Below are 60,948 nucleotides of genomic sequence, written 5' to 3'. Positions count from 1 at the left end.
CTATTTTTTACAGTGCCCTCTGGGACTGATTTGCACACAGAATGACTTGCTGGCCGGAAATGTTTCTGCCACTAACATGGCCCATTATTGAGCTAGAATTATAGCAATAGCATATACCACCACACGGTTCTTCACAGCAGTCTCTGGGCGGTTCACAAAGTCAGCATATTGCACCCAACAATCTCTACGCTCATTTTACCAAAGGATATAAGCCTAAATTAACCTCGAACCCCTTCAGGATGAAACTACAGTCTGTGGGCAGAGTTGGGCTGCAATACTGCATTCTAACCACCAGATTTTTAATTATATTTTATTAAAGCTTTTAATTTTTTAAATATTAAATAATGTCCCTCCCCTTTCTAGTTTCGGCATTTCTGACATGAGATAAAACAATAAAAACAATTAAGACTATGAATAAAATAAAACAGTTCAAAATAAATATAAATGGCACTGATTAACACAACTAAATCTTCATGGCCTTAGACCACAATCAGGGTCATCCTAACATTTCGGGAGAATATTCCAGAGGGATGGGACTATAGTAGAAAATTCTGATGTTCAAAAGCTGCATGTTATATTGAATTATATACAATTATCCAATACTAACAGCCCTCATAAAGTAAAAATAATTGAAGAAATTCATCTGAAATATCTTTGCATAAATGAAAAAAGTTATTTTAAAATATTAAAATGCATTATTTGTCTCCCTTTTATTTATTTGAAAAATATCACTAACTTACCACATACTTTTGAAAACTGCTAAAAATGTTTAAAAAACATATAATTCCAACATATATGAATCAAAAAGAGCTGCTAGTTAATAGCCATATCTAAAGTATAAAGTAGTTCAAGAAATCAGAAATTGAGTCATGTTAGTAGTAAATGTCTAATAAGCAGTAGTATATCTAGTAACAATTTCTTAATATACAAACAGTGGCTCCAGTTTTCATAGCTTCATTTACTATCATTTTTTGAGCATTATCTCTAGACATAAGACCATGCTGAAGCATTTTAAATTGCTGTTGTCGACTTTCTTCCAATTTCCTCCAGCGATCCTCTCCTTGAGATTTCTGTGAAAGCAAAATATAGAGTATGCTAATATTAATTCAAACATGTTAAATAAAATAATCATTGTAACATGCTCTACATGAGGCTACTCTTGAAGACCATCCAGATGTTGCAAGTGATCCACAATGCTGATTGAGGTGCCCCACAATACACCAGTAGGATTTCCTTCAACATCCCTAAGGTTTGTTAATACATCCCTAAGATCCTGCACCTAGGTCAACTGATAATGGTTTGACTACAAAGTCTCTGAAACTTGGAAAAGATTGGGAAGACACAAGAAAAAATAACCCTTTTATGTGGCCCTTCATCAAGCTATCTAAAATTTTCTTCTGATTGTTTTATTGCAATAAATTGATGTGGCCTCTCTTTTTTCTACATCAGGGCAGCTGGTATTTGGTATTTCAAATATTTCCTAGGAACTTGAGTGACAGGAAGATCTTGAATCTTTCAACCCCTTGTTCCCCTTGCTTTATCACTTTCAGGAAAGCCAATTAAAATAAACTTCCATGGAAAAAGATTACAGAGGGATCAGGATATAAGTCATTCCTTGCTTCAGTTGTACATGCGCTAAATTGGCCCCTTTGAAATTCTGTATCAAAAGAATGAAATTAGTTACGGTAAGTGATGCCATGAAGTTCCTTGTGAAGATGAGCTTGGAAATGTAATTTTAGACCCCTTTCTCTGAAGTTCCTCATGCAAATGGATATGGCAATAGCACTTAGACTTATATAGTGCTTCTCAGCCCTCTAAGCGGTTTATAGACTCAGCCTTTTGCCCCCAACTATCTGGATCCTCATTTTACCGACCTCAGAAAGATGGAAGGCTGAGTCAACCTTGAGCCACTCAGAATCGAACTGGAGTGAGATGTGAGTTAGCCTACAGTATTGCATTCTAACCACTGTGCCACCACGGTAACATAGGATTGGAGAAGATGCTGTTGTTTTGTCTTCAAATAACAGGAAAAAAGCTGTTATTGGAAACAAACGTAGGCAAAATTCTAGAACCCATTATTAAGCAATTACTATGTACGCATTTAAAAATAAAACACTGCTTGTCAGAAAACAATGCTGTTTGTAATTGCCAGTGTCCTCATTAAGTGTTTAGCAGAGCACTTCTCTCCTTGATCAGCAGGTGAGAGACCCAAAACCACCAGTGAGGAGAGGATGCTTCTTGTGGTTGCCGTATTATCCAGTAAGCAGGCTACAGTTGCCAATTTAAATTAAAAAAACAATTTTCTCCTCCAGATGAAGAGGTCATCTTAAAGCAAATTCTGCTAGATACCATGCAAATCCCACTTCACTAATGATTTCACCTTGGCTTGAACATCTGCATCACTTGCCTCGTGCCTTCTGAAGGACAGCAAAGAGAAGAGTGATACCTTCCAAGCAGTTGGGATTAATGTGTATGTGATGGCCACCCCACCAATCTGTACTTTAGCCTTTGATGAGCATTGATGGAATAAAATTGGGAAATGATGGCATTATAGTAAATTTGAAAAGCAATTAAAAGAGAAAAAAAGGACAAAAATGTTCTATTTTTCTCTTTGAAAATGTAAGTTTCAAAAAGTTTCAGGTATTAATCAAGTACTGAAGTATGTGTTGAAATTATACTTTACATTTCAACATATTTACTTGATTAACATTTGAATCAGCTGTTTTATACAAATTTTAACTTTTTTGAAACTTGATGTCATATTTTCATGCATATTGAGTATGAGTCTTGTATATGAGTTAGGAATGGAAATTTATGTTCTACGACCAAGATATAGAATATATTAAATCTATAGGTGTATGCTTAATTTTTTAAAGTGTAAAGCAAGAATATACAATTATTCCAATTTCTACACATGCTTCAAAGACCCATTAAATTAAGAGGACAGTCTGATTATTTTATAAAATGCAAAATAAAGCGTTATTTTCCTTTCCTTACTTTGTCTAATTTCCATAATTGCTTTGATTTTCCATTAGGCTTCAGAAATTTAGTTTTTAAATATTCAGATTGTATTTTACGTTCAGTAGACTTTTCCATAATTTTTTTCTGTAGATCTAAAACTTGTTCCTCTTTTAAAATGGCTTCACGAGGCGATGTCCTAGTTTTCTTTTCTTCCTGTCTAAAAAAATGATGTAATAAATAACACTTTGCAATTAGTTGTGATCCAGAAACAATGACTTAATTACGACTTAATGAGAAAGACCTACAAGAAGAAAATACACATTTAGGCATGGTTCCATTTCAAACAAAAGGTGTTATGAGACATGCATCCAGCTAAATTGTGCCCTTATTTCTTCATAAATAAATTAAAAGGAATTGAAGTTGTAGATCTGTAGTCCCTGGCAGAGTGTTCCAATTTCCTCAAAAAGCACACCAGGAATGTCTTAAGACTTAATGGAACTCTCATATATTTCTTTTGAATCAGTTGCAACAGCAAAATAGTTCTCTCTCAATTTTTCCCACCATAAAAAAACTCAGCAATAAATAGATAGGGAACACACATTAGCTGAGATTATTTTTCAGGTTATATAACTTCTAACTGTACAGCGATCTGATTAATGGCAATAAACTTAAGCCAATTCCTAAAGCTGAGAGCTAATTCAGAGTATCCGTTGAAATTCAGATTCATCTGAAATACAGATAGCCATTGATTTATGACCATTTGCTTAGCAACCAAAGTTACAACGGTGCTGAAAGAAGCGACCCACTACCAGTCCTTGCATTTGTGACTATTGCAGGGTCCCTGTGGTCGCAAGATTGCAGTTCAGGTGCTTGGTAAATTATTTTTGACTGATGCAGTGTTCCAGGGTCACCTGATCACCATTTTCAGCCAGCTTCTGACGCATAAAATCAACAGGGAAAGCAGAACTCGTTTAATGATGTGATTCACTTAACAATCGCAACAATAAAGGTCGTAAAATGGGGTATGGTCATATGATGGTTCATTTAACTATATCACTTAGTGACTGGTCGTTAAGTTGAGGACTATATAAAATAAAGAGCAACTAAAACATGAACAGACCAGAACAGTTCAGTGCAAAGGAAAACTATAGCGCTCTGAGTTATGATGAAGTCTTACCATAAGCACACATTTTTCCATGAAATGAACTTTGCCCTTTGGTTGTATGAATTTACTCACATACAGTATACAGCTGCCTATAAGTTGTCTGTAGCCCATTCTGATCATTATCACATTAGGACTTATGGAGTGGAGGGGCTTCTCGGGGCCAATTATGTGATGAGCTCTGTGCATGTTTGTATTGCTTTGTCTAGATTCCCATCCTGTTTCCCAAGGTAGAAATATACTCATTTATATCTTGGAAAGTGGAGCAAGAGTAAATGAGGAATAGAAAAAAATAATGCCCACCTCAGATCATGCATCAATCCTTCTGAAGCCCTATCCTTAGGGCAATACCCAGAGAAGATGGCAGCAAAGATGTACAGAAAAGATGGCAGCAAAGATGGGGGCAAGATATACAGGATATAAAAAGTCTAAACATCCCTGTTAAAATGCCAGCTTTGGAGGATGTAAAAATATCAGATCAAGATAAATCACTTTTTTCCAGCTTTTAACATACAAGCTGTACAATTTGATAGAAAAACAAACTAAAATCTTTTAGGGGGGGATAACAATAAAAACGTACAATAATATAGTTGCATAAGTATGCATTTTGTTTGGAGCACCTTTTGATTTTATGACAGTATTCAATCTTTTGGAGTAGGAGCTTATCAGCATGGCACATGTTTTCTTGTTTTTTTCTTTCTTGCAAAAATGTTCCAAACCTGCAAGATTGCGAGGGCAGCTCCTGTGCACAGTCCTCTACAAGTCACCCCACAGATTTTCAATTGGATACATTCCAATTGGATAGCTGGGCCATTCCAAAACCTTAGTCTTCTTCTGGGGAAGCCACCCTTGTTGATTTGGAGGTATCTATTGGGTCGCTGTCATGTTGAAAGGTGAAATGCCCCTTCAGCATTTTAGCTGAGGCTTGAAGGTTTTGTGCTGAAATTGACTGATATTTGCAACTGTTTATAATTGATTAAAGCCCCAGTTCCAGTTGAAGAAAAGCAGCCCCAAAGCTTAAAGCTGCCACCACAATGCTTTAACTGTCACTTGTTTTTGTCAGACTTGATGTAGGTTTTTGCAACACGTAGCTGGGTTTGGATGTTTTTCTTTCTAAGAAAAGGCTTCCATCTTGCCACCCTACGCCACTGCCCAGACATATGAAGAATACGGGAGACGGTTGTCATATTTAGTACACATACAGTACTCACCAGAAATTTCTGCAGCTCCTTTAATGTAGACTTCTTGGCAGCTTCATGCACCAAGTTTTCTTCTTTTTTTTCATTAATTGTAGAGGGACTTCCAATTTTTGGTAATGTCACTATTATGCCATATTTTCTCCACTTGTTGATGTCTGTCTTCACTGTGTTCCATGCTATATTCAATGCCTTAGAAATTTTTTTGTACCTTTCTACTGACTGATACTTTCCCACAATGAGATCACTTTGATGCTTTGTAAACTCTTTGCAGACCATGGCTTTTGCTGTAAGAGGTAACCGAGTAAATATTCTGGTAAATCCTACTAGAACAGCGGAACAGTGGGTTTGTTCAGAGGCCCTTTAATTGATGGCAAGTTGACTACTATTTAACATTGGTTAATTCTGAACAGTCACATCCTTATTTCTAAGACGGTATGCACTTATGCAATCACATTATTGTGTGTTTTATTGTTATTTTTCCACCTAAAGGATTTTAGTTTTTTCAGTTGAATTGTACACTTTATTTGTTATATAAAAGTGGAAGAAATTCTGAAATGATTTCTCTTGGTCTGATTTTTTTACATTTCAAAACCCTGACATTTTAACAGTTGTTGGACTTTTTATATCCACTGTACTTCAAGAAAATCTTTCCTATTTCACAAGTGTGAATTCCTGCATTGTCCTTAGAAATATAACAAACAGTATAATGAAAGGCTAGAACATTAAAGAAACACCCTCTCAAAAATTGTGAACATACAGTATTTCAGATGTTAGTTATTCTGAAGCACAGAATAATGGTGAAAACCCATTCTTAAAGCCACAATGAGCACATTGGGCCTTGTCTATGAGATTATTAAAGAAATAAATTTAGTGTGCACACTTTTATGCCATGGTTTTCATCATAAATAGTGGCATTGTTTAAACAGTGGAGTCTGGATAAATATTACAGTATTTCAAACTAACTTTAATGCAGCTGCTCTGCCAAATTGTTCTCTGAACATACAGATTTGATCCAATTTATCCAAAAGAAGTTGTTCCTTCGCATGTTTTTCATGGATTATCAGATCCCTCTTCTCTTCTTCTGCTTTTTGCTGAGATTCTTTCAGCAAAGCTAAACGTTCTTGAAGTTCCACAATTGACATCTCACCAAGTACACCATGGTTAGCAGTCTGTGGAAAAGAAAAGTAGAAGTATTATATTTCTGTTGTATCTTAATTTATATTAGAGTTCTTGTGTAGACAAAAAAAATTAAATTGAGTAGTTGGAGCAATTAGGTTGTGCAGTGAGCCAGAACACACAGTTGTGGTTGATTGGTTGGAGAGTGCTGACTCCTGAGTGAGGCAATTTGCGCTGAGATTGGCTGCTGTGGGTGTAGAGGGAGTTTCCCATTTTTCCTGCCTTTTTCTTCTGTATATCCTGACAATTTACCTCATAATGCTCCTGTCAGCCTATCTTGTCTGTTGTACATATAGATGTAAAATGTATTTATTTATATAAAGTTCGTGTCAGCGTCTCTGACTTCATTTGGACACCTGCTGCACAATTCCCTGACATGTAGCCAATGTAGCTATACAGAAAATTTAGTGAAAATCTGAAAACAGAAAATAATGCATACAGTAGATGGAAAGACACAGTATAATCACTTTACTGTTACCAAATAAAACAAGAACACCACATTCACATATAATTTTTTTGAGAACTGAAGTACAAACAAAAATAACCAAGGTAAGCAGCAGCAATCTGTGGATTATCTTTGATTTTCAATGGGAAAAAGTATATGGCAAAACATGTTACTTTCTTGGCTCCTGATATTTAGAATCAGCTGTGAGGACAAAAGGAATGTAAAAGCTGGCACATGGCCAATGAACCTTGGGTTGCCCAACCTCATGGTTTAATATTATGAATGAACACAAACAAACAAACATTATTAGTAAAACAAGTTAAGATTCGTGGTACTGAACTAAATAGGCCATTATTTTAGTCTTCTTTCCTAACAATTTGAAAGGAACAAATTATCAGGAATAAAAATTTAAGAAAGGTGGATTGCCAGAAAGTATCCAAGATACTGCAGATTTCATATTCCTGTCATAAAAAAAATATACTCAACCACAAGATGCTCACAAAAAACGAATGGGTCTAGCAATGCTATCCAACATTGTAACAATAGCTTCTAAAACTCTGGAAAAATTAATAGAGAAATTTTTTTAGAAATTGTAAGATAGGATTCATAAGTTATAATAAACACAAGATCTTCTTTTTCTAATTCACTATTGGCTTATCCATATTTTATTATGAGTTTACCTTGGTTAAGTCAATAAATCTATTTTTCAAGAATGGCAGGTATTCTATAGCTCTTATTTGCTGAATCAGTTCATATCTTTTTTTAAATTTCTCTTCTTCATCTTTTAAAGCCTGAAGTAGTATGTCCTGGCTTTTTTTAGATACCTCTTGAACTAGAACAGCAGAAAAAGATATAAACTTTACTAATATACTATTGCCAAAGATAAGCAAATACAGAAATGTTTTGCAAATAGAGTGAATTCTGGTGTAAATGGTAATTGGAGGTCTTGGTAAGTAGAGAATGAAATCTATCTAGAAATCTCTAAGTTCTGATTTTTCAGAGGCTTATACATTGGTGATGGTAAAGCTTTTAAGTGCAACTTCTTTTAAGTACAAAGCTTTTAAATGCAATCTCTGAAACTAATGAGTTTTCTCATTTTAATTTGTCTTCTCAAATGAGATAGCTGGAAGTCACAGAATAGCAGCTAATTGTCGGGTATGAGGAGAGGAGTACATTTATGATCAATTGGATTTCTTCTTTGTCTTCCTCCAATGGTGCTCTTGGCCCTATTCAACACCCTCAATAACTCTGTGAACTATGGGGAGGAATCAGGAGAAATGGGCCAAGAGAGGGCACATGAGCATGATCCTGTCACCACTCCAGCTGCCTTTTGATTCCAGGTTGTGGCCAGAGCCTCCACAGCAGACATCCCCCGGATATCCTCCAGCTCACTCTGTAACCTGAGAGGGTTCATTGGTTGCTGAGGATAGATTAGTCAAATATGTCCAGCCTCCCTGCGGAAGGGGGCAGCACTGGAAAATTTCAAGACTACTGTGGCATGGTCTGACCATGACAGAGGGGATAATGATAAATCTCCCACCAAATCTCGTTGCTACTGCTCCAACAAGAATAGTTATGAAATGACATCTTAATAGTTTCTCTCAAGTTCATAAATGGTCCAGTTACTAAATAATTTTGCTAAAAGTCTATAGATCTGACACTCTAAATACCTATTTGCTGTTTGCATTTTTGGAGTTTCATTTGTGCTTGCTTCACATTTTTATGTCCCTCTGCCACTTGCTGAACCTTTTTTTCCTTTTCCTTCCTTTCTTGAAGGCATCTTTCTGCACACAGGAGATGCATTTCTGCTGTCTAAAATCCAAAAATAATTCCAAGTAAGCAAATAGATGTAAATCTATTAGGTTCAATTGGGGGGAAAAAAGATTATTTTAAATGATTTCACAATAGTCTTCCACATCTTTATTCAAAGGTTAAAAATGATTAGAAAGGTAGTTAGAAACACAACTTTATCCCAGCTTCTCTGCAAATCTATTAAATAATTTGTTCTGAATGTCAGGGTGCTGATTAATCCCATTCTGCTTTTGGGTAATCGTACCTTGATTTAGAGACGTGGATCGTGGCATTTTCCTTGTGTATACCTTTGTAAGAAAATAAACCCCGAAGATATTTTTTTCTAAGAATAAACTCATTTATTTGTTATGAAGAAAATAAAACATCTAACTAATCTAAATAATTAAATTGTTACATTTTGGCAAAGTTCCTGCCGGCTACCTCTCAGCAGCCGGACTTCTTTGGCAAGAGAACAAAGAAAAGTGTGTAGTAGAAAGAAAAGAATGCGGATATACGTAGTTAGCTTACTGATAACAAAATTGGCAAGCTACGGAAAGTCTGACAGTCCAGAAATATGAGCTCATCTGGTAAATACAAAAACGCAGTGACACTGAAAAGAGCAGCAAAGGTAGGAAGCATAAAGGACTGAAATAAACCCTCATAAAGAAAGTGATTAAAAGTTGATCAACATGTATATTTGGAGATCTGAAATAAGATATCAATACATAAGATATCAAAAAACAAAACATTTGCAAGCCATGAAGAAATATCTAGATGCAGCAGTAAATTTCACAAGTGTCAATAAATCAAAATTGCATCTTAACAAAACAGAGGCACTATGAATAGAAAGAGGGAGATTGTGTAGTTTCTTATTCTTATTAAGTTTGAATAAGAAACATTATGTGCTTTATGCATTATAGCCTTTGCACACAGATCCTTTTGGGATTGAAAAAAGAGGAAAGGGTTTTTTTATGAAAAGCATTGTTTTTCCTGCACACCTCAAGAATGTATTTAAACTCCTTTTTCTGCCAAATCCATTTATCTATAATTTAATAATGTATATATAATCTATAACCCACATGTGGAACTCAAACCCATATAAAATCTGAAGAACACTCAGTACCTCTTCTCTCTTCTGTTCAGCATTTTTTTTCTTTTCCTGAATGCAATATTGGCGTGCCAAAATAGCTTCCTCATAGCTTAGCTTTCCTTGTAGTTTTCTACATTCTGCTTCTGTCAGCTGTTGGTCCAAATCTTTCCCACGCATTTGTTGTTGCCATTCCAGAAATTTTGATGGATCTTGTGCTCCTTGGAGAAGATGTTCGACTCTATAATAAAAATTAAAACAGGTTATTTGAAGGGAAACAGTACAACTCAAACACTGCTGTCTTATGTGAAGGCTAGAATAGTTATAAGTGGAGGCCTTTGGTCTTCAGCTCATCTCCCTTCTGCCTCTTATTTCCCTGGCATTTCCAGCCTTTTTCCTAGACAAATATCAACCAAACGCCCTAAGGGTAACCCCTAGGTAAGTTGTCTGCACCTCTTTTAGGTTGAGAAATAAGCTTTTTTCACCTAACACCTAGAAGCAAGCAAAGTTATAATCAGAAGCCAACATGGGTAGATCACGTCAAACAAATCTTTTTTCCTTCTTTGACAAAGTGATTAATGGACCAGAAAAATGCTGCGGACATAGTATACTTGGAGTTCAGTAAGGAGTTTGACAAAGTAGACCACAATCTACTTCTCGATAAGATAAAATCAATGTGAGATAAACAGCATCACCACCAGATGGATTTGTAACAAGCTGACAAACTGCACCCAACATGTAGTCCTTCCCCAATGCTCTAGGATCTTTGAAAGATATGGGACAATTGTTCTGAGATAACATCTGCAAATTCCTTTAGAAATTTGGGATGCAATCCATCAGTTCCCAATGATTTGAATTCATCATGTCAGTCTCTTACTATTTTCTTGCTTATTGTAATTTCTACTTCTAGACTCTCTTTTACTATGTTGAAAACTATGTTGTATAGCCCTGTGTTAGGTTGGGCTATATAGATTGGTGATAGATAATAGATTGGATGGATGGATGGGATGGATGGATAGGTAGACAGATAGACAGACAGACAGACAGACAGACAGACAGACAGACAGATGAGATAGATGAGACAGACAGGTAGATAGATAGGTGATAGACAGACAGACAGAAGACAGAGATAAACAAACAAGCAAACAAGCTGGGTCTTGTGTACGCTGGGCTGGATCCTTGCCCAATCTGGCTTCTTTAGGAATGACTGATTGGATTTGGGAGGTCATTGGTGCCTCTTTAAATGAAGGAGTGGTAACTATCTTCTTGAAAAGGGCAATGATATGCCTCTATTTGAAGAATGTCTATGGAGATTCTCAGTCACTCTGTTGTGATTTCTAGCATGGTAAATTGATTTTACACAGTTGACCCGAAGCTTGTACAAATGTTCATTATCTCCAGTCTCTCACAAGTGCACCTCTTTTAATTACAACTGTTGAGAAACACACATCTGGTTCTTATACCCTAAGCTTTGAATCAACTTTCAAAGGAGGTAGTTGGTCAATCATCAGTAACAAAGTTTAAACATGCCTGGAATAAACATATGTCCATCACTCAACAAAAAAATTAAAAATGAAATAAAATAATAAAATAATAAATAAATAAATTTAAAAACCAAAAACTCAAAGGACAGACTCGATGGACAACTAGGTCTTTTTCTGCTGTCAGTTTTCTAATTCTATGTTTCTATCTTTATGTACCATCGACTCCTGGAGATTGCCTAGAGAAGTCCCTGCCTCCTTCCTAGGCCTGAATGAGTGTTACTGGCCCAAGATCACCTACTGGCTTTGTGCCTAAGACAGGACTAGAACTCAGAGTCTTCCAGCTTCTAGCCCACTACACCAAACTAACTCTCCTCATCTAAAAGAACTGAAACTACTAAAATAGTTATGCCTTGGATTTTTCTTATGTACTTATTCAGAATTCCCACAACTATTCATATATCTGATGGCATAGCCTGACCTTTATTAATAATCCTTGGAATAATTTACATTTTGAAAGAAAGAATAATTTTATTATAAACAATAGATAAGTATCTTGATTTTCTATATAATCATTCTTTAGAAAACATAAAAACGCTATCAAAATCTGGCACAGGTTAAGTACCTCTTAAGCTCCTGTTCCACTTTTCTTTGGTACAGAACACCTTCTCTTAAGATTGCTGCTGTGTTTAGCTTAACAGGAGTACTGTCAGTCTGTTGGATAAATTAATGCATAAATATTTTTAGAAGGAAAATTGCAAAAGAGAAACCTTTAACAGTCTACAACTGATATAACAGTACCATATTCCCTAATTACATTTTAAAATGGTTATTTAGGTTTCTTAAATTAGTTAATAGGTAGTTGATGATAAGTTGTATAGTATTTAATATAAAAAATCTGTTCCTATTTTCATCAGTGACATATCCTCCCAAGTATGATTAACAGTCAAACTATATTAAGATCTATTAATTCCTCAAAATGTTTCATTTCACATTTCGCCTACAATCAAATCTTATTTAACTAAAATAAGTCATATGAAAATAAGTGGATCTTATTTCTAATAAGGTATTTATTTCTAAGATCCTGTTATTAGAGGTTTAAAATCAACTAACATTAATAAAAATAAGAATAGGCCATGATTTGGCTCATGAATTCCTCTTCCATTTATTCATTGGTTGATGAACAGTGAGGTATACATTTCTCCTTTAGATTTCATTTCCACATAGAATGATACAAATTATGGAGTTTATGGTCAGGAAAGAAAGTATATTTACTTAGGTTATGGTCCAGTAAACTTCAGCCATTTACAGCACACCTAGTTCCTGCTTTTAAATTTTGATGGTAAATAGTTGTCAAAAGGGTTATTCTTTTATTTGTGATGATCATCTAATAATGTTATACCTTTTGGAATAAAATTTTTGGAGAGATAGGTATCATCACTATTCAAAGAACTCAATGCTCCCAGAGCTAGCATTTATTACTACATTTATTTATAGGGCCAAAACATAACTGTAAAAATAAAGAACATTAATATTTGTGCAACACTGACAAACCCTAAACATAATAACTGAGTTGTGGATTAATAAGGTATCTTCCATTGCTACATTATATGTATGTATGTGTATACACACGCACACAAAGAGAGAGCCTCCTTCCCTTTCCTCCTGATTTTTTAGCTTTTCCCCCAGGCACTAGGGGCCAACTGACTAAAAGTCCCCTTTTGGCTGTTTTCTTAGGTTATTGGTCCCCATTTTCTACTTATATATTATATATGTTTTGTTTTGATTTGGAGTGGGATGTTTTCATTTGTTTATTTATTTTTGTGCTGTATAGCAGTATATACATTGTCAGCCTTATAAATCTTGTAAATAAAGAAAGAAAGAAACAAAGAAACAATTTCTCCTTGGATTTAAGGGTGAAAATAAAGTGGGAACCCTCTGGGAGACAAAGGATTTCCATCTTTACTTTTAAAACATCCCAAAGTTCACCCAGAGACCCCCCAAAGCCTCCAAAATACCTATTTTGAGGCATTTTTCTGAGTCATGAAGATTTAAGACAGGGATAAGAAATGTTTGTTTCTTAAAGACTTCTACCCATCCTTAAAACTACCCATCAAAGACAACAAATTTATAAGCCTTTCACAGTGTCACCATTACAGAATGCCAACCCACAAAGAACAAAGGAGATTGTTTTAAAGCATCTTGCCCTTTCAAATACTAACTCTTCTTGGATGGACAAAATGAGCTGAAATAATTAGCATATTCTCCTCCTACATAATCCTAGAAGAAAAGGATTGATAAAGAAAACTAAAGAAATATGGGATAGCCAAGAAAGCATTGACTGTAATAATGGGCTTCTTAATTAACTTCACAATCCTTATTCCAATTTCTGATAAGGTGTGAACAAAAAACACAATAGGAAATTTTGAGGTTAAACAGGCAAGTATGTTTTTTAAGCATGATTAAAGAATTATGGCAATCACATATAAAAATTCCAGCAATTTTTCAAAGATTCTCACTGGCATTGTATGATTTTGCCACAGAACAATGTGAATCTGGTTTCTCCACTGACTTTGCTTGTCAAAAGGTCACAAAAGGGGATCACATGACAAGAAAGTATCAGAATGGCTTGAAAAAATATTTCAAGAACAAAACAAAATCCTATTTTAAGGCACATGACACTGTTTTCTTGGTAGCGATATTAATGGGATTTGTCTACTACTATCTTCCAGAATTTATTTTTTTTTTACTTTCCAAGACAGCCTACAGCCTAGGATTCCTGGATCTTCCATCCAAGTACTAATTAGATCTGATCCTATCTGCCTATTTTTCAAGAACAGCCCATTTTTCTTGAATTGCTCAACCAGGTTTTTGATGCTCAGAAATATTTTATCATTTTCAATCAAATTTTTTCATCACAGTTGAAAATTTTTCTTTAGTGAAAACTGATAATTAAGAGAAAAATGCAGGAATGAGGCATATTACAAGAAAAAAAAATTAAAAAGCTCCCAAATCTGCCCCTCCATATATTTGCTGCCATCAGAAACATTAAGGAAGTCCAATGTTTCTGATGGCAGCAAATATATGGAGGGGCAGATTTGGGAGCTTTTTTATTTATTTATTTTCTTGTGAAATTTGAATATGAATATTTTCATATTTTCATTTTGTTAGACGTGCCATACTTTGCAATAAATATAAAACAAGGCTCTTTACGAAGCTGCCCCTCTGGGTGTCGCCGCAGGAAAAATTTCTTTTTAGAAAAGAAATGGTGGCAAAGCCAGATTGGTTGACATATGGTAAAATTTAATTTTTTAATTCTGGTGAAAGCCGAGGAAGAACTTGAATCAGAAGGTTATGCTTGTCATTCGTTTACCTATCAGCAACTGAAAGAAAGGTTCAAACTGGATAAAAAGTGCTATGGATTTGATTTTGTTAAAAATGAATTGGAATTTTCATTATGTGGCAACGATGAACATATTATTGCTAAGATTTATAAAATGTTATTGAAACCGAACTTTGAAATTAATATGTAAAACATTGTATGATTCAGTGGGCAACCAATCAAGGAGAGAAGCAACTTAGAACTAAGGAGAAATTTCCTGACAGTTAGAACAATTAATCAGTGGAACAACTTGCCTCCAGAAGTTGTGAATGCTCCCACGGTGGAAGTTTTTAAGAAGATGTTGGATAACCATTTATCTGAAGTGGTGTAGAGTTTCCTGCCTAAGCAGGGGGTTCGACTAGAAGACCTCCAAGGTCCCTTCCAACTTTGTTTCTATTCTATTCTATTCTATTCTATTCGGTTCTATTCTATTCTATTCTATTCTATTCTATTCTATTCTATTCTATTCTATTCTATTCTTACTGCAACAGAGCGAGTTGGAAGTCAATGCTTCTTTTTCTTTTCCCTACCTGTCCTCACTTCTCTTTCCCTTTTCCCCTCCCCCTTCACTGCTGTTTTATTTACTTTTGTATTTTATAATACTTTATAACTTAATAAAAAAAGTTTTTTTTAAAAAAAAAGAAACAAGGAAGTCCTTGGCCACTAAAAAGTTGCCTGTCCGTTTTTAAATTGATTTCAACTGACTTTTTTGAATCTCACCAATTTAAAACATTAAGCTACCCAGAGCTGCTCCTCACCTTGAACTTGATCTTCTGGGCTTCAAATTTTTCAACAAGGCTTGGGGTTTCCTTCATCTATAAGTAAAAATTATTGTAGCTTTATTATATAACTTATTCTATTGAAAAAAGCATACTTCAAAATCAAATTATTCATCTGATTGTCCATGGAGATTCTCAGTCATCCAGGTCATGGTTGTCCCAACAGTGCTTTTCAAAAGGCAACTGGACTTTGGGGAAAAAAAACAATGGAAAAAGAAAGTAAAAAGCACCTTTGAGATATTCATTTGATTATGCAAATTATGTAAATATTTGCCAATAATAAATTGGATAAATAGTAGAAAATAAAGGAGGGTAAATTAAAGGAGACCCAGAATGAAAAGTTCTATTAAAATGATAAATCCCTGACTTAGGCCAGGATAATTTAATTGATAATAAAGACGTAAAATGGGAAGAATAATTGTCCATGCAAATACATTATTGGCAGCCACATTTTTCAAAATTGTAGTTATACTGTAGCTCAAAGGTACTAAAAGAAAAAAGTAAAATAAAATGCTTATTGCTAATTACAGTGCATATAAAATGAATATAAGGCCTGCATAGAAGTTTCTTAAGGAAAAAAAAAACCCACCTGGTACAAACAAGTGTTTGTACGTAAAAAAATAAGTTAATGGAAGAGGCAATCATAATCTACCACATTAGGCATATGATTTTGAAAAATTCTGTAGCAAAAGAAAAGGCTGGTGTCAGGGAATATTCAGTCATTATTAAAAAGTATTTTTATTCCAAAATTTAACTGTGAAAATGTCTATAAGTAGTACACAGCTATTATAGATTTAAAGTCAGAATTCGACTCTTATTTCACGGGGAAAATTAAAAATTTACAAGCTTCCATAATTTATTGGCACTTGTTATTACTAGTACTGATTAGTTCTTTTCTTTACCAGCGAACTACCAAGACTCTGGCCATCTACAAATATAAATAATAGCAACAACTCACAGCTTATGTGCTGTTATACAATTGCTAAAAACTTCAAATTGTGTCACATTAAAAGTGAACTTGGAATGAGCTCATAGCCTATGCTGCAAATCATTATCAATATCAAATATCAACAAAACATTATTCAAAATTATTTAAACAATAACATTACAATAAATAAATCTTAGTACATTCTTTTCTTCCATTTACTCATAATTACATTCATTTCTTGATTTCTGTTTTACTTACATAGAATTTGTAATCAATCTTTGGGGCTGCACAGTTGAATTGATTAATATTTGCTTCTAGCAGTAGTTCCTAAAAGAAAATATAAATTTAATAAATTACATAAAGTGTAATTTTAATGCCATTAATTAAATGCTGGTATGTGACTGTAATAAAAATTGATTGATTAATGCCATTAATCCTTTGCCCAGAAATTTAATGTTTATTCTTTAATGTACAAAAGCAAATACTCTATTTATCTCTCTCTCTCTCTCCCTCTCCCTCTCTCCATCCCTCCCTTCCTCTCTCTCTCTCAGCACTGTAAAAGCAATAGCTGTTTTCCAGATGAATAAAATGTGGTCCTTGTTGTCTATATCACTGAAACTTAAAACAGTTTGCTCAACTTTATAGTGATCCCAGGAGCCATTAATGCCAGTGAAACTTGGAAGGTGTCAGCCAGTATTAACAAGCCAATAATATGGCTTTGCCAAATCCTAAGGATTCGCTATTTTGACCATATTACTAAAGAAGATGTGCTCCAAAAGTTTCTCCTGCAAACTATATAACATTGTTGCATGCAGATGACTCCAACTTGCAGATCATATTCTCTACATAGAGAACAAGCTAATCCCCAAGATGACAATGAGACAAGCCCTCCCCACTACGATGATGAACTCATCTTGAATGGACTGGTGTTCTCTTGCCATTTTCTTGTCTAATTTGGTGTGTTAGCCTTTTTATGAACGGTAAAAATATATAGCAAAAGCATTTAATCACATATCACATAATCATATCACATAAATAGGAATCTGGGGCAGAACCTTGAAAAACAATTATTCAAATACAAGTGGTTAATTATGATAGATTATGACTTCTCAGCAATTCCCTGGAAACCACATTGATATCTCAAAAGACAACAAATATGGGTAGATAAATTCCAGAAAATATAGTGAAATAAATAAATTATTAAAATACTAAACTTGCCTCTGCCTGCTGGCGATTCTTCAGTTTGATTCTTTCTAGATGCTGCTTCATTCTAGGAGGTTTGTAAATATTCTTGGGAATCTGAGCATAAATACACAGACATAATCTATAGATAGTCATCACTAGCAACTGCTTTATGCGGTAAACATTCAAAGATATGATGGTGCTGAAAAAAATAGCTTTATGCACAATGCTCACATTTATTACCGTATCTCTCCACTCTGGAGGGAGAAAGAATAGGTCAAGCAGTCTTTCTCCTCCCCACTTCCAATGCAGTGAATTTGGAGAAGAATGGATTATAAGAGAGTAAGCAAGCACACAATGGAGAATACACCAGGCTGTTTGCACAGTGTGCTTGCAGCTCCCAGCACATTGCTTTTAGTGTGTGTTCTCCACTGTGTGCCTGCTTACTCTTGTCATCTCTTTCCCTCCAATGGATGTAAATGTTAGCAATAATCACCTTTTTGCTAATTATTCTATTGCCAGGGTGAGCATTCCAAAGTGTGTGTGCGGGGCAGGGGGGAATAGAGAAAAGGAAAGCACATTTGTGGTCATACAATGTCCCACTTAGCAACCACTTTGCTTAATGATACAGTACCCTGTCCCAATTGTGGTTCCTAAAGAGACTACTTGTATTCTGCAGGAGCAAAAGTCACTGTAGATATGTACCACTTTCCTTTACTAATACTGTTGATGAGTAAGTCTAAAGTCTTATTAAATGGCAACAGTAAATGGATCAACACTACATTGTGACTGAACAGCTAATTCGCAGTCCATGTATTTGGGGAGGAAGGGGTGGAAAGAGTAATTGGTTTTGCACCACTGTGAATTTGATCCTAGGTAGTGGCAGATATTTCTCTCTCTGGGCACAAAGAAAAAGTATCTGCTGTGAGCAACATGGAGCAACATGAAAGGTATCTAGCCAGTAAACGCTCAGCTCCATTCAGTCGCCGGACTCTTCCCCAATACAAGGGATTACAGGGTTGTTTTAAAAAAATTAATATATTCCCAAACGTTGTTTCCATTCTATACTTCCAGCAACCCTAGAACAAAACTAGATGTATATTTAGTAGTAGCCCCTAAAAGTTCACACTTTACTGGGACTGAATTGAAATGGTGGTTCTTTTAAACCTGGGTGAAATTTCTTTCTCTTAAATTTGAGTCCTTTTGGATTTGCTGAGATATCATAAACTTTTTGCTTCCTCTCCTGACTTTATCATCTGTTCTGACATATGGCAAAACTAGGAAAGGCTCTGATAAAGCTGTGAATTAATTTTAAGAGAAGCTTCCTCTCTCTGACTCTGAGTAAGGTTTAAAGGCTTCTTTATTCAGTTTTGAGAAAAAGCCAGCCTCATATTATTCTTCTGCACTGTTAGAGACAGGTTTCTGGGCCTAGAAGAGGTGTCTCCAAACCCCGGTCTATGTACCAGCAGTGGGCCGCAGCATGCCAGAAAACTGGGCCACACAAACAAGTGAAGCCCCGTCTGTGGGATTTAGGCAGCATGTGAATCCATGTCCCCTCTGGTCTACAGAAAAACCTCTCTCTATAGAACTGATCCCTGGTGCCCAAAAGGTTGGGAACTACCGGCCTAGAAGAAATCCAAGTTGAAGGAGCTTATTTTACAAAATATTTGCATTCTAAAGCTGAAGTTTAAGGGTTTTTTAAATTAATTCTTTGGGATTCAAATACTTTCAAAAATCAATCAAGCTTTTTTTGGAATAGAATACAGAACTCACAGGTTTTGTTTTCTCTTGTCGTGGAATTTGCTCCGGAATCAGTATAGCTCGTGGATTAGGGACCGTCAAGTGAAACTCATTTGGTTCAGTCGTCTTTAAAGTTGTAGTAACATGTTTATCTGCAATATTATCCAGCTGATTGATCAATTCCTGTATTTTTGGCTGCCATCTTACAGGAAACAAAACAAACAAACAAACAAAAATACAATTTTATTTTTGGCTCTAGGTTCCATCTGCTTAATTAATACTAGTATAAGCAATTTTAATTATTTTACAGAATCTAAACATTTAGATTGGTCCTGAACTGGAAGTCTAATACAAATAATTAAGAGTGCCAATCTCTGTTAAGTAGAGATTCAAATGAACAGTATTACTTAAGATGCAGTTCCATTCAAACAGGAAATCATGCACATTTTTGAGAAATATTTCCTGACAGTGTATTAGAAATTACTTCTGAGAAAGCATGTCTACAATGTTTCTATTACTTACTTTTCCAGTGGTTCAATCCAATTTTCATTTACATAAACCGAATCATAAATCTGACTCCATTCATCTTTTATCCATGTTTGCAAATTTACCATATTGAAAAAGAACCTAAGGAACTGAAAAGACTGTATGCATTAATGAAAGAAGCTTAATCAAAAAATATATATGCTTTGAAATCAGATCACATTTTCTATTTTCAGCAGTAACGTATTCATAATTTCTATTGAAATATTGCCTAGAGCACTAGACATGTCCATAGTAGGTATTTTCCATTAGAACTGAGGAAATATTTTGGAAATTCCACTTTTCTCTATATTTATATTCCGCAAATATGCCCTAAAGTTTCAGAACCCCCAAAATAGTGTACACTACAGTCTGGTACAAAGAACTGCAGAAACACTATGGATGTTCTTATCATCACAATAATAATATAATACAAGGATTGAATGAAATGTAATGCCTCCAGTATTGCAGTTTTCTAATAGATAGCAATAGCAATGGTGGGAAGTTGCTGTGAGAAAATGATGGGTTGCTATTGTGATATGGAAGCCTGCCATGAGTACTTGTCAGTAGTTTAAATAATGTGGAGTTTTTGGCGTTCTCTGAGGCTCATTGTTTGCTTGCTGTTGTAACTTTGAACAGTCACTAAATGAATTGTTGTAAATTGAGGATTACCTGTATTTTCTGTTTGATTGTTTATTGGTTGTTAATATCTGCTTATCTGGTTGTTCAGTGCCAGAGAGGATGTGTTCTGGCCTGAAACTGTCAGTTTCTTCTAGAAGATTAGAGTTCATTCTGAAAAGTATTTCTCAATCCCGAAGTCTAAAGGGCTTCTAAATGAGAGGATTTAGGGCTTCCAAGTGAGGGAACAACAAACTAAGATGTCTCTGAAAAAGGGGAAAGAACACTGCAGCCAGACTGACAGACCAGTGACAACTTCAAGACAACAGAACCTCTCTAGATAAGGAAAAGACAATTACCCATTTGAGCTCCAGATAGTAGCTCCTTTCAAGAATACAATAGGACAGATTCGTTGGTTTGAGCATTGGAAGATGAGAAAAGTCATCAAGCTGTCATCAGAATACCCTACACGGATATTGGGTTTGTCAAGCCTCATTTTCTAAACACTTTTGGGATATACAGTAACTATTTTAAAGTTTTAAAGCAACAAGTTTGAAAAACTAACTAGTGAATGAGTCTTCATTCCAGAAAGAAGAGAAAAATAATGATTTAAAGATTTAAAGATACAAAGTAAACTGCAAAAAAAAAAGATCAGAATTTAAGAAATTTTGAAACCAACTAAGGGACCAGAAAAATGTAAAATGTTTAAACTTTTGAAATACTTAAAAAAATAAAACTGTATCTTTGTGGGAACAGAGCTTAGTCTTTCAAGAAAGATGATAGACTCTTTTTTAAACAAACAAAATAGCAAAAGAATTGAGACAGACCATGTGATAAAGAAATAAGAAACCAGAGGAGACTAAAGATCCAGGCAGATGAGGAAAAAAAGAAAGAAAAACTTGTTTTTCACTTTTGAAGTCAATGATTAGCAGTTACACAGGTAAAAAATGACAGGTAAACACATTTCTTAGTGCAGGACAGCCAAAAGGGCAGAGATGACGAAGGGGGAGATGGAAGTTTCTGGCTCTTTGGCAGATAATGTTCTGCCATTCAGTTGCACTTGCTATGAGCATCACAGTGTAGAAGCTTTGCCCAGCGCCTAGATCTCAGATCAGAAGGAAGAAGACATGGAAAGTTAGTGGTGGCAGCAGGAGCCTACAGAGTATATGGCAGAGTGCAGAGCAGCCAAAAGAACAGAAGTGGGCAGAGGGGAAACAAGCAGGAGAGGAAATCAGAGGCAGGTTGTTCAGAATAGGGAAAGTGTGAGATTTTTTCCTAACGTAGAGTCCTGGCAACTAAGACTGCCAGGATTAGTTTTGCTAAGCAGCAGAGTAATGTGATGTTTTGCTTCACCTAGTAGTATAAATTCCAGTCCCAATTAAGGTCATAACCCAAGGACTACCTGCTTTGGCTTGCATTTTAGTATGCATTATTTGATTTCACATAAAATCAAGAACCACATGAACTGAAGCCCAGTTTCTTTCAAAACATACATTTCTTGGTATGTTGCAATGTATTCTCATTTTAAGGGATGTACAAAAATACATAAGTGGAAGATTCTAAATGATGAAAATAAAAGTAGTTGCTTCTTCTTCTTCTTTTTTTACTGAGTAGATAAATAATGCCTTCATAAGAAGTAGCATAATCTTCAATTGTTAATATCTAGATTTTCTTCCAATGTAGTTACAGTGGCTTTAAATATGGTGCTAAGGAATTTGGCTTTGTCTTAGCATTTTATGCAGTCTATAAACCATGCATCATCATTTAGCACTGGATGCCAACCATGTGTTGTTTTAAATACATTAATTTTATAACTTGCCTTTCAAAAATTCTGAATATATTTATAGCTTTGTAGTAGATGAGGGATGTGTCTATACCTATCAACTTGAAGATTTTTCCACTGCAAATATAAGTATTAAAAGCAGTAGCTTTGAACAGTCATTCACTATTTAAAATATTTATAAAAATTCTATACAACTTAAAATCCAAGAATATTGAATTTTTATTTAATTCTGATGAAATGCAAATATTTTAATTACCTTACATATCTTAGCAGCATCCATTGATTTAATGATTTTGCTGAACTGCTGAAATCCAAGTTCCTCTAGTCGAAAAGTAGCCAAATAACAAATAACTAGAAAAGACACATACATTAATATTGAAGACAAAGTAAATAAGTAAGCCTATTAAAGATTTCTACTCTGAAATTTACTAGCATTTGTTCGAATTCTCCAAATATAGGTATCTAAGAGTGGAAATGGAAGGCAGATTAGGCAAATGATAAAATTCATCACAATTTAATAAATAATATAACATGACTTAATATTCATATATCCAATATGCAAAACACTGAAGGTTTATGTTGTGATGACATGTTTCACATCTTATTTTTTCATTATTGCAAGTTGTACTTGACACCCATATATATAGCTGCTGTTATTAGTAGTATATACAGGAGACTAAAAATCAGACTGATTTTCTAACATTATTATATTCTCTATATATAAATGAATACTTACCAATATACATGTTACGCTCAGAAAATAGGCAATGTTTTCCATCTCGAATATAAAATGCATCGACTACCACATCCAATACAGTTTTATATTCTAAACAGCCACACAAGATATCCATTACAGGTACAGGGATTTCATCTGTTACTTTGAAAGGCTACAGAAACAGAATTAATTTAAATGTAAAAACAAAAACTTAATGTATGTATCTAAATGTCGTCATTCAATGTAAAATGATAGCAGTAATATTAGCTATTATTGTCCAAAAAGTATAATCAAAATGTATAAGTAGTATATGTTTTGAGCAGTACAAAACGTACAAAGCATAATTATCCACTATAAATTAATCCAAGCAACATTTAAAGTAAAAGAATTGTGTGATAGCTTGTCCAAGAAAAATCGGATCATTGGACTCGTATTTATGATAGTTGTGATGTCCCAGGTCATGTGATCACCTTTCGTGACCTGGGATTGGTGATTTGCAATAAATGAAATTTTTCTACCTACTGGCACAGAGTTAGGTCCAGATACCAGTTTATCAAATTTTAATTGTTTTAGAGATTTTGGGAGTTTGGATGTCCAGAATTCATTCAAGTCCTCTTTTTCTTCCTCACCATTAAAAAAATAATTAAAAAATAAAATAAAAAACCCTAGGACTACTTTAGACAGATTTAAATGGTTAGAAAATTAGTTTAAAATTAGATAATAAAGAACAAATGAAAGATAAGAAGTAGCTAGTGGAGATAAGAAGTCTTGATGCACTGCCCTACCACATGGAAATAAAAAAACAAAAAGAAACAAATGCTGCCCTTCAAACTGTTTGTATGCAATTCATAAACCAAATTTATTTTGCCTACAATACACACACACACACACACACACACACACACACACACGTGTGTGTGTATACATATATACATGGCTCCTGATTTTTAGAAATATAGTATTTCAAATGTGCATTTTCTGAAAGCTTCAAAAGACATCTCACACCTGTAATACTTTAGCTGATTCATCCAAGAAATGCCCAACATTCTCATTTTCAGGATGGAATTTGTTGAGCTGCTGAATTATTATTTCAATGTGTCTCAATGGACCAGCCATCTTCATTCTGCATAAACCTGGAATCATTAAGTGTCCACATTTCATCAGTTGCGATTTAATTTTAAGCATGTAATCATTACAGAAACTAATACAATTTTGTTTGAACAAATTGGCTCCTAATACAGATATAAATACTGGTATACCTGAAACCACCTGAATTAATTTGTTAAGATGATCAAATTCATTCATACATTTGTTTGCTTTTCAACTATAACTGCTCTTCAGAGTGAATAATGTAAGACTTTTCATTCTTACAGTCATAGAAAAGAAATCTTGATTATTGGGGCAATAGTTAATTCAGAAGTGTCAACTATCTTCCATTTATCTAGCATTCACCATGGAACCAACCAGAAATATAACGGATTTGGATATTTTTGATATTAGCATGGTACAAATAAACTAACATTTAACCAAAGGTGCTATGAAATCAGAACTTTTTCCTAGATCTTGATGCACAAACAGGGTTATAAAAGAATTATTAGGGATATAAAAGAGTATTCTCTTTTAAATCACTTTCAAAGCAGTACAGTCTTACACTGCATTAGACAGGAAAGACTTCATTAATATTTATTTTAAAAAACAGTGCTAGAGATCATTGTGTTGTGACAGTTTCTCAGACAATAGGATTCAGAAACTGATGAGCTAGAGACTACTTTCCAATCCAGAAGCCAACTTCCCATAAATGAGTCTATTCAGATTCAATTTGGTCCCCCTTATATCCTAATATCTACATGAAGCTCCCCGGAGCAAAGTCACGTTTTTAAAAACTGTAAACTTTCTGCAGACTCTATTTCTATAGTACACAAAGATAAATATATTTAACAATTAGGAATCCTAGATAGTTAATCCACACTTCTAATCTCCTTGCCATCTCTTGGTCCACACTGTAGAATTTTCTATATGCCATTCTTTGTTCTAATCTTTTTAACAATGCTCCTAAGCTTCTTATCACAATTGTATTATAAACAGCACTTTTTAAAGGAAATATTAAAGCTGTACATCTGCTAGCCCTACAAGTTAGCCCTAGAATGACATGTAAGTTAGGACTATGTTTATTGTGACAGCTACAGCAAGGGAATCTTGCAAGTCTGAATGTGCTTCCCTCTCCATTTCTGTGAACTGGGGATACTTATGTTGTTGGTTTGAGCTCCCAGCTTGGCGATTTGGTTACAAATGTTTGGTCCCCATTCAAGGAGACATCTTCAGTGAACTTTGGAAAGCCCACTGAAAATGTCTCCTCGAATGGGGGACCAAACATTTGCAACCAAATTGCCAAACTGGGAGCTCAAACCAACAACATAACTAGTAATCCGAGCTATTAATATTCAAATACATTTCAAGGGGGATACTCTCCAAGATCTCTTTTCTTCTCAAATTGTTTTCTCTGTTGGCTTGGTGGTAGATCTTCCTCTCCACCCGCTCTTCCCTCTCAACCAATGGAATAGAAGTTGCCTTCAGAAGTTGTGGGAGCTTCATCACTGGAGGCTTTCAGGAAGAGATTAGACTGCCATTTGTCGGAAATGGTGTAGAGTCTCCTGCTTGGACATGGGGGGGGGGGGGTTGGACTAGATGACCTACAAGCAGGGGTGAAATCCAGCAGGTTCTGACAGGTTCTGGAGAACCGGTAGCGGAAATTTTGAATAATTTGGAGAACTGGCAAATACTACCTCTGGCTGGCCCCAGAGTGGGCTGGGAATGGAGATTTTGCAATATCCTTCCCCCAGGAGTGGGGAGGGCATGGAGATTTTGCAATATCCTTCCCCCAGAAGTGGAGTGGGAATGGAGATTTTGCAGTATCCTTCCCCTGCCACACCCACCAAACCAAGCCATGCCCACCAAGCCACACTACACCACGCCCACCAAGCCACCCCCACAGAACCGGTATAAAAAAATGTGAATTCCACCACTGCCTACAAGGTCCCTTCCAACTCTGTTAATCTAATCTAATCTAACCCGAATCCAACATCAAAGTCACTGTTTTGTACCAATGCAGATTCAAGATGCTCGATTCCGTGCGGACAGATGTGGGCTGTGATTCAACCAAGGCGACAATAATGCAAAAATCAAATGCTGATTTTGCCCCACCACAGCAGCACCCAAACTTTTTCAAGTTCTGTGACTGGTGCCCCAATCGGCCCAATCTGGAATCATCTGCAATATGGTGGATCCCAAGCATAAACCATGCAAATCATAAAAAGGATTTGCACCTCAGGTTCATGATGGGTATCACGGCCGGGGCCAAAACTGGACGGCGTTAATGTGATGCCCGCAGAACAGACTCATGCTTTGGTATCACAGAACACATTTTTTTTTAAAAAAAAATATCAATTTACCAATAAATATTCAAGTTTTAAATCCGAACGTCTCTTACGTTTTCCAGTCAAAGGCGCGGGGCTTCTCAGAGAGTTATTTTTCAACGTCCTGTTTTCAAAGTACCCTGAGGCGAATTATTCACTTTTTCGCTTGTCAACGCTGCGAAACTGCTACTAAAGGCCTGGACGGAGGTCCTGCCGCGGCTTACTTTGAGCTCGCGACTCCAGCTCTGGCCTCGCCGTTGAAGAGCGCGAGCCGCTTCCGTTGCTGTCTGTCGCTTAGCAACCCTTGAACCGGCTTGCGTCGCTTAGCAACCCTTGAAACGCTTGAGTGTCGCTTAGCAACCCTTGAGACAGCGAGGCGGCTGCAAAAGCCCGGAACGGGTGACAAAACATGCAGGCCGGACTCGTTTTCTGGAAAAGGATGATCGCCCATCCGAAGTTGAAGGGACCGATGAGAACAAGATTCTTTCCATAACTTTTAGGAACGTGCTCCCGAAGCAGGCGTAGAGGATCCAAAGTTAATATTAGCGAATTCATAGTATTCTTCATAGACTTCACGCATGACTATCAGAGGTCTTCAAACTTGGCAGCTTTAATACTTGTGGACTTCAACTCCCAGAATTCTCCAGTCAGCACAGCTGGCTGGAGAATTCTGGGAGTTGAAGTCCACAAGTATTAAAGCTGCCAAGTTTGAAGAGCTCTGAGTCTTAAATCCTCAACTTGCTTCTCCACTGAATGAGGGGCAATAAGCAGGGATTATCCCACGCAATTTTCTCTTTGGACCTATGTCAGCTCTCTTCTTTTAGAATCTACGTTCTTTGTAAAAGCCTTTGTCCCTTCTTTTTGGACTTTCAAATTCATTGTCACCCCGAAAAAGATAAATACACTAACATTTTAAGACTGCAAGCTTTTGAAACGTTTCGTCTAAAGAAGAGTTTGGTCCTTGGAAATGAATTAAACTGGAATTAACCTTAGACAAAATGCTCAGTTTAGATTTGCTTCTTCCTACTGAACTCTTAATGCGTTGTGCTCAGATTTATCTAACACATATACATACACACAGCAGCAGCATACCAGAATATTGATGTTTAATCGGACTGATGTCCCTTCCTAAGTGAGCATTTCCAACAAACCTTGTCATCGCTTCTTGATCTGCAAATATTTAAATAAAACCAATATTGCTGAGCACATTGTAAGCCGTCCTGAGTCTTCGGAGAAGGGCGGCATATAAATCAAATTAAAAAAAAAAAAATATCCCTCAATTTAGGAGGGCCCTAATTTGGCATGGTTCAATGTAGTCCCCTCAACAAGGGCATCCAATATACATCTCTCAAACAACAACAACAACAACAACAACAACAACAACAACAACAACAACAATAATCTTGAGATTTTGGAGCAGATGAAGCATCTTGTTGGATCCTTCTATCATGGAAAGGTCCTTGCTTGCTTTCTTTTTCCCTGTTTTTTTTTTTTCAAAAACAAAGAAGAATACAAGTTTAATGAAGAATTATGCACATTTATTGAAGAACACAAAAATAATTACAATCCTGTATGAGAAAGCTATATAAACAAAGCTATAATTGTATTTGATAAATAAATGCTTATGTATTAAGTATTCTAAAATTCAGGTTAACTTTCTTATGCAACATTGCGTCCTTCAAAGGAGATAGTATTTGTTTTTATGCTGTAGAGCCACCTTGTGGTCAGAGAAGAAGAAAAATGCTATTTTGAAAACCGTGGAAGTTTGATGTATTGATGTCTTATGAGAAAACTAGTTTAGTTCTAAAATGAAAACTAATACTGTGATCAAAACAAGAAGGCAAAATGTGGTTACATGCATAATATGGTTGTTAAGTGAATCTGGCTTCCCCATTGACAGTAGTGGTCAGAAGATTGCAAATGGTGACCACATGTCCCTGGGACACCGAAACTGTATAAATATAAGTCAGTGGCCAAATATCTGAATATTGATCATATGACCATGATGCTGTAACAGTTGTGTGAAAAATGGTCATAAATCACTTTTTCCAATGCCGCTGTAACTTTGAAATGACACTAAATCAACTGTTGTAAATTAAGGATTTCCTGTAAATCCTTACCAAGTATACTAACTACAATTCAATTGTACTTTGAATTGGAATTCAGCATTCTATATAATGGGCCTTCTAGCAATTAAGAGTTACGCCTTAGACTACACTATGTAACAAATTTCAATTCAGTTTTTGTTCCTGGGTACAAAGTGTGTTTTCCTAATCCCGTATGCCTTAAATAAATAGAAAATAGCTATAGTTCCACCAAAATGTTGTTTCTGTGAGCCAAAACTGTTGTGTCCTTATAAGGGCATACGCTGGTGGTTGGCTTATCCATCGGCAGGAAGTTTAAATGGATGTCATTGGCTGGCCAGCTTGCCGGAGCTGTATATAAGGAGGGCTCGGCAGCTCAGCCAGCAGTTCTGTATGAGCTGAATAAAGTGCTGAACGGATCTCTGCTGAGTCGCGTCTTCCTTTCCCTGAGCCAATCTAACACTGGCGATGAAGGACACAAAAGAACCGACAGCATACCTCGTGGCACGATCGCCACCTTCTACTAAGAGCTGAGTCACTTGAGCGAAGTCACTGAAACTGAACCACAGAACCATGTCGGGACCACAGATCTTGCTGGCTCCGTTCGAACCTAACCAGGAGAAATGGAAGTCCTTCATGGTCCAAATAGTGGTGGGATTCAGCCAATTCTGTCTAGTTCGGGCGAACCAGTAGCGCCAAGACTAGTAGGCCCTGTCCACCCACCAGGATGTAATGCCGTCCTATTTAGCCACGTTTTGGAGGCTGTGCGCATGTGTGGGAGGTGCGCGCACAAGCAAAGAGCATGCACGGAAGGCCAAGCATACATGGAAGGTGGCGTGTGCGAGAGAAGTGCACACAGGTGTGAGCACGCTCACATTTGCGAACTGGTATGGAAGGCAAGTGAATCCCACCTCTGGGCCAATATCTGTGCTTCTTATTGCTGAGTAATAGAATAGTGAATAGCAGTGGTGGTTTGCCCCCGGTTCGCACCGATTCTATAGAACTGGTAGTAAAACCAGCGGGAAGCTCCACCCACCAACCCCGATGTCATCAAAATGCTTCTGTGCATGCGCAGAAGAGCGCGCGTGCACACACGAGCGAAGCGAGCGAGCGTTGATGGACCCGCTGAGAACCAGTAGTAAAGGTAAGTAGAACCACCCCTGGTGAATAGCAATATTTGATTTAGAGGGCATCAAGAGGTTGCTTGCACCCAGCAGATGCATTTTGCTTTACCAAGATGTCTGACTGAAAACTGAAACTCAGTGGCTAAATGGGAATTTGGCATTCGCTATAAAGGGTCTCCTTGCAATTGTTAAGTTATGCCTTAGACCAGAGTTCCCCAACGTTCCTGGCTTTGCAGACAGGGAGGAGGAGATGGGATGGAGCCCATCACTTCTGTAGCCTGATTCCAAATGGCCCAAGGCTTCCTAACAGTTTAAAATCATGAATTAGACTATCTCCTGAAACAATGTAACTAACCTGGAAACAATTAGTTTTTCTGGTTCTCCTGACCAGGGAGAACATGATTACATATCTCTGTGGGAAGAAATATTCATCTGGTTCTGTTCCAAGCCAGAAAAAAGACACTGGAAACATGGAGGCTCATTGTAAAGATAGTTTAATGATGAACAGAACCACCAAGCACGTGGTTCTGGTGCAGCTGACCACATGGAGTTGAGAGTGGGTTTTTTTTATACCTTCTCTTGGGCTTTGCACTTGAGCTTCCTGTTCCTGTGCAAGAACATGTATTCTATTGGCTGTTGTCAGACTCCCATGGGGCCATATAGGGGTTATGTAGGGGTCATATCTGACTCTATAGCAGTGGTGAAATCTTAACTGGTTTGGCACCGGTTCGCTGGCTGCGTTTGCAAGCTGCGCGCCAAATGCGGGCTGCATACGCATGCACAATACGCACCAAAAGGAGGCTTGGGAAGATAAGTAGAGCAGCGAGGGGGGGGATCAGCTGTGCCGCGCAATTTAGATTCACTAGAAAACAGGATTTCCTGCTTTCTAGCTATTTTAAATCATGCAGCACAGCTGATCGCCTGAAATACCGGTTCAGAGGAACTAGTAGCTTTTTTTTAACTACTGGTTTGCCCGAACCGGTAGTTTTTATCATGACCAGTTTGCCCGAACTGGTGCGAACCAGTAGCATTTCACCACTGCTCTATAGGTTGCCTGAGCTCCCAGGTTTCGTTGAAGTTTGCTGGGGGTGGTGCAACTGAAAGGGCGTTGGGCAATTCCTATTGTGGCTGAGGGCTAATCCTACTTTTGTTCACACCTTGCTGCAGGGAATTGCAAAATATCCAGTCTTGAATGGATTTCTGCCTGCAGTATTTGTTTTGCCTGTGAATAGAGCTACCTATGTACTTGGCTTCTTTCAATAAGGTCTTTATCTCTTAAGTGCTGACATCTGCTGGGGGCTATTAAGAAAGGTGGGGGCTATTAAGAGTGAGCCTGCTTCCTGCCTCTAAAAAAACCATGTTTCTCCATTTCTCATTTAGGGAAATATAATATTCTGCCTTTTTAATATTCCCCAAAATATTTCATTCTAGGAAGGGGGGCTTCCCTCATCTCTTTTTCAAATTTGATGTTTGTCTGAAAAGAAAACTTATTTTAGTACCGTGTTTCCCCAAAAATAAGACCCTGTGTTATATTTTTTTGAACCCTGAAATAAGCGCTTGGCCTTATTGCCATGCATTCAAAAGCCCGATTGGGCTTATTAGCAGGGGATGTCTTATTTTGGGGAAAACAGGGTAGGTAAATGGGAATTCAGCATTCACTGTAATGGGCCACCTAAGAATTGCAGATTATGACTCGAACTATCTCTTCAGATCCCGAAACAAAGTGGTTTTCCTGAGTCTCCTTTCCGGGGATAACATGATTATGTGGTTCTTTTTCAGATTTGATGTTTGTTTGAAATGGGCAGGTTATTCACTAAATGGGACTCTCTATAATGGGCTGCCTAGCAATTGCAAGTTAGGTTTGTGCTGCCTCCTCAGAAGTAGAAATTTAAAATCTTCTTGGCTCTCCTGGCCAGTGAAAATATGGTTTTGTGATTCTTTTTCAAATTTGAGAGTTTTCCTGATTCTCCTGGCCAGGGAAAACATTAATCACATCATTATGTGATTCTTTTTCAAATTTGATGTTTGTCTGAAAGTGGAAGCTTAATGGTTAAATGGTAAATCAACATAGTTATAAAAGACCTCCTAACAATTGAAAAGTATGTCTTGGATTATCACCTGAGACAAGGTGAGGATCATGGGAACCATTGGTTTTCCTTGTTCTCCTAACCAGGAAGAACACGATTGCATCTCTTTTCTTCAGCTTTGATGTAAAAATGACACATCAGCATCAAAAAAAAACTATGAAACATCCCACCAAGAGTCATAGCATGTGAATCCCATGTGAATGTACATATGTTAATCCTGAAAACGCTGAAGAAGGGGAGATTTGGTTATTACATGAATGTGAAAGGGGGAAAATCCTATTAGGGTGCATTTTAATTGGAGACCAAAACACGCTTTGAAACAAAAAATGATTTATTGACATATAAAGTACTGGAAGACAATGGTTTGTAGAGGACTAGGATTTAGTGTTTGCATTAATGTAATGCATATTAAAACCCAGGTAGATTAAATGAGATCACTCGTCTACCTAATAAAGCCTTTACTTAACAAAGGGTCTTAAAACCTGCCCTAAATTGTTAATTTTTCCTAACATTATCCAAAAACCTTTGGTTTCCAACACTAAAATGCTGGCAATTCTCAGTTGTTGGAATACACTCTTTACAGCTGGCTTTCTTTCTTGCCATTCAGTTTCATCTCTTTGCAGTTCGTCACTTCAGATATGGTGGTGGATCCCAAGGGCTTTACTTTAGCCGAGTCTATAGTACAGTCAGATAAATCATTTCACTAGTTCTGCAAGTCCGTACATAAGGTCGAGATACAAATTAAATTCCTAGAAATCCTCCTACAATGGAAAACTACAAGGAATTCCCACAACTGGAAAGTAAAAAAATATATTGTTGCCAAGAAAACAACATGGGTGCACTGCATTCCCATCATGAACTGAGTTTCTTTTGGAAGAGTTTTTTAACTTTTTATCCTTTAAGGCAGAGTTCCCCAACCTTTCCAGCTTTGAGAACTGACGGGGGTGGAGGGGATAGTTTTGCACAAGTGGCAGGCAAGTGCATGCTCACTTGCTATTTCTGCGGCCCGGTTTCGAACAGCTCAAGGCCGGGAGTAACTGCAGCCCAGGGGTTGAAGACTCCTGTCGTATAGAGTTCCCCAACCTTTCCGGCTTTGCAGACTGGGAGGAACGTGGGAAGAGGGGATGTTTCCGCAGTAACGGTGAGTAAGCACACATGCACATACTTGCCCACAACTCACAGAAATGGGGATGAACACACACTCACCCATCACTTCTGGAGCCCGGTTCTTCTGTAGCCCAGTTCCAAACGATTCAAGGCCTGGTAGTTGGGGACTCCTGTGCTATATATTTGTCATACAATTAGGTTACTGGATATATTCTTGAAACCATGATTAAGTTTATTTTGTGTAGTGTCAGGATTCCTTATATTTTATCTATGATTTAGTGCAACTTCAAATAAATGTTTACCAGTTTCATCTTAAACTACAAATTGAGTTGTTAAAAATAGAACTGCCAGTTTTGAAACTATTACCAGTACCTGAGTCTGTGCCGAAAGAGAAGGCAGGAATCGTGTAAGTTTAAGGTTTGTTCATGTTACAAAAAATTCAGATTACCATAACACATGAATGCAACCACTATTTTTTTTTAACTTTAATTTTAAAATATTTCTCCATATCAAGGTAAATTCTTTACAATACTGTTCACATAGGTTCAAAAGAGAAAAGAAAAATGTGTATCCATATTTATATTAAAATATGCAGACTGTGTATAATATGATTCTGTAATATTATGTGCTATAATATATGCCTTATATTATTTAATAGTCCAGATTTATTCTGAACTATTTGAATATTTATTATTGATACCATAGGGTAAGTACTTTTAAATCATAAGAGTTGATGTTTGGCTCCAGATCATATGAGGATGTACCTATTTTCCCATATCTGTGTCTTTAAATGATTGCATCAGAATACTAACCTGACTTGACCTTTTCAAATTAGCATAATATAACTAAAATGCGAGTAGAAGACCATACTTTGCAATACCATCTTCAATGGAGTGGCTAAAGCGACTAAAAAAGTAGGTGGTTTAGATCAAAGCCCTACACCTCTGTACATGCACCAATAGCAGATAAATACATAAAAAGGCAGGGCTTGGATCCACCGTTGCACCTGCAGTTTTGGCCTTTTGATATTTCATTGTTGATGACATTGCTATATTGACTTAAGTTTAGACAGGGACAATCTCTATAAAGAAAATTGACTTTTGGAGGCAACTTGTTCCACTGATTAATCTTTCTGTCAGGAAATTTCTTCTTAGTTCTACGTTGGTTCTCTCCTTGACTAGTTTCCATCCATTGCTTCTTGTCCTTCCTTCAGGTGGTTTGGAGAATAGATTGACCCCCAATGTTCTCTTCCACAGAGCTACAGTATGAATGGAAGTGAAGTGAAGCAGGCTCAACATCTAGGGATCATTAATAATAGGAAAACGATGGTTCATAAACTCATGGATTCCACTTGATTTCATCTTGCTTGTTTTCTGGCAGCTTTTGTGGTGATTTGGTTCCTCTCAAAATCAACAGTCCCAACCAAAGTTGCAAAATCTTTCTCTCTTAAGAACTGCTGCAGCTAAAGAAGACATTTCTATCTATATGATGAACACTCATAGGTGAATTTTCAATGCATGAACACAAAACAGAATATGCTAAACAGAGATAGCTATCTTCATATGCTGTATTTACAGTACAACACTTTGCGTCCTTATTCAATATAATGCTACAATCATAGACATTTCTCTTGCTAACAATGAAAACATCTAGGAACATGCTAAGTACATATGTTATTTTTCATTTAGAAATGATCTTATTTTATGCTCAAATGCCAAATGTGGATTTTTGAAATATCTTACTCTAAAAAAATACAACTTTCAGATACAAATAAAGATAGCTGAAATATCTGAGTACATGTTTGATCAGAGTTCATTAGTGATTAGTAAGTCCATGTGGCTGTAAAGGATAGAAATAAAAACATTTAGAAACACTAATGCGAAAATTAATGGCTTCTGAACTTAAACACATGTTGGTAAAACCAAAATAAAAAATTCTAAACATATTTGATACATTCCTGTTATCTCAGAAGTACTTCAGTAAGTGCTGATAACTTTAAAATTAGCATATGACTCCAAGTTTTGTCAGCCCACTAATCACCAGGATTAATCTGACTGGATGAAGATGTGTATGGTATCAGAGGTATGTTTCAGCAGGTTCTGACCAGTTCTGAAGAACTGGTAGTAAAAATTATTACTGGCCCCGCCCCCATCTATTCTCTGCTTCCCAAGTCCCAGATGATCGGGAGGAAATGGGGATTTTATAGTAACCTTCCCCTGGAGTAGGGTGGGAATGGAGTTTTTACAGTATCCTTTCCCTGCCACGCCCACCAAGCCACGCCATGCCACGCCCACCAAACCACACCCACAGAACTGGTAGTAAAAAAAATTGAAACCCACCACTGTATGGTATATGTTTCCTTCTCCCTCATCATTTCATAGTTGCCTATCCTAAAAGCTGCAGGCTTAGTGGTAAAGAGCCATTGTCCCAAATAGATTCTTTGTGCTCATTCTTTGCTCTCCCCACCCCACCCCCAGAATCTACAATAATTTCACAGAACTCTTAGTATTTTCTGGTGCTCTGACAAATGTAGAGATACAATCCAAACATTTTGTATTTATGCATGCACGCAAAGAGAGAGAAAAAGCTGTTTTTTGTAATCTGGATTTGTAATACCGTGTTTGCCCCAAAATAAGACAGGGTCTTATATTAATTTTTGCTCCAAAAGATGCATCATGGCTTATTTTCTGGTTAGGTTTTATTTGGGGGGGGATACAGTACTAAACGCCTCCGTCTGCTGATGATCTTAACTGGGGCTTATTTTGGGGGTAGGGCTTTTCTTACGAGCATCCTGAAAAATCATACTAAGGCTTATTTTCCGGTTGGGTCTTATTTTCAGGGAAACAGGTTGTATACAGTTAAATTAATTTGTATGACCTCTAAACTAAAATCCTAATTCATTCACATTGTGCTTTTACATTTTTTAATTTTATTTCAGTCTGGGAGGAGAGAATCTCTCACTGATGAGAGATTTCACTGCCTCTCAATCAGTGGTAATTTGGTTTTTCCAAAGTGTAAACTGGAGTTGGAGTAATTAAAAAAACCAGAGGAAAATATTCATTTAGTTCTTACTCTGAATGTCAAATATTTACCCACTTGTGAATTCACAGAATCACATGTATAAATTATGTTGTAGTTTCAGACTTTGAATTCCTTGCTTCCCCGTGTAAACCATTTAATCACTGTGAAGTTTATTCTACTATCATTCCCCTGACATCTCCAATGTTTGCAAGCTTGCATGGTGTTTCTCCTAATATTCACATTTTGTGTCTGCACTTTTCCCAGTACGTTTAATTTTTTTCAGCTATTTTTCTTGAATATATTAATTTCTCCACCCAATTGTGTTAGCGTGTTATTGCATTTTTTTTTCAATTAAGAGCCACATTACATTTTGAAAAAATGAAGATTTTGGGGGGTAAGGACATTCCCCCACTCCACCCCACAACCTGCTGTACTGCCACATATGGGGGGTGGGGAAGAGGCTGTTCCTGGGAGGGATGAGCAAAAAATATTAGGAGTGTATGTCAAGACTATATGCAGGGTCACTCAACACACAAACAGGCACCTCTTTTGAGCAACAGCGATACAGAAAGATCTGGAGGTTGAAGATTATTTAGTGACAATGGCAAAGACATAAATATATACTGCGTTGGAGAAGGCAATGGTAAACCACTCTTGTACTTTTTCCAAGAAAACCACATGGATAAAAAATATAAACTGATGAGCTGTGGGAACTATAAAACAGTCATCCAGGTCATAGTTGTCCAAAAGATGCTTTTTTTCAAGAGGCAACTGGACTTTTTGGGTTTTCTTTGAAGACATTTAGCTTCTCATCCAAGAAACTTTTTCAGTTGAGAGCTGAAGAAGCTTCTTGGATGAGAAGCAAAACATCTTCAAAGAAAAAACCAGAAAGTCCAGTTGCCTCTTGAAAAAGCACATTTGGGATATCAATGTGGTTGAAAAGAGCTGACAATGAATTGTTAATGCATAATCAATCAGCCATTCAGTCCAGAACATTCCAGGACACATGTATGTTTAAGGAAACCGCAAATTGGGTATATTTCTACAAAAATTCAGGAAGAACAAGTATTTCCCGAATACTTCATATTGGAAGTTACTTTGAATATAGCTTACCTTTAACTTTAGAATAACATGGTGAACAGTGCACTATGTTCTTGTAAATCCAGATACTATCTCCTGCCTCCAGGTTTTCTAAACTTGCTTTGCAGATTTCACACTTAAAGACATGGAATTAAAAATCTTTAGTGGCAATAGCCAGACAAAGAACAACGTATCTGCCAGTCATTTTTAATACAATTGTAGCTTGCCTTACACCTTTATTTCATTATAATTTTACTATGATTTAAAATATTTCAGAGAAATTCAGCATCAATACTCATTTCCTGTTTGAATGTGCTTTATTATTGGGCTAGCATCTACTGAACTAGCACTATAATCTTTCCACATTTTGGCGATATAACTTTACAATTATCCAGCATTCTAAAGATAAACAATAAATTAAGGAGAGGTTTTACACTGAAGCTTAACATTCATCCAGGTCAGTGTGAATGCAGCTAGCAGCAGTGGTCCAAAATCTCAAGTAAAGATTTCTCTTATTCCCTTGCTTATTTTAACTGGGTACACCAGAATGACCTTCAAAAAAGCACAAACCTGGTTACTGAATTTCTATGTAGTTCCATGACCAGAACCATGATTTCAGATTTGCCTAATTGCATTCAGTTTAAATCTATCTTTTCTCCTTCAGAGAAGCTCCCCAAATCTGATTTAGCAAGTTTATAGCGAGCTGGAACGAATATGTCCAAACACAAAAACAACTACGGTATGTTTATTAGATTTTTATCCCATCTCATTACTTTGTAATTACTTCATGCTAGCAAATGTATATAATATTTTTTCTTGTTCCTATTTTCCCCGACAACAATGGGGAAAAGGTGGGTTGGGCTAAGAGAGTGACTGGCCCAAAATCACCCAGCTGGTGCTTCTGCCTACGTTGGGACTAGAACTAACTCTTCTGGTTTCAAGCCTGGTGCCTTAACTTCTAAACTGAACTGGCTGGCTTACTGTGCTTCCAGCAATCATTCAAAAACTCATCTCCTCCACAATCTGAAATATTAATACAATCAGGATTTTGTCACCATGTTCTAGAACTTTATAACAATTCATGGCTCTCAAAGCTTTGACTAATGTCACATGGCAATACAAGAAAGCTTGGTCCAAATGGGAGGAGAGCACATTTTCATGATTAGCATTAGCTAAGTTTCTAGGCCAGCACCTTAACCATTATACCAAAATGGGTGTCTATGCACATCTATATATGCATATCTATATACATTTGTATGTACATTGGCCTATTTTAGGACAGTCAGTGAGACAGCATTCTTACCTTGAAGCAAGTTGCATGACAGCAAATCTGTAGAGCTTCAAGAATCATTTTAGTAGCTGTGCCCAATGGTTTCCGGCAATAGGTACATAATTCTTTGTCAATAATAGCCCTTTGTAAAAAAAAAAAAAAAAAAAGTATAGATTTCTCATAATTATTGGAAGAACTAGTGCACACAGTCACCACTGATGTCTTAAAATATTAGCATCCTCAGAGACTCACACTTGCCCTGAACCATGATTTCACTAATTATGTAGATGGTAAATGTTCTGAAGAGGAAATGCAGGCTAATCCAGATAGTTGAAAATAAAGCTATTTATATTTTAGCCTTGATAAAATAAGATTGCAATTTCTAGTGCCATGGATCGATACAATATTTAACGCTTCCTGCTTGTGTCAGAATGCACTTTTTCTTCAAGTTCAGCTCAGCTTTTGATCAAATACATAGATCTTATTTTATTTCATTTATTTTGTCATGCATGTGTAAGATAACAGATATAAGTATAAACATGATTATGAATATATGAAATGGATACGAATAAGTGGGGACATTAGGACAGGGATGGTAGGCACGCTGGTGCGCTTATGCACGCCCCTTACAGTCCTCTTAGGAATGGGGTGAGGTCAAGAGTAGACAGTCTTAGGTTAAAATTTTGGGGAAGAAACCACAGAGTCAGATAGTGCATTCCAGGCATCAACCACTCTGTTGCTGAAGTCGTATTTTCTGCAATCGAGTTTGGAGCGGTTTACCTTAAGTTTGTATCTATTGTTTGCTCATGTATTGTGGTTGAAGCTGAAATAGTCATTGACAGGTAGGACGTTGTAGCAGATAATTTTATGTACTATGCTGAGGTCGGACCGAAGGCGGCCGTCGCCTTTTTTTAACAACAGTTAAAAACTTTTTAAAAAACTGTTTTTTTTAACAACAGTACACAAGTGGTTTTGCTTCTGCCTCCTTCTGGGATATTTTCAATTAGCCCACTCTAGACAACCATGTCTCATAGTTGGGGAGACCTCTGAGGAGAATGGTGGACTTAGACCACTTTGCTTTAAGAGGAACCAACAATTCCAGTAGAAAGTGAAATCAGTGAAGCAACCAGCTCCCTGAATCCCTCTCGGATTTGAGATTGCCCAGAGGACTCCTTACAGATGTTCCCTTGATGAGAAGGTAAACTAGCAGTATCCATTGTGCTTTATAGCTCTGGGAGTCAGGAGAGACAACTTTGCCCAAGCTATGGCCAGAGCCTTTCATAAGGATACTGAGTTCACCCCACCTCTCCTATTAATAGCTTATATTGGAAATGGCTTGTTAATAGCTTTTGGAACGTTAAGAACTTCCAGAAGGACAGGTTTTATTATACTGGTGACAGAATAGGAATGCAGGGCAAAATAGGTAAGAAATTGATTTAAAAAAAACACTTATCCACTTTAGATGAGTTCAAATCACCAGGACTAGATGGTTTACATCCCAGGATACTGAAGTAGCTGGCAGATGTGATCTTGGAACCACTGAACAAAATATTTCAAGACTCCTGAAGTATAGGGCTAGAGGACTGGAAAAGAACTGATGTAATTCCAATCTGCAAGAAGGAGAAAAAAGTGGATCCAGGAAAATACAAAACTGGACAGCAGCTGGACATCAATACCTGGGAACATCCTAGAAAAGGTATCAAGCAGCAGCTTTGTGAGCACCTAGAAATGAACAGAGCAATCACTACAAACCAGCGGGGTTTGTTAAAAACAGATCATGTCAGACGAACATCATTGCTTTCTTTGATAAAATGGCTAAATTTGTGTATCAAGGGAAATGCTGTGGATATAGTTTACTTGAACTCCAATAAGACATTTCACAAATTAAGAGAATAACAGAGTTGGAAGGGATCTTGGAGGTCTTCTCATCCAATCCACTGCTCAAGCAGGAGACCGTATACCATTCTGAACAAATGGTTGTCCAATCTCTTCTTAAAAACCTCCATTGATAGAACATCCACAACTTCTGAAGGCAAGCCATTCCACTGATTGATTGTTCTCACTGTCAGGAAATTTTTCCTTAGTTCTATGTTGGTTCTCTCCTTGACTACTTTCCATTCATTGTTTCTTGTCCTGTCTTCTGGTGCTTTGGAAGATAGGATGATGCCCTCTTCTTTGAGGCAGATGCTCAAATATTGGAACACTGCTATCATGCAAACCCTAGTCCTATTTTCACTAGACTAAACCTACCCAATTCCTGCAACCGTTCTTCATATGTTTCAGCCTCTAGCCCCCTAATTATCTTTGTTGCTGTTTTCTGCACTCTTTCCAGAGTCTCTACATCTTTTTATAATATGGTGACCAAAACTGCATGCAGTATTCCAAGAGGTACTAACTCTTCACATGAAATTGATTCTATCCCTCTGTTAATGCAGGATTGCATTGGCTTTTTTTGGTAGCTGCCGCACACTTCTAGCTCATATTTCAGTGGTTGTCTACTAGGACTCCTAGATCTGTCCCCCAGTTACTGATATTGAGACAGGTTCCACCTATTCTATACCTATTGGTTTTTCTTGCCTAAAAATTTCTGAATTGCATTTTGTTAGATAGAGCCCAGTATGCAAGCATGTCGAGATCCTTTTGGATCTTGAGCCTACCTTCTGGGATGTTGGCTAGTCCTGCCAGCTTGTTATCATCTGCAAATTTGATGAGTTCCCCTTCTATTCCCTCATCTAAATCGTTTATAAAGATATTGAAGAGCACTGGGCCTAAGACAGAACTTTGGGGTATCCCACTGCTTACTTCCCTCCAAACAGATGTAGTTCCATTAACGACTATACATTGACTGTGGTTTGTCAGCCAGTTTACAAATCCCTCTGGTAGTGATGTTCTCTATCCCACAATTTTTCTAACTTACTAAGAAGTAGGTTATGGTCTACTTTGTCAAATGCTTTACTGAAATCCAACTCAAATGCCATGTCGACAGCATTTCACTGGTCCACTAATTTAGTCATGTTGTTAAAGAATGAAATAAATTTTGTTTGGTATGATCTGTTTTTGACAAACCCATCTTGGCTTCTGGTTATAATCTTACTTGCTTTTTGGTGTTTGCAGATCTGTTGCTTGATTATCTTTTCCTGGTATTGATGTCAGACTGATTGGTTTGTAGTTTCCTGGATCTGTTTTTCCCCCCTTTTTTAAAAAAATGATGGGAACTACATCAGCTCTTTTCAGTCTTCTGGTGCCTCAGGATCTTTGAAAGAAGTGGTTCAATGGTTCAGAGATCACATCTGCCAGGTCCTTCAGAACTCGGGGATGTAATCCATCAAGTCCTAGTGATTTAAACTCATGAAGGGTGGACAGGTGCTGTATTACCATTTTCTTGCCTATTTTAATTTCATTTCATTTCATTTCATTTCTAGTCTGTTTTTTTATGGTTCTGTTTTTGTTAGGTTGGGTTATTTTTTCCTTTTGTGTGAAGAAAGATGCAAAGAATGAATTAAGCAGCTCTGCTTTCTCCCTGCTGCCCCTTGCTTCATTGCCAACTTCTCTTATTGTTTCCTTGAGTTTTTTTTTCTTAGCTTTTTACATGTTCCCCAAACTTTGAGTGTTAATGTAGGCATCTTTTATAGCTGACCCTGGGTATGCTTTCTATCTGTCCTGCTTTATATATGCTTTTTTTCTTCAACATCTTCATAAATGATCTAGATGAGGTGATAGAAAGAGAATTCATCAAATTTGCAGACAATATCAAGTTGGGGGGAATTGCCAACACATTGGAAGATAGACTCAAGATTCAAAATGACCTTGATAGACTTGAGCATTGGACCCTAGCCAACAGATGTACTTCAGTTCAGAGAAAGGTGATGTCTTGCACTTAGGCAGGAAAACCAAATGCTTAGGAATAGAATAGGAGGTATCTGGCTTAACAGTAGTAACAGTGGGAGGGATCTTTGTGTTCTATTGTATATCAACTAAGCATGAGCCAGCAGGGCACTGCAACAGCCAAAAAAGCCAATGCAGTCCTAAACTGCATCAAAAGAGGGATAGTATCAAGATCAGGAGAAGTGATCGTACCACTCTATACTGCACAAATGAGGTCACACTTGGAATACTGTGTTCATTTCTGGTCATCACAACACAAAAATATGTGAAGGCCCTAGAAAGAGTGGAGAGAAGAGCAACAAAGATGGCAAAGATTCCTGATTAAGGTACTGGAAGCTAAACTGTATGATGAACAGTTAAAGGAACTGGTATGTCTAGCATAACGAAGAATAGGATTAGGGAAGCCATAATAGATGTATTCTGGTACCTGAGAGGTTGTCATAGAGAAGAGGGGGTTAACCTATTCACCAAAGCAGGGGTCTCCAACCTTGGCAACTTTAAGACTTATGGACTTCAGCTCCCAGAATTTAACTCTGGGAGTTGAAGTCCACAAGTCTTAAAGTTGCCAAGGTTGGAGACCCCTGCTCCAAAGCACCTAACAGCAGGACAAGAAACAATGCCTGGAAGCTGATTAAAGAGAAATTCAATCTGAAACTACTGAGAAATTTCCTGACAATAAGAACAATTAATCAATGGAACAGCTTGCCTCCCAGAGTGGTGGGTGCTCCATTGCTTGAGATCGTCAAGGAAAGATTAGACAGCCATTTGTCCTGGGTGGAATAAGGTCTCTAACCTTGGGCAAGGAGCTGCATTAGAAGATCTCCAACCCCTTCCAGACCTATGATTCTATGATTTTTAGAGAAAATGATAAGCTATGATATCATAATTTCAGAGGAGATGAAGAGAGGATAAGAATGTATAGAATATCACTGGAAGGGATGAAAGATTATTTTCAATTTCTGGTTTTAATAGCTGTTAATAGAATACTTCTTGAATACGTTTGAATGATGAGGTTTTAAAGATTTGTTTATAGATAACACATGGGAAGAGCAGTTTTTTCTTTTCATTTTTAGACAAAATGGCAACCAATTATGTAAAGTAAAGGAAATTAATTTACTTATTTAAAGTTTGCTTAATATATATAAAACAAACAATAACCATATAATATATATTATTTCTGGCAGCTTTAATGGACATTTGTTGGTTAAAATTGAAATATGAGGTTTTGTTGTTTGCCAATAGATAAACAATGAGATATGGGATGAAAAGAGTTTTGGGTATAATATTAGAGAAGATATTAATACATTGAAAATATTTACACTTGTCTTTTTTATATTTTTCCCCTTTTGTCCTGCTTCTTTCCCCTCCTTTTTGCACTTTCTCTTTTTTCTTTTTTATATATATTTTTTAGTTTGTATTACTTTATTTGTAATTTTAAATTTTAAAAAGAATTATTATAAAAAGATAACAGCTTTGATAATTGCTGTCATCAGTATAAATTTAACTTGACAAACACTCCTCTCATATAGTTCTAATACAATAACTGTTAGTGAAATCAATTCATTGAATGAAATATATTCATGTGTGAACACAGAAAATCCTTACTTATCAGAAGTAGAATAAACAGTTTTAATAGATGTTCTGGGAACACAGTCTTCAGCAGCAGCTCAAAGAAGCTGACTGCAATATAATACATTTGTTCTAAAATCTAAATGAATACTTTAAAAAAAAAAAACCATTGATGTTCAAGTGTGCAGTCCAGAAGGGAAAACATAACATCAGTTAAAAGATAACACACATTTCTTGCAAAGCTCCCATTATTTTTAATGGATCTCATGCAGAAAAAGTGCACTCAATGTGGATTATCCTTAACCGATTTCTAAAATCAGAAAAATACATATTAACGTCTAGTCCTCAGCTTATGACCATAATGAAACCTGCGCATTACACTCGTAAGTCATGACAGTTGTAAAGGTGGGTCACCCATGTGACTGACCTGATTTTATGATATTTTTTACAGCAATTATTAAGTGAATCACCATGGTTGTTAAATGAATCTACAGACATTAAGTGAATCAATTGTTTGCTATGGAACTATTTTGCCAAAATCAGAAGCAAATGCCATGTTATTCCCTATCAATTCCTATTAAGATCAATAGTGCAACTTTGCAGGAATAAGGAAATATTTTTAGAACCAATCATTGCTCCTGACATAAACTCCAAATTATATCATTGTAGTACAAAATACCTCTGGGATCTGGACTGCCTGCGAAAGCGATAAATTATCTCACTTATAGCACTTAGACTTATATACCGCTTCCCAGTGCTTTTACAACCCTCTCTAAGCGGTTTACAGAATCAGCATATTGCCCCCAACAATCTGGATCCTTATTTTACCAACCTCGGAAGGATGGAGTCAACCTTGAGCCGGTGGGACTTGAACTGCCAAACTGCTGGCAATCAGCAGTCAGCAGAAGTAGCCTGCAGTACTGCATTCTAACCACTGCGCCACCACGGCTCATGGATGGAACTTTTATGTATAGGAGCTTCATAATGAAGGAATTATATGATTAAAAAGTGCTCAGGCTACAGAGTCTGGAAACAACAAAACAGTACGAGGGTGTTCATGTACAGGTAATCCTTGATTTACAACCACAATTGGGCCTGGAATTTCGGCTGTAAAGTGATGCAGCCATTAAGTGAGTCATCATGTAACCAGATCCAATTTTATGATTATTTTTACCATGATTGTAAAGCAAATAACATAGTCCTTAAGGGAATTGTACAGTTATTAAGCAGATCTGGTTTACCCTACTGATTTTGCTGGTGGGTAACAGGGAAGTCACAAATTGTGATCACCTGACCACAGGATGCTGCAACATGGTAAATGGGAGTTGGTTGCAAAGCCCTCTAATCATGATAATATGACCACAGGGGTTGCGCAATAGTCATAAATTTGAGGGTGAGTTATAAGTCACTTTTTTCAGTACTGTCTTAACTTCGAACTATTGTTAATCAAATGGTTGTAAGTCAAGTTGTAGTTGTGATATTTTTATAGATAGAAATAGTTGTAGAAGTGATATTTCTGTAGAGAGTCCTCAACTCACAACAGTTCATTTAGTGACCGGTCAAAGTTACAATGGCACTGGAAAAAGTGACTTATGACCATTTTTCACAGTTCTGGCCTTTGCAGCAACCCCATGATCATGTGATCATAATTCAGATGCTTGGCAACTGGTTCATACTTCTGACCATTGCAGCATCCCAGGGTCATGTGATCCCCTTTTGTGACCTTCTGACAAGCAGAGTCAAAGCGGGAAACCAGATTCACTTAACAACCAGGTTACTGACTTATCAACTGCATTGATTCAGTTAACAACTGTGGCAAGAAAGGACATAAAATGGGGCAAAACTCGCTTAACAAATGTCACACTTAACAACAGAAATTTTGGGCTCCATTATGGTCGTAAGTTGAGGACTACCTATATTTGGTTTCACATTCAGTATTTTCCTGCTCACGTTATACCACATTTGGGTCGAACCATAGCAATTAAATTAAAAGTCACAAACTGGAAGTACAGACTTACCTTTGATTGTTTCTATCTTTGACGTCAATGAAACTGTCCAGGTCAGAGCTGATTTAGGAACAAAATAAGATAAGTACAAGGGACTGCAAAGATTCCAATAATAGTTGAGCAGAAGGTTTTCATTTATTTTAATGTATTTGTTTTAATATTTTTTTTTTTTATATTAGTAGCATTTTATTATTGCTCAACTTGAACACTGTTTTTGGTGAAAGGATGGAATATAAATTTAACAATTTATCGTCAATGTGGATCATAGTAACAATGTTTGCAAGACTGTATACATATATATTCAGTGAAACATTATTGGATCTCAGTATAATTAACTCTGGATGCAATAGATCTTCTATAATGATTTGTATCACTTGCATAATGAAGTAATTATGCAAATAAAATAATTTGTGATCTTTGTGATGCTATTACACAATGCTATCACACAAGCAAAGTCCAATAGTTTAATCATTTACTTTCTAATGGACAGAATCAGGGATGAAATCCAGCAGGTTCTGACAGGTTCTGGAGAACCAGTAGTGGAAATTTTGAGTGGGATGGGACTGGAGATTTTGCAATATCCTTCCCCCAGGAGTGGGGAAGGAATGGAGATTTTGCAGTATCCTTCCTCTGCCATGCCCACCAAGCCACACCCACCAAGCCACACCACGCTCATCGAGCCATGCCCACAGAATCGGTAGTAAAAAAAAATTGGATTTTACCACTGGAGAGAATGTTGTCAAACTAAAGCTATAACTTTCTGATCTACTAGATCAACGACCCCAACCTTTGGGGTACCAGGGACCGGTTCTGTGGAGAGAAGTTTTTCCATGGACCAGAGGGCGCGTGGTTTCACATGTTGCCTGTATCCCGCGAATGGGGCTTCACTTGTTTGCGCTGCCTGGTTTCTGGTATGCTGCGGCCCAGTGCCGTGACTGGGGGTTTGGGGACCCCTGTACTAGCTATCCTGAACTTCTTTCCCATTCCCACATCCAGCTCAGGACTACAGTCTCTTCATCTGGACCTCTTTCTGGGAAAGCTCTGTGTTGCTAAAACTCTCCCCCATTGTTTTCTCAGGTACACATTTGATCACAGGTGAAAATGGTACAATGTTGTTTTTTGACTGTTTACAGTCCTTCACATAGTAAAATCATGTAAATGATGCAAAACATCCTGGTGATATATTTTCATATTTAAAAGATATTTGTGAATATCTCATTTGACTTTTACTCCTAATTAGTCCTTTAAAGCAAGGTTTCATTTATATACTATACTAACAATTCAGTAAGAAACTATAGCATTTGTAAGTTTATGAAGAATGCCTGATAAAATAACTATCACCAATATTTGATTCATACTATTTTGAAAGAATGAGATAATTTTTCAAAATTAGATTCATTAATATAATGTAGATGCCTAATTCAACTGTAGAATTTAGAACTTACGATCTGCCTTTCTGGTTTGATATACGACTCACGTCAATGAGATCCTCCACATCCTGATATCTGCTAAGATGAAAGAAAAACCAAAGTAATTTATTCTTCATAGTGTTTGAATTTTGTCTAATACAGAGATAAAACAGTAGGAGGAAGTACTACTCTCTAAAGCAAGGGTGTCAAACTCACGGCCGGATGCATCATGCACTGGCCATGCCAAGGGTTTAGCAAAGGGGGGGGGATACATCACATGGCACCGTGATGACGCGAATTTGACACCTCTGTTCTAAGGCCTATGGTTTGATCTTACTACATGAGAGTAACTTTGCAAGATTAAGAAAGTATTTTAGGTTTGTGAGTAATGTGCCCTCTGATACTATTAGTAGAAATTTCTGCTAGAGGTGAAGCCTTGAAAAATAACAGGGAGATATCACATTGATGTGATATGAAATATTGTTGCTGATTAAAAAAAATAGTTTAATAATGCATTGTTGCATAATTCATGCTTTGGTACTTGGAAATTTAGTAAAGCCAGAAAACTTCCTATCATCATGATATTCTGTGGATTTTATTCCTAGATACTGAACTGGAACTGAAACAGAGACTTAATCACGATCAGTTTCATCTTTGACTTTAGAGAAAGTGTCCAGGTTATGCCTCTTTAGAAATGAAAGTAGACAGATAATTGATTGAAAAATTGTGCATTTCAATAAATATTTCATTGCTTTTAATATATCAGTAACAATATTGGATTTATCTGCATTATCTGCACTGTTCATTAGCCAATTTAAAGATGAAGAAAGAAAAGAATCCAAGTATGAAGAAAAAATGTTTCTTTGGCTTGACACATTTCAGAAAATATCTATTTTTTAAATAGCAAAAAGAGTAAAAAGAGTAATAATAAAGATCAAAAATCACTTACAACTTGCACAAATTATAATATAGATTAAAAGGGGGCATGGTTTTTTTTTTTAGATTTATATTGCCGCCTATTCACCCAGGGCGACTCAAGGCGGCTTACAGAATATAAAAAAACACATTTAAAAAACAGTAAAACTCATAAAAAATCAAATAAATTAATGTAATAAAATCACCCCTGACACCCCCCCACCGCCTGCCCCAGCAACACAAGCATGCCTCCTTATTTATATTCAAAATAACTAGGTAAAAATCTAAAATGGATTAACCTTATGTTACAGATATAATCAAATAATTTACAGATATAATCAAATAATTTAACAGATTAAAAACATTTTGATCTTTATTTGTAGAAATCAGATGTCAAAAAAAAGAGAATATTGCTAGAGCATAAAAATATATCAATTTAGCTTCTATACATATCTGTTAAATTTATATATCGTTTCATATATACAAGCACACACACACAGGCACACTTTAATTACATTTTTTGTGGCAATTTGAGTTAGGCAATTTGAATCCTGACAACTGCCTGGCCAGGTCCCTGCAGTTTATTTGACAAGAATTCAGAAGTAGTTTGCTCTGGCCTCCTTCCTAAGGCTGAGAGAGTGATTGGCCCACGATTACCCAGCTGGCTCATGGTCTCCTGTTTCTAGCCTGGGGCCTTAACCACTATACCAAATTGGAGGAAGGAGGATGAGAATGGAAGTTAGAAAGTCCAGAGCACCAAAGAGCCTTTTGAGTCAAATGAGCTTAGGAATCATAGCATCATAGGGCTGGAAGCAACCTTGGAGGCCTTCTAATCCAGCCCCTGCCTAAGGTAGGAGTCCTTGCAGCAATAACACTTAGACTTCACAGTGCTTTACAGCCCTCTAAGTGGTTTTCAGAGACAGCATATGGCCCCCCAACAATCTAGGTCCTCATTTTACCGACCTTGGAAGTTTGGAAGATTGAGTCAACCTTAACCCGGTGAGACTTGAACTGCCGAACTGCTGGCAGTCAGCAGTCAGCAGAGTTAACCTGCAATACTGCATTCTATTCACTGCACCACCACGGGTCTTATATTATCCTGGATGAATGAATGTCCAATCTTTTCTTGAAAACCTCCAGCTATGGAGGACCCCAGAACTTTGGAACGTAAGTTGTTAACGAGCTTCCACCCAATGCTTCTTGTTCTGCCCTCAGATGCTTTAGAGAGTAAGTCAACTTCCTCTTCTCTGTTACAAGGTAGGAGATGACCCAGCTGAGTCTGAGGGCGGGGTCAAATGCATTATCAGTTTGGAGTCACTATGCTCCCGTTAGAGTCCAGCCTCCTTGAAGTCCACTGATTCTTATTTGGTGCCAATATGCCTTCACCATTAGTAGATCAGATTCTTGTGTATAAGTTGCATAACATAAACCCATAATGCCTTTGAACTCTATCCCGGCTTCTAATTTCTTGTGCCTGACAGACAACTCCTAGTAACACTGGTAGACAGTTATCAAGTCATACTAATACTTGATAGTCTTCATTAGGCTAGACTCACCTAGTTCACTCAAACATTCATTGTATGGTTAAGTCTCCAGACTTCTTATCATCTTCGTTGCTCTTCTCTGCACTATTTCTAGGGTCTCAGCATCTTTTTTGTATCATGGTGATCAGAACTGGATACAATAGTCCAAGTGTGGCCTCACTAGTGTAGTGCAAAGGGATACTATCACTTCTTGTAATCTTGATGCTATCCTTTAGTTCAGGGGTGTCAAACTCAATTTCATTGAGGGCCACATCAGGGTTGTGTTTGACCTCAGGGGACTGGGGCTGGCATGGCCAGGATGGGCATGGCCAGCTCAACATCACTCATCTCAGGGGCACCTGTGGTGACCCGAGGACTCTGCCAGCAAAAATGGGTTCCCAAGCTCCATTTTCGGTTGTGGCAGCCTCCTGCAACCGTCTGCCAGTGAAAATGGAGCTCAGGAGGGCTTTGTTTTCACTGTCAGAGGCACCGCGGGCAAGTCCTTCACTGTTTCCATGGTGGCCCCATGGGCTGGATCTGGCCCATGGGCATTGAGTTTGACATCCCTGCTTTAGTTGATGCAGCCCAGAACTGCATTGGCTTTTTTGGCAGCTGTGGCACACTGCTGGCTCAAGTAGTGGTCCAAATCCCTCTCACAGTTACTACTGTTGAATCAGAAACCACCTATTAAAATCAATTAAATTTCCATGCAGCAGCTATGCCAATAGTGACCCTCAACTTCCTTTGTATGTGTTTTGACATCCCATGCACTTAATAAAAGTTGTAGCTTCAATCATATGGAAGCAACTGCCATCTTCACTTTTTCAACTTTCCCTGTGGATGCCCATGGAACAATGAAGCTTACAACTTCATAAGTAAGTAAATATTAACTTAACACCACCAGCCCCTTAGCCATCATAAGATTCAGTAAAGTTTTGGGGAGGAGGGTGGAATAAAGAAGAACATGACATTTTACAATTTTCAAACTAAATTCAGAATGTAATACAGGTTTTCAGGTTTGAAACTTACTCCTTTCTAAGCTGATTAGACATATGATTCACTGTGATGAGATTGTTTAGGTCTTGGGATCTGTTAAGGCAAAACAAAAACAAAGGCAGTTTGCTGTTTGTATATTTTTGTGCATTTGATACCTATGGAAAAGAGTTTTCATGCAGAATTGGTTACTTGCTTGGTCTATTCTCTGTGCCCAACTTGCATCGGCACAGAATTTGGGGATAAAAGAAACACTGTTCTAGCACTCAGAGATTATTGTTGGATATGTGAGAAACCCTTTGAAAAGCCATTAAAGTCCTTTAAATGGAGCCAAGGGGCACCTCATTTGTATTTTTCCATGTTTATGCGAGTGCCAGGAGAAGAGGCAAGCCATTGCATGGGAGGAAGGGAAAACTGCTGGTTAGCTGTTGCTTAGTGTTAAGAGATATATTCAGAAAGGGGATCAAAAAAAAAAAAAAGAATATTCAAAGAATATTCTTTCTGCGCCAATTCAGAAAGCTCAAACTGCCCAAGGAGCTGTTGATACAGTTCTACAGAGGAATTATTGAGTCTGTCATCTGCACCTCTATAACTGTCTGGTTTGGTTCTGCAACCCAACAAGACAGACACAGATTTCAGAGGATAATTAGAACTGCAGAAAAAACAATTACTACCAACTTGCCTTCCATTGAGGACCTATATACTCCATGAGTCAAAAAGAGGGCTGTAAAAACAGCAGGAGAACTACATCAGAATGGTGAAACCGGGCTTCTGTGTGGAAGGAAGGCAGGCTACAGCCTAACCAAAAAGTTCAAAAGATCCTCACTGTTTAATCAGCTGCTGGTAAAATATTCACTCCCAAAAGTGCTTTCTCCATAGACATTTAAAGTGACCACTGTTTTCCAAGATTAATTGTGCTGGTAAAATCACAACTTAATAATACACAACAGAGCCCAAAATTGCCAAGCAAGATAAGTAAGGTACATGAGTTTTGCCCATTTTAGGACTTTTCTTGCCACTGTTGTTAAGTCAATCACTGCAGCTGTTAAGTTAGTAACATGGTTGTTACTGGTTTCCCACTGACTTTTTCTTGTCAGAAAAAGGTGATCACATGACCCCAGGACTCTGCAAGCCATCATAAATGTATTCCAGTTATCAAGCATTCAGATTTTGATCATGTGACCACGGGGGTGTTGCAATGGTTTTAAGTGTGAAAAATAGTCATTAGCCACTTTTTCCAGTGCTGTTATAATTTTAACTAAATGAATGATTATAAATCAAGGTCTACCTATATTATAGACACTTGTCCATTAGTACCCTGGACAGTTCCTTTCTCCCAGTTTTGGCTAGAAGGCTACTCTGAACAATTAAGATGGGTATTGAGTCATCTCAACTCAATCTGAGTAGCCCTTCCACCTGCTACTGTAATTCTGAATGCATGCTGTGGTCTTTGGATAGTCAAGACAGCACTGGGAAATTGTTGTATGCTGCCTATGCTGATGCTTAACAGTCTTCCTAGGCTAACTAAGGTAAATGGGTATATGGTGTTATAATAAGAATCTGAACTGCTTGTCCTGGAAGATTTCAATGTGTTCAATCATGATTTCATGACTAAGGACCAGTCCCAAATAATAGTTAGTCCTATGCGCCAAACAGGGAAGATGCTAAATTTAGGTTTCTTTTCAAGTACAGCTATATTTCAGAGTATATTCATCAACTGGAATAGGACATGGTAACAAGGTCAGCCAATGTATAGGCCTAGCAAATAAGTCAACCAATGAGGGCTGTTTGGGAGCTGAGACAGACTAGAGCCAGGGCATGTCTTAGTCTGCAGCTTCTGAGTCTGTGCAGAAAATTGAAACTGAAACTAAGCAGTCTGTGCATGCTGTCTGCTCTGCTGAAATGAAACTAACTGTTCTCTCCTGCCTTGTGTTCTGCCTGCAACTTCTACCACATTAGAAGAATCAACTATTGGTACTGTAAATACTTCAAATGTTATTATGTATATAAAGAAGTTAATGAATCCAGCTGAATCAGTTATCTGTGTGTGCTTCTGGATTTGATTCTTGCAAGAAACTCTGATACTATATATCTGCAGGAGATCCATGCCGCTGTTTTCAAGGAAAATCATTCCCTGATCAGATGCAGATTGATAGCTAATAAAAATCTCTGCAGGTGCAGGACTAGTTAAAATAGTCAGGCACTTGGTAGCTTCCTATACAGTACATGCTTGGGAAATCTCCCACATCATCTCTTAGCAATACAATAGTCCTCGACTTACAACAGTTCACTTAGTGACCGTTCAAAATTACAACGGCATTGAAAAAAGTGACATGACCGTTTTTCAGGGTTCCGACCTTTGCCCCATCCCCATGGTCATGTGATTTACATTCAGATGCTTGACAACTAATTCATATTTGTGATGGTTTCAATGTTTCTGGCTTAGGTGATCTGCTTTTGCGACTTTCTGGGAAGCAAAGCCAATAAGGAAATCAGATTCACTTAACAACCAGGTTGCTAACTTAACAATTAGCAGTGATTTACTTGACAAATGTGGCAAGAAAAGTGGTAAAATGGGGCAAAACTCAACTTTACAAATTTATCAGTTAACAACATACATTTTGGGCTCAATTGTAGTCGTAAATCGAGGACTACCTGTACTGTTTTGATGGCTTGAGTGATCTGTAGAATAGGGGTCACAGATCAGTGGAATACAAAATGCAGGTCAGGATTGCTTGTTTATTGTTAAAACAAAATTAATATTGTCAATTTAATTTAAATTGTTCCCGAGTACCTTCTTCCTTCTACTGGTACTAGGTCCTTTATTTATGAGTAAGTTCTGAGTGATGAAGCACAAGCTACCCCAACTGGAATATAAACTGAAGAATTCTCAACTTACTTGAGAGTTAATACAGAACAAGGGACACTTTCATTAAAATATCCATGCAAGAATTAATTCTCATCTCCTATGAGAACTGTCTAATTACAAGCCAACCTGTAATTCTGTTTCTAGAAAGGTAATCAGAAAGACTGGCTTTATATCTTCAGATGCATATGAATGTTAATGACCTTCTAAAACCATATAAAGCAAGATTTTAATTCTGATATGCTCACTCAAATGGATAACCTACCCCCCCCCCAAAAAAAAAAATCAAACAACTCTGGAGGTGGAAAACGTAGCTGTTATTTCTGTTGGATTTCTGGTTGATTTTAGATGCCGTCAATTGTTTTGATTTCATCCCATCCCCTCAGCTGCAGTTTTACAGTGGTTCCACTCCTTCCTGTCAGGATGGGAATTTGTCATTCAACACATTATCTATGGTGTTCTTCAAGGGCTATAGAATGCATCCCTTGGGAAAAGTCATCTGTAGTTTTAAAACAGACACCCAGCTGATCCTTGCCATTCAGTTCCAAGAAAGCACTTAAGGGTGCTCTTTAATGGAAGGGTTGGGTTGTGCCTTTGAGTCAGTGTTGACACCTGGCAATTGCCTGGATTAGTCCCTGCGGTTTTCTGGGTAAGATTTTCGGGAGTGGCTTGCCACTGTCTCCTTCCTAAAGATGAAGTAGGGTGATTCATCCACGGTCATCCAGCTGGCTTCAAGCTTAAGGTGGAAGCAGAACTCATGGTCTACCAGTCTCTGACCTGGTACCTGAACCACGACACACGTTTCTCCTTAAATGTTAGCTAAATTGAAAAATGGGATGGATGAGGGAGGACCAGCAAGGAAAGGTGTTATTGGAAACTGGCGTTAGAGTTTAAACTGGAGGTGACCTTCCCCTGAAAGAGCAGATTTCCAGTACTTGAGTGCTTATTGATCTTCAGCTAACACTAGAATTACAAGTGACATTTGTGATAGCTTGCCTAGTTAAGCCTAGTGCACAAGTACTATTGCTTAACGCATTGTAAGCCGCCCTGAGTCTCTGGAGAAGGGCGGCATATAAATTAAAGCAAAAAAAAAAAAAAAACAAACAAACCCAAGTGCATTGAGACTTCCACATTCTGGACATTTGAAAAAGGCCTTTCTATGTATATTTATTTTCCTAAATTGGTTGCAAAAAGAGCGCTTAATGCTTTTAAAGCACTGTAATCTTTGCAATTTGATTATACATCATCAGAAATCTAGAATAATAGTTTTTGGCAGAAAGATGAGTCATGTAGATGGGCCATGGGTGTGATCAGCATAAAGCAAATGTCCTCCTTTAAATAACTTGGGATGGTATTTCAACTTTCAGGATTTAGGAAACCCATCTTGAGTATATAAAAGAAGCAATGGGTTATGTTGTTGGTTTGAGCTCTGAGCTTGGCGATTTGGTTGCAAACGTTTCATCCCAATTAGAGGAGACATCTTCAGCGCATTTTGGATTGTGCTTGTCTGAAGGAGTACTGGCCTTTAAATACCTTTCTGAGTCCTGGTCTGTTTTTGGGTTGTGTGATTGGCTGGCTGTAGTTGCTGAGTCATTGTCCTTGGTTTTAAGTCTCTGCTCCCCCAGACAAAGAGGCGCGTGCGTTCACATTCCCAAACCAGTAGCGAAGGTAAGTGAATTTCACCACTGATATGAACCTTTTTATATATATCACTGGGCACAGACAGAGACAATTCAGCATATGCCCTTAACTGGGATTTTTCCAGGGACTCTTGCAAATGCCATCTAGGATCCAACAAGTGCCACGTAAAGCAAACGAGTTTTACATTAAACTGCTACTGTCAGATACCAGTCAAGGTGTAATACAGAGTGTTGTCTTACCACCAATTTGTAAAACTGCAGTAAAAGCCCAACAGCTCATTTCTTCATATAATTTTGCAATTAATTTTATAATTCGTGTTTTAAATTAAGTTGTCTCACTGAACTATGTACAGACACACACATGGAAACATTTTGTGCACTGATCTTTGATAACAATTAAAGTTTTATATCATTTATTAGAACAGAAAAGATGTTTAAAGGATATAAATAAAATAATGCAAAATTTACCTGGGGTTTTGGCAGACAGGGACTGGGATATATATATAATGAAATGTATTGTTTTCAACACTAGATTAGAAATGTAATACAAACGCCCAGTGTGGCTGCAAAACTCACCTCCTGTCACACGGCTCAAATGTACAATTCACTATGATAAAGTCATCCAGATCTTTGTTTCTGTAGAGAAAAAAAAACAATGGTAATTTATTTTCAATGTATTGTGGAATTAAACTGATATAAAGGCATAAGAGGAAGGATAACTTCCAGCCCCCAGCAGCAGACCTAAAGACTTAGCTTCCTTCAAGCAAATGGAAAGTCTTATATTTTTTTTTTCTATCTTACTTAACCTTATGTGATCTGCAAATTAATGTAGAAACTTGTTAAGTATTGAAGCACTCTCTAAATGAGCATTTTCAAAGCAAAGCCTTGCAGAGCTTGTGCTGGGCTTCCTCCCCCCATGTGCCCTCTGAACGCCTTGCAATAGCCACTTCCAGCCCAGCAGGGCTCACATTATGCCAACCTCTTGCAAGCCTTCCTACATCCTGCATCCAACACAGGGTACAAGCACCCCTGCTTGTATCCTGTGTTGTGGCCTGTCGGCCGCCGGCCCCTCCGGCAGCCAAATCAGATGAGGAGGCAGCGTGGGAGTCAGGGCCAGCATCAAGGCAATCTGAGAGCTCCAAGGGGGAAGAGGGAATGGAGCTGTCTAAGAGAGAGACAGAATCGGAGCCTGGGCCATCCATCAGCCTCAGCTGGAGAGTCAACAGCTCCCAGGTGTGGAGGTGGCTGATGAGGAAGAGGAGGAAAAGCTGGGTCCAGTGCCTGATGCCCAGATGTGCAGAAGGCAGAGAAGAAGAGAGCAGTGGGAATCTATGGGACAGTCTGTTGTGACCTAGGCTTACTGAGTCATTACAAGACACAATTAGTCCCAAAGAAACCTATTTTATTGTAACAGCTGAGAATTATGTTCATTCCCAGCTGAGTCCCAATTAGTTGCAAAACAAGTCCTTTGGAAGAAGTCCTTCGGGATAATCACCAACTTTTATCTTCTTTGACACCTTGCCAAAGGCCTTACTTGGCAAAGCCCCACAAAGTTCAGAAACAAACAAGAGATGCCGACTGGAAACAGAGTTAGCAATGTTACTTTCCTGCAAAAGGCCCCAAGTGCCTTTATTTCTCTTTTAAGCCTTATGGGAGGGGCCAATCATCTCCTGGCCTTACTTCCGAGTCGTCCCTTTTGCTTTAGCTGCTCTTGCCTTCTGGCAGCTCTGTACATGCGTGCACTAGGAACAGGCTCCTCCTGTTCCTCTGCCTCTTTGCTGCCCAACTCTGGGGGCTCTGGAGTCCACACATCATTCCCAGATGGCCCTGGCCCCATCTCTGTCTCCAGTGCAGAGCCCTTGTCTGGGCCTTCCCCAGACTCCAGGACTGGCCCATGTTCCTCCCCAGCCTCCTCACTGTCCGACTCCACTGCCAGCTCCGCAGGCTGCTGGCAGACCACAACACAGTCCTTGGGATGGAAGACCCACTGCCCCACCCTAACTCTGGGGATAAAAGGCAGGAGGTGGAGATGAATAGGTGTGGCAGACAACTATTCATTTCCCTGCTTGTCAGCCACTGATAGCCTGCACTCCCGAATGCTGTCTGGAAATTATCAGAATTCTTCTTGGAATCTGCAGCGCCTTCTGAGCATGTGTGTCTCTGCTTCTGGAAGAAAGCAAATGCACCTTCCAGGACTTCCTTTGACAAGCATGGGAAGAGAAAGAGAGAGGGACTCCTGGTGTATTGGGGCCATTTTAGGACGAAAGGGAGTGAGCATTTCTTTTTACAGGATTTAGAGACTTCGTAGCCTTCTGTGAGAGCGCGGCTGCTGGCGCTCCTAATAAACGGACTTATTGTGTTTGGGAGCCGGGTCAGAACACGATGTTGGCTGTTTATGGTTCCCTCTGCAACCTTCCCCACCCAACAGTAGCTTGCCTGTCAGCCTGCTTGTGAGCCGCATGAGACTTGCAACTTCCCACTAATTTATTAGAAGCCAACAGGAAATTGCAAACCTTGTTTAATGGTAGCAATAGGGATTATGGGCATTGCCATTGCTAAGCAACGCAGTCATGTGACCTTATGCTTCATATCCGCATCGCTTACCAACAGAAATCCCGATCCTAACTATGTACCACCCTTCTCCAAGGATTACCTGAATACTTTTCTGCAGCATCAAGAATGGTGGAAAGTAGTACAAATTAATACTAAATACAGGTAGTCCTCGACTTACGACCACAAATGAGCCCAAAATTTCCATTGCTTAGGGAGACAGTTGTTAAGTGAATGTTGCCCCATTTTCTTGCCATAGCTGTTAAGTGAATCACTGCAGTTGTTAAATTAGTAACAGGCTGGTTAATTGAATCCAGCTTCCCCATTGATTTTGCTCATCAGAAGGTCATAAAAAGGGATCACATGACCCCCAGGACACTGCAACAGTCATAAGTATGAACCAGTTGCTTAGCATCGGAATTCTAATCATGTGACCATGGAGATGCGGCAATGGTCGTAAGTGTGAAAAATGATCATAAGTCGCTTTTTCAATAATGTTGTAACTTTGAACAGTCCCTAAATGAACTGTTGTAACTTGAGGACTACCTGTACCTATACCACAAAGTGAATGAAGACTTACCCCTCCTTGCTGTTATTATCTTTGACTGCAATCAGACTCTCCAAGTCACGGCTTGTTTAACATGAAACAAAATCAGTACAAAGATTTCAAGCAGGTAGAATTATTGTTGGGCTTTCTTTCCTTTTAATATGTTAAAATATATTAACATCTGAATTACAACCCTGGATTCTATCTGCGAGAAGTTATTATTAGCAACACTGGCTTATTTTTAATAAAAAGGCAAGGAATAAATTTAACAAATAATGTGTATGAACAATATAGCTACATAATACTTGGAAAGAAGTGGGTATGCATCAGGGGTGAAATCCAGCAGGTTCTAACAGGTTCCGGAGAACTGGTAGCAGAAATTTTGAGTAGTTCGGAGAACCGGCAAATACTACCTCTGGCTGGCCTTAGAGTGGGGTGGGAATGGAGATTTTGCAATATCTTTCCCCTGCCATGCCCTACCAAGCCACACCCACAGACTGGAAAAAATTTGGATTTCAGCCCTGGTATGAAAAATTTTGGATTTCAGCCCTGGTATGCATATATATGCTTTAAAATTCTACAAGGAAGCGTAAAAGTGAAAGCATTGCCTCCTTATCAATGTTAGAGTCACATGGGGTTTTTTGGGGGGGGTGGAGTGACAATGACTAGGGAAAATTAAAATAATACTCTTCAAAATACAATCTCAGTGCTGATTGCACTTGAAGACTTACCACTTCTCTTCCCATTTAGAGGTATGATTCACTTTGATAAAATCATCTATGTCTTGGTACCTGCGAATTTGAAACAAATGCCAAGGTGATTTATTCTCAATATACTCTGAAATTTAGCTGATAACTGAAACACTAAAAGTCTCTAATAGCTACCTTCTAATGGGTATGGATCTACCTTTCTAGCAATTTACAAGACAAACCCTCCCAGAACTCTTTCCTGGTCCTTCCAGGAAATCTTTGAAAATGATAGTGTCCACATTCAGAAGTTGGAGGAAGGCACAAAGGGAACAGCTATCCTTGATTTTATGAAGATTTGTAAAGATTCAGCCAGAAAAAGTGAAGGAACTTTGTGAAAAGTGAATCAGCAAGCCTCTTCCTGAGGGAACTGCTAGAATTTATTCAAGGTAAGTGTCGTGGTGTCGCAATATAAGAGTCACAACTTTTGCACGCGTGTGCAGTGTTATGACACACATACAAAAGGGATGGAGTTTGCAGTGTCAGCTTTACACTACTTTTGTATGTATTGTTGAGGAATTCGCAAAGCAACCCTAGAGTAGCAAGGGTGTGCACATGAAAGCGATTGAGAGCAGTTGCGAATAATCACAGCCAACACACAGATACACTGAATTGGGTTTACTTTTAGGAAATAGTAATAAGGCACAGTCCAATAAACAGTCCAGGTCATACACAGATAAAGCAGTAGATAGTAAAACAATAGTCCAGGGATATTCCAATAACAAAGTCTTCTTACCAGTCGTCATAGTCATACACAATAAACAGTTGCAAACAGTAGCAAACACAGCGAAGAACAGTAATGGTCAGCAAAGATCAACAGAGAGAAACTAACCATCTTTCAAGCTCCCTCTTAAGGACATTGGCTACAGAGCTAACCAATCAGGACACAGGATGATGCAATACAGCAATACAGTCTTAAAGCTATATTGAGGTTTTATATATTGCCAACCCAACAAGTTAGATAATTATCATTTCCTAACATGCATCATCCCTCTCTACAGATGGCCTTGCCCTCCGCCTCTTCCACATTCACCCTCTGTGCTCACTTCAGCCATCCGCCAGCCCTTTGGTAGATCAGATAAGGAAATAGACATTGCTAGGGCTATGGGAACTCTGTGGTAAACTGCCAGATTTTCCCTCTGCCTCCATTTATACTGTACAGAGTCAAGGCAGGGTTATTTTGGGTCTCCTTCTCACAATCCCGGTTTTCTCAGGTACATGGTGTTGCTTACTGTCTCTTTTATCTGTGAACATGTCTTCTCTTCCTTACACCATCACAAGATGGGTTGCTGATTCCAAAACATGAAATCAACCTTTCAGAGACCAATTAGTTGCAATTATAAATTATCTAAACTTCCTGCAATATTTACGAGAGTTCCATTATGGCAATTTACATGTATATATTTACAACTCTATGGGCTTGTTAAACTAAGACAGGGGTATCAAACTCAAGGCCCATAGGCCAAATCCAGCCTGTGGGGTGTTTAGATCTGACCCGTGGGGTTGCCCTGGAACCAGCGAAGGACTGGCAGTGGAGCTCCGTTTTCACTGGCAGAGGGTTGCAAGAGGCCATCCCAGCCAAAAACAGAGCTCAGGAGCCCATTTTCACTGGCAGAGCGCTCAGGCCACCACAGACTCCCCCCCCCTCCGACATGAGTGATGTCAAGATGGCCACGCCTACCCTAGCCACGCCTACTCCAGCCCCCGAGGCCAAACACAATCCTGATACAGCCCTCAATGAAATAAAGTTTGATACCCCTAAACTAAGACTATGGCTGCTAAGACCATTCACTTAGTTTTGTAACTAAAAGGGAATTCTTTCTGGTCAAGACACTGCATGATTAAAACTCATTAGATTTTACACAACTCATCGGTACAAAGAACACCTTTCAAGATGTTTGACTACACGTCCCCCATTTGCCCTCCACTACTATTTGTAGTCTCAGGGAGAATGTGATTCATGGCTGCTTGGAGGAACTTCCTTTAGTGGATCAAACCAGAGGCTACACTTATTTTGATAAGAGGAAATACACACACACACACACATATAAGCTGTAGCAGTAAACATGAAATTATCTCATTCCATATGGGATACACAGTTCACCTTACTAGTTGTTACATTGAGATGACATGCCAAGAAAATAAACCGCAATTCCTATCTT

At 37.7% G+C, this 60,948-nt stretch overlaps 1 protein-coding gene across 1 annotated transcript; it reads right to left on the bottom strand.

Moving 5' to 3' along the window:
- Nucleotides 1–905: 905 nt before the first annotated feature.
- Nucleotides 906–26,452, bottom strand: CFAP99 (cilia and flagella associated protein 99). Its single transcript, XM_070943511.1, has 16 exons — nt 26,439–26,452; nt 23,957–24,084; nt 22,973–23,123; nt 22,493–22,587; nt 19,836–19,948; nt 19,347–19,515; nt 17,610–17,690; nt 16,650–16,718; nt 15,443–15,499; nt 11,928–12,016; nt 9,858–10,062; nt 8,614–8,755; nt 7,624–7,775; nt 6,286–6,491; nt 2,998–3,178; nt 906–1,070 (listed from the first exon to the last, which is right to left on the bottom strand). The coding sequence occupies exons 2-16, from the start codon at nt 24,071–24,073 to the stop codon at nt 906–908; spliced, it is 1,992 nt and encodes a 663-aa protein (XP_070799612.1). The 5' UTR covers nt 24,074–24,084; nt 26,439–26,452.
- Nucleotides 26,453–60,948: the final 34,496 nt, after the last annotated feature.

The sequence above is a fragment of the Pituophis catenifer genome, unplaced genomic scaffold (genome assembly GCF_029215685.1).
Source record: "Pituophis catenifer annectens isolate HBS135680 unplaced genomic scaffold, rPitCat1.0.hap2 SCAF_4, whole genome shotgun sequence".
NCBI lineage: Eukaryota > Metazoa > Chordata > Lepidosauria > Squamata > Colubridae > Pituophis > Pituophis catenifer.
The sequence above is the reverse complement of the archived record's forward strand: the minus strand, read 5'-3'. Positions and strand labels throughout refer to the sequence as shown.

Excerpts from the sequence above, each read along its gene's own strand:
- CFAP99 (XM_070943511.1), bottom strand. The coding sequence starts at position 24,073 with ATGAAGATGGCTGGTCCATTGAGACACATTGAAATAATAATTCAGCAG. Across the intron at positions 23,124-23,956 it reads AATCAGCTAAAGTATTACAG|CCTTTCAAAGTAACAGATGA; the intron begins GTGTGAGATGTC and ends CTGTTTCTGTAG. Across the intron at positions 12,017-15,442 it reads CCCAGAAGATCAAGTTCAAG|ACTGACAGTACTCCTGTTAA; the intron begins GTGAGGAGCAGC and ends TTTATCCAACAG.